Source organism: Caretta caretta, chromosome 4 (assembly GCF_965140235.1).
Source record: "Caretta caretta isolate rCarCar2 chromosome 4, rCarCar1.hap1, whole genome shotgun sequence".
NCBI lineage: Eukaryota > Metazoa > Chordata > Testudines > Cheloniidae > Caretta > Caretta caretta.
In genome coordinates, this window is record NC_134209.1 from 34,463,645 (window position 1) to 34,535,733 (window position 72,089).

At 41.4% G+C, this 72,089-nt stretch overlaps 1 protein-coding gene and 1 long non-coding RNA gene across 3 annotated transcripts; both read right to left on the reverse strand.

Annotated features, from left to right (window-relative positions):
• Positions 1-308: 308 nt before the first annotated feature.
• Positions 309-57,987, reverse strand: HPGDS (hematopoietic prostaglandin D synthase). Of its 2 annotated transcripts, XM_048847127.2 has the most exons (7): positions 57,867-57,925; positions 55,467-55,550; positions 38,602-38,743; positions 15,292-15,384; positions 8,326-8,435; positions 1,476-1,574; positions 309-563 (listed from the first exon to the last, which is right to left on the reverse strand). In XM_048847127.2, exons 3-7 carry the CDS (start codon positions 38,732-38,734, stop codon positions 399-401), a joined length of 600 nt encoding a protein of 199 aa, XP_048703084.2. In that variant the 5' UTR covers positions 38,735-38,743; positions 55,467-55,550; positions 57,867-57,925; the 3' UTR covers positions 309-398. The 2 variants fall into 2 exon arrangements, with proteins under 2 accessions (XP_048703084.2, XP_048703083.2); XM_048847126.2 differs by lacking the exon at positions 55,467-55,550 and having other exon boundaries at positions 57,867-57,987.
• On the reverse strand, positions 36,610-38,588 carry LOC125635431 (uncharacterized). The gene is made up of 2 exons (XR_007356266.2): positions 38,484-38,588; positions 36,610-38,397 (listed from the first exon to the last, which is right to left on the reverse strand). It is a non-coding gene; the product is annotated as an uncharacterized LOC125635431 (long non-coding RNA).
• Positions 57,988-72,089: the final 14,102 nt, after the last annotated feature.

Genomic DNA, 72,089 nt, shown 5'->3' on the forward strand with positions numbered 1-72,089 from the left:
CCTCCATTGTCTCTTCCCCCTCCCCAACATGTTTCTCTGGAAAGTGCAGTGAAAGCAGAATTGGACTGATGAGTTTCAGAATTGCTGTATTTTAAATCTTTGAACATGGGGTGGGGGAAGTGATGTAAAGTGCTGGTAGTCTCCAAACTCACCACAGCATTCCCGCTCTACCATGCTGATCAAGTTGCTTTTCTACAGTGAAAAGCATAATCAGTCACTGAGATATCGTAAATAATCATTACACGCTTAAACATATATTGAAATGCATTCTTAGTATAAATTTCCATACTATAGTCAGAGAGAAAAAATACAGTCTGGTGTGTTTTTATTCCATTTTATAATCAATTATAACTGTGTTTAATTTAATACACATGTTCTTCTAAACAAGAAAAGCGGATCTACAACGTAGTCTTTGGTCTTTGCTGAATCCAGGCTGTAATAGCAGGAAGTGCTTGTACTCTCTCTTTCAGAGCCAAAAGTTTCGGGTAGTTGTCTGTTAGGTCAGGCTTAAGGAACAGAAGTGTAGTACTGCACACATCCCAGTAGAAATCAGCCCAGGTTACCTGGTGAAAATGAAAGGGTAAAACAAAATTACTCAATTAGTATATACAATCAAATAGCAGACCTATTAACATCAAAGACCTGGTCGATCCAAAATGAGGATAGAGAACCACACTTTAAATATGGGTTGGCCCCTCCTATGTTAGCCAGCTATATCTTGTTTAAATGATCTACAGGTTTCAGCGTAGCAGCCGTGTTAGTCTGTATTCGCAAAAAGAAAAGGAGGACTTGTGGCACCTTAGCGACTATTAGTCTCTAAGGTGCCACAAGTACTCCTTTTCTTCGATTTACAGTTACAGAAGTTATCCCCTGATGAGGTTACAATCAACTGCTTTTAGCGTAAGGTGATATGTTTAAATCCTATCCATGTGATAAATTTTTAACCATGTTGTAACTTGATCCAACTGACTTGATTTAGCTGTAGACAAGGATATTAGCCTAAACTGTTTAGAAATCATGTTTGCTGAACTGATTTTAAAATGTGGTTGTAAACCAGTTCAATTTATATTCTTTTTATATGTGGCTTTGGTCAGCAGGATGGACAGGATCAATCTATGCAAATTGACTTTTGAAATGTCCAGTGTCAAACCCTGAGGCTTTTAAGCAAAGGCTGGAATCATTATTTTTAACTCAGTTCAAACATAGGTTAGCTCCAGCCACGCTGACCAGCAGTGTTTAAAATGGTTTGGTTCAAAACTGGTTCAGCAAACGTGAGTCCAGGCCTGTGGGCCTGAAATTGTGAGGGTAGTCGGAGCCTGAAAGGGTGTTAGGAAGAAAAGCAAAGAATTAAAACCAACACACAACAAAGGATGTTTCTCAGATCTCTAGCTGCGAAGGTGAAAATTGTTTAATTTCCTCCAGTTACTTTGCTACAATGATAACTGGATTTGGAAGAGGGAAAAGAAGATACTCACAGTCTTCCCAACCAGCCACTTCTTATCCCCTAAGAAACTTTCCAAATCTCGTAGTAGTCCAGGAGCTGTATTCGTGAGGAGGTCATTAAATATCTGTTGCTGCAAAAAAGCACATGTAAGTGGAGAGGGTGGTCAAATTTGATCCTTCTATTTCTTGAGTGCACTGTTCTATGAAACAAAAAATATAGCATAAATAAGGGCTTGGAAAACTTCATTACAATGGAGTCATCTGATCTGATGAATGGGGCCGGAAAAATATTTACTGGCAAAATGATTGAGTAGTTGTACCTCTTTTGAGCGTGCAAGTGGGCACTGCACTATTCATTAAAGCTAACTGAGGAGCTGCCTGATATATTGATGTTGAAAAGGGCATTTTTGCACAATGTCCTTTTCTTTGGTCTGATGCTAATGAGCCTAACAAGCCTCAGTGAGTCCTCTGTCTTGATACCAGACACCTAGAGAAGAGGTGTGAACCCTCCACTGACTTGCAAGACCTGCACCTTGACATCAAACCAACAACTCGGTGATTTCACAGAAGCTTTTCCTTTGACGTCGGATCAGCAAGCTTGATGGGCTGAGCCGCTGGTCCAGCTAGGTCTAGTCATCTGCCTTTGGCCAACACCAGCCGCTGCAGAAGAAGGTGCAAGAAACTGCAATGGACCATTTTTGGAATAACCTGTTTGTAAGTGAAGTTCTCTTCCTGCTAATAGTTGGTTTATTACGTAAAGCATGCAGGTTTATATCCCTTTTGAATGTTATGCTAATATATCGGTGGATATTCTCATAAATGTCTAATCTTTTCTTGAACCCTACTAAGCTCTATGTTATGATAATATCTTGTGTACAATGTCCCACAAGTTAATGATGTTGGGTAAAAAAAATCTCCTTTATCATTTAAAAACAAGTTTAATTGGATATTTCCATACCACAGTAATGGGGCCTAAAACTTCCTAGATAAACCTTCCCCATACCAATCATTTTATGTCCCTCATGTCTCCTCTTATTTGTTCCACCCTGCCCCCAAACTAATATTTTCATTCACTCCTTATATGGTAGCCTTGAACAATTTTCATTGCTGATATTGGTAGTGTTTAAAACCGTGATACTCAGATTTCAGTGGTTCAGGAGCCAAATTAGCAACCAACATTACCCAAAAGACCCCCGTGTGTGTGTGTGTGTGTGAGATATGTATTATTCTCACAGCAAAATGATTGCCCAAGTATTATTATTTTATCAACTACAATTGGTTAATAACATAGTAAAAGCATCCTGACTGGCTAATAACTTAGGTTAATTAAATCAGTGTTTTAATATCGTGTGCTGCAAAGAGCCGCAAGAAACGCACAAAAGACCCACTGGCAGCTTGCAAGCCCCAGTCTGAATATCACTGCTTTAAAATAATAAAAGCTTGGGCTGGTGTAGAGACATGCATGGAATGGTTATGCGCCATTCCTGCTGTTTAGAACAATGAATCTATAAGAAAAATAAGAGTCAACTATTACGTACGTTCTATTTAGAGTTCTTCTTGCATAGTATATCAAATAAGATGTGTTACTGGGGTGAGAATTCTTTACTGCTTTGTTTAAAGATTTTTTGGCCAAGCAAAGCAAGGCCTTACACGCAACTCACTGGTATTTCTCTGTGTGTAATGCAATAACTTCTGAAAACCACATCTGCTTAATTCCAACGTTGCAGGGAATGTTCTCTGTATCAATGAGCATAATCGTATTCATTCTGGTATGCACAGCAGGGTGTACTCAGACTACATAAGCAACAAAGTGTGTGATTGTCATACAATGACCCCACCTGGAGCACCCTCATGCAACAGGCCACAGCGCAACAAGCATGTCTGCCTCAGTTTCCTCTCTCAGGTAACCCAGAGGACTCAACTTCAGGCTCTTTTGCTTAAATACTACTTCCCCTGGGAGCCAGTTCCTTACAAAGCGTAGTATAAATCAGCTCATAACAAAAGTCCCAAAACATAGTCTGTCAAGCCCCATACATATAGTCCTTAAAATCCTACACTTTCCAGCGAGAACCCGCACAGCCTTTATGCTGGAAGATGCTCTTTAGAACCCCCCCTCACTTCTCCAGCCCTGTCACCATTCCTCTGAGTCCAGCTCTTGGACCCTGAAGATGTCAGTGGAAAGCCCCTTCTCTGCTCCTCTTACTTTAAACAGTGTGGCACTGGCTGTCTGGCTTGAAGATGCCAGATAGCAAATCCCTTTGCTCTTGCTGTTCTCTTGCTGCTTCTTGGAACTCATCAGTCAGTTTCTGGAAGTTTTCATCTCCTGACTGACTCAATCCACTCTGAATCACTGAGCCTTTCTAGCCCCCAGGTACTGCCTTGCCCTTTTAATTGGCCAAACGGGAGCACCTGTCCTGGCACAAGGGCACTGGACCGACTTCGTTCACTGGGCCAGCCACTATGTGACCGCCATCGTCTAGTTTTACTGATTTTAAAGTCTTATCTTAGGTGTTTTATATGACCCCCATTGCTATAGTGTCTTTTAATATGGTTCTTCTCTCAACACCCCTGCGAGGTAGTATTATCCCCATCTGGGGAACTTAGGGACAGAGACACAAAATGGCTGGCCCAACATCACATGGGAAGTAGGAGTGGAACAAGGAAGTGAGCCTCCCAAGTCCCAGACTAACCACCTAATGCAAACAACATCAGATACCATGTATAAACCATCAAGTACAATATTGCACCCAAATGGCTAAATAATATTAGAATGGCCGTTTTGGGTCAGACCAAAGCTCCATCGAGCCCAGTATCCTGTCTTCCGACAGTGACCAATGCCAGGTGCCCCAGAGGGAATGAACAGAACAGGTAATCATCAAGTGATCCATTCCCCATCGCCCATCTAATAGCAAAACAAAAATGTTTCTTTTACATTACTTGCTACCTGAACTTGATCTGATGTAGCACAATAAACAATTATCTGATAGTAACATCTTCGTCTGGTCAACTGAAAACCTTACATATTTCCCCTATTCATGCTATCTGCTGGCCTTTTGTATTTTTCCCCATTTTCACAATGATAGGCTGTGAAGTCAGTTCAATTTTTGTTCTTGGTCTGTTTCACTTTCAGGTCTCAGTTGCTTCAGTGTTTGGTTGTTGCACCCACAAGCCAAGGAGGAACCAGGAGAACTTTCCCTATGCTTTCATCGCAGGAACAACAGAGCTTCCACATACTCCTCCTAATGGTTTTTTAATTAAAATTTATTTCGCCAATGTATGTTGAGTCATGTCAGATTCCTGGGTTTTTTGTGACCTCTCAGAGGTTTGTAACTTGGCTCAGCACCTTCAACTTGCTGTGAATAATATCAAGAGGGACTGACTTTTGTGAGGTGATTGCTAAGTACCTCCTGCTTGGCAGATGTCAAGAGGCATTCCAATGTCATGTCACTGACTCAGCTGCTCTAGCTTCCAAAATGGAGTGAGAAATGTTTCTCTCAAAACCTTCCCAGTAGGCTGCAATCTGAAACCCAAAGGTAGCTAAGAGTTCTGCACGTGAGGAGGTCCTGAGATGCAGCCATAACACTGGCAGTCAAGGCCACTGACAAACAGAGCAGTCAGTGCATTACCTTCCCTTATATGTCTGACATGAAAAGGGCTGGTAACTTGGACTTTCAGAAGCACTCATCTTGAGCCAGATTTTTCCTGTATCATTTGTGTTAGCAGTTTAGCGTACTAAGCATTTTCATACTTCCTTGGCAAAGAGGGGTGAGGTATTGATGCTTTGCCTTATTACTTGTATTGAGTTGTTTAATAATTCTTATTTGATTCTTGTTGTGTGGCACCCTGCATGTGCCTGGCACTTCACAGAGCAAGTAAAGACAAGAGTCCTGTCCAACATTACTTACAGTGTTACACTCCTGGAATTCCTTCTTTCTCTGATGCGGACTTCTTACAAGTTTGAGAAGCTGCCAGTTAGGCTTACTTTTATGCGGTCTTCGCTATTTATAAGGACTGTTATAAGCAATTTCACAGGTTCACTATGTACTAAATACCCTGTGCTACCTCACTAAAATTCATTTCTGCTGGGTTGCCTATGGACCTGAGCTTAGTGATCTGCTCATTCCAGCCCCATGATTACCAGGTGCCTTCAGTCCCTAAGATGGTGGGAACCAAGTCAGGATGCTGAACCCTCTGCAATGTTGATGGACTCTTCCTAACTTCCAAGGCCATTCCACCACCCTCAGCAAGGCTGCTGCAACGTCAGCATTGGTGGGAGAACAGGTTGAAAAATCACAAATCACACAAATCACAAGCAGTAAATCAGGGCTTTTCATAGCCATCTTCAGTTTCTGGCGTTTTTTTTCTTTTTCCAACACATCCTTGCTGATAGCATTAATAAGTTTACCCTAGGGATATGCTGTTCTGCTATCATTTTTCAGGTGTCTGAAAGCTGCCTGGTTTTGTGCATCACAAAATGAATGTAATTCCATGCAGTGTAAAGAATTTAAATGTTGCAAATCTCTCACATTCCAGGAAGCTCAAAATTTTTTGTTACCGTAATTCCTAGGTTTCATTTCTACCATAAGATGGCAGCATCCCAACCCAAAATAGAAAAGTTTGGAAGGTGAATAGCGAGGAAGGGGGGCAGTGGCTAAAAGGAAGAAGGCTCATAAGATGAGTTTCTAAAGAAACAATATTCTAGCACTCCAATCTTTCCTGTGTCTCCTCTCCTGCCCGTTTCCTCCCCTCCTCCCCCGACCACAACTTGAGCACTGGTGCGTTTGTCTTTTTTTTAAACTGAATTTAGTGCTGGTGACATAAGCTTCACTGCTAGCCCTGGAGACATTAAAAACTCCAGCCACAAAACAGGTGCAGTATAGGCTAGCATCATGCAAATGTCCTTCGATTATTATGGAGGCACTGGTCACTTCAGGAGTTACAGCAAAAGTGCCATCCCCATGGTATTAAAACAACATTCCCCCTCCCCAAATGATTTTTAGAAAGAGTGGATTTGGGATTGAGGGCATTCTGCTTTCTGGGATTTGAGCCTTTTTAGGGTTCATGTTTTCAAGCACTGCTCTGCAGGAAACTTTTTCTTTAAATTGAAAGCTGTCTTTCTCACATAATCATGGGACTCCAGCTGGGGCTTCGAGGAAAGCCCAAGTATGAGACTTGTGATAAAAATCGTGAGAGCTGACAACACTTTGCGCTTTCCGGAGGGATTCAACCTCTTAACATACAAAGAATACAACGCTACCCTCCCCTGAAATTACAGCACTTCTGAGCACTGAATGAATTTTCTGAGAATTTACGAGTTGGTTTTTTTTCTATTTTGTGTTCACAAATGAAAATTTTTAGTGTAAAAAAAAAAAACTACCAGATAAAAATCATGGTGAGGTGGAGTTGAGGTTGAGAGTACTCATCAGAAACTTAATAGTGGTAAATATTATAGGGAAGCTGTATCTCCAAGCATTACAGGAAAGCACGTGTTAAGGCTAGATTTAAAAGGTAACTGCTTCATAATCTTGTCTCCTTTTTTTCTGTCCTACAAATCCTCCCAACCATCCTCGCTCTGACCTGTGATTCTTCATATTAAATTGGCTTCACAACTGACTGGGACTGGATGGATGGAGCTGAGGGTTATATATTGCCCGGAAGACACCATTTTATACTTTGCTTCCACCATACGGCTAGCTGTCTGAAATAATTGGAAACTTCCCTTCTGTCCACTTATTTTTCAAACATGCCTTCCACCACTTATTCCCCCTATTTATGAATCAGTTCAACTTCCCCCAAACATATCTGTTCAGTTCAGTGTCCAGCCCTTCATGCTCTCTCTAGAGTCAGTTAGTTACCAAAACAAAAGGATACATAAAACGTTGCTTTGTTTCATTAGAAGTGCCAGGAGGACATCTTTAGAATTTATACAGCACCTGTCAATATTCATCCTGTAGCAACCTATATGTCATTACCATTGACATAATCTTGCTGTTCTAAATAACTACCCATGACACTGCACTGGATTAAGCCACTCTTTACAGCTTTAGAGAGAACAGAGTTTAGAGGCACACCTAACTGGGGTACATTCCCTAGTTAAGTCTTATTTCCAGAATTTTGCTTCAGGTGTGGATTTTGTCTCTTGCTCTCTTTGAGGTAGTTGGAATGCTATTAATGTTACAAGTTAGAGCAGACCAAAAATTGAATGCAGTTAGAAGCAAATGAAATTGATCTTAAATATATTCATGGTCATAGAACTGCACAGTGGGTATAGGAATTAATCATGTCTAACTGTCTTTTTTTAATACAACTTGTAAAGTTGTAATTAAAAACCTAGATTATGTTTGAAGTTAGCTGAGCAGAGCAGGAGCAAGGGGAGACAATACGTGCTTCCGAACACCAGAGGGAGTGTCTGTAAGTCAGAAGTACAGAAAGTATAGGATGGCATAGAGCTTTTAGAGTTAGTTAAATAGTAGAAATAAGAGTTAGATTCTTTAACTACTAGCCTGAATCAAAATACAACACCTGAATAGTCAGTGAAGTGAAAGAGTTTTTTTTCTGATTCAGCCTGTCCTTCCCTGTTTAATAATAATGTATTGATAGTTGGCATTTGTATAGATAGCACCCTCCATCCAAGATAAGCCAGGATGCTGGCCGCATCCTCCTCCCAACAGTGAGGAAAAGGGGGGAAGCAGAAATCCTTGGCTGGTTGCTCAGTAGCCTGGAGGAAGAATTGCAGAGGATATCTGCTGCCCAACTTATTGAGTGGCAGTGGAGCTGGGCAAGTGACCATGTGACATCAGGGACCAGTGTACAGGTGTCACTCTAGATAAGACACTTTGGCAGGTATAAATCTCTTTGATTTTAAATCAGTGATCACATTACTTTCACATCCTGATTTTTCTCTCCCCAGGGAAACATAGACACGAAGTCATCAGTGGTGTCCACAATGGCATCAACCAGAGCTTGTTCCAGAGGCGTCTGACCGGCCAGACCTGTGGAATTCAAATTTAGAAAGGGAGAGTAAAGAGACACTATCCGCACGAATAGGTTATTCCTAAAAATAAGGTGTTTGTGCTCATACCAATGCAAACTTCAAATGCTGCAGAGCTTTTATCTATCTCTCAAGCTGCTTCTGACCCCTCACATCCAGCAGCTACCTCAGATCCATTGCTCTATAACTGAACTCATCCTCCTGCCTCCCTGCTCCATCTTCACTCACTGACAAGTCCTGTTCTTCCTGTCTCCCAGCCCCACGATCTTGTTGTAATCTCTGAGTCTTGCTTCCCCAGACCCTCAAAGCCTTGATACAATTTTTTTCACTATCATCAGACTCCACCCTTTCCTGTCCCAACTGCCAGGAATCGCATCCTCTCCTGGCTTTTGCCTCCTCCCAAAGTGCCTCAGTTGAAGTCCATTTCCTTCCTCTCCATTTCAATATCACCCCCTCTTTGAAACCCTCTTCCTGTGTCTTAATACATTATATTCATGTTCCTTAGCTTAACCTTGTCCCCTCCTACAGCTCCACTCTTACTCTCCCCCATTATATTCCTTCCACCTGCGGTCTTCCCAACCTTTTCACCTTACTCTTCCCTTTGTCTTCTTGTCCTACCCCACCATCATGCCCTAACTCAGGCTGTCTGGTACAGGCTCCTCCTCCTCATCTCACTTTGTTCCAGTTCCTTCTGAAAACTTCCCTTCAGGCAACCTCTTTTCCCTCCACCGATAATCCCCACACGCTCCTTCTGCTGAATTATTCTCTTGCCTTATTTAGATTTCAAGCTCTTCAAGGCAGGGAACATGCCTCTTTCTGTACACGTAAAGCCTTGTAAACCTACATCATGACATAAATGAGTCTCAGCAATAAAAGGGACATGAAATGTTGTTAGTTACTTCAAAATGATTAAATGATACCCATGTAAACTTAACAGGCACTGGAGATATATTTTCAATATGAACTGAAAGGCTATTTTTCAAAAACTTTCCATATATTTTTCTGCCAGAGTTAACAGCATCACTAGAACCTTAATCTGAGCTGGGCACTGCATCCCTCTCACTGCTTGGACTGAGCTAGGTCAACAGCTGTAGCAGGGAAAACTTTGAGACTCCTGAACTCAGGACCTAGTAGGTAAGTGAAGGAGAAATTGTTGTGAAATAATACATTTTTAAGGTGTACATTATTTACATGAAGGCTGGGATTTTTGAAGGAGCCTATTGCCAACCCCAAGCATTCAATTTCCTGAGTCAGTCCCCCCAAAATATGATGATGATTTAAAATAATAAATTTGATGTTCTTTCTATTTGCCTCTTGTTGGGTGGAGTGATAAGCTTGAAAATTTAATTCCTTATCTTCAATCCGTCAGGTCTAGAAACTGACTGCTTTAATGAAAGCTGAGTTCATCTAATCACTAGTTCAGGAGCTTGGGCTTTACGACAAACACCCAAAGCACAAGTTGGCAACATTTGAATTGAGTGTGATTAGGACACCCAATTCCTTTGGGTTGCTTTGGAAATCCCAGACATGTTTTTAAGTCTACTCTTCTGTCTTTATCCTGTTTGCTTTCATATTGATGGCAATACTGCAGTGTCTGAGCATTAAAAACACAACTACATTCTACTTTTACTTTCCAGCAAGTAAGACTAAAATGCTGGAATAGAATTAAAATTGAGGGGGCGGTGTACGTGCATGTGTGCGGGGCCAGGGGAGGAAGGTGTCAGGCATACAGTACTTACTGTGGGAGAAATAAGTTTAAGAAAGGAGTTCTACATTTCATTCTGACCATCGTCAGGTCACTCTTATCTCTTCTGGTCCTGAATTCCACAGCCAAGACCTGCTCTGTGAAAATCCTCTCTTCTGCCTGATTCCTGCTCCTTTCAGGTTCACAGATTCCAGCAAACCTTGGAGGTATATTGAATTCATTCAGGTCCAGCACCCAGAAGTTTCACTTTGTGTTTTGCGTTGACATTGACTCAAAAAGCAAATCAGAGAAACAGCTGAAATCATACAGCAAAACTCCTGGGGACATCCCCCCTCCTTCCGGAAAGTTCAGGCTCTCTTTATTTTTAGCTGCTAAATTCTTGGGGGAGAAGGAAGAGGTCAGTGGCTTTCAACCCTTCTCACATTGGTTTTCAGATGGTAGCAAGTTGGTCCAGTCTTCTCTCTGGTCCATTTTCTGATGGGAGCAGAGGGCATGTTAGCTAGTAGGCCAATTCTGTACGTTCGCCTTCAGGTGCAGGCAGCTTTCTAGCAGTCTGTTCCACAACATCTGCACTGGAAACAGTCCTATTTGTTTTTGCTGTAGCATTGTTGTTCAACTTTGGGGCTAAGAGATCTCTTAAGTGCATTTGGCCTAGGGAAATTGCCATGCTTGTGTCAGAGTATTGGGGGGAGAGCCATCTTCTGAAGACATTTTGGAGGGGAGAGACGTAGAAGGCCAAATGACCTCTCCTGCTCTCCTTAAAACTGCTCAAGTTGAGGGGAAACCTTGGGCTTCTGGGGAAGAAAGCGGTTATTGAAAGGGAAGGAGAGTTCTTGGCTGGCCTAGACATGTGGGATGTTCTGGGTTTTATGAAAATTTTGCAAGAGTTCTAATATGATTTATGTATGAAGAGTCTTCACATTTTAAGCAATAAGAAATGTCAAGACATGGATTGTTAGTTGATGTTTAAGATGGAGTTATAGACACCAGGTAAAAGGGTTAAATGCAAACAACACCAACTTGGGTACCTTTTTGCAGTTATAAAAGTTGTTTTAAAATGACTCAGAGGTTAGGTCCCTTGAACTGTATTGATTGATTCCTGGGTCACTTGATTTCTTCATCCCCTCTACTGTTATCCTCTTCACTTCTGAGTTATTGGATACCATGTGCAAAGCATGCCATATATGCCTTTTAGAAGTGTGGGGTTTAGTGGCAGCTTATAAAGAAAATGAGCCATGATTTGTGCTGTATTACATGGATGCCCACATAGAGCTAAAATTCTTACTAAACCGGGTAGATTATTTCATTTCTGCTGTCTACTTTGTAATAAACTATTGTGATGGGGCAAGGCCAGATGGCTATAGAAAAGCACTGGGAGATAGCTACATTAGCTCCAGGCTAAACAAATTCTTGGTACCAGGATAAGGTAAATGGCAGCTGCTCCAGGTCAATTAAGACACCTGGGGCCAATTAAGAACTTTCCAGAAGGCAGGGAGAATGCTAGGTTGATTGGGACACCTGAAGCTAATCAGGGGCTGGCTGAAACTAGTTAAAAGCCTCCCAGTTAGTCAGGTGGGTGTGAATGTCAGGAGCTGTGAGAGGAAGTTGCGCTGTTGGAGAGACTGAGCAGTACATGCCATATCAGGCACAAGGAAGGAGGCCCTGAGGTAAGGGTGACGTGGAGCTTGAGGAAGTGGGGGCTGCTGTGGGGAAGTAGCGCAAGGAATTGTACATGTCATGTTTCTAAAAGGTCAGCTACCATAGCTGATACTATTAGGGTCCCTGGGCTGGAGCCCGGAGTAGAGGGCGGGCCCAGGCTCTCCCTTCTCCCCCCGCCCTCCCACGATTAATCACTGAGACTGGGAGACAACAGAGACTGTGCAAGGGAGGATAGCTTCTCCTCTCCTCCCCTCCCTCGCTGGCTTATGATGAAAATGGCTCAGTGGACTGTGACCCTTGTCTCTAGAGAGAGAAGGGTTATGTGGAGGGTCACAGTGAGCCTCTGAGGCTAGCGAAATTCGCCCGCAGAGACAAGGACAGAGCTCTGTCACACTATACATAAGCTGAGTAGAAACTATGATCCTAGTTGCTATTCCATTCTGCAGTCATGCTTCTTTCCTTTTCCTGTTTGTATTAACCATTAAAATACTAGATTTGTTTGTTTTTGTTATAGCACTTTTTACAGTATCTAATATTTTGGCACTTTTTGGTGTTTTATGGATTGTACTAATGCTTCTCTCAAAATGATCCAATTTTATCAAACAAAAAGGAACTCTGCAGAAGGCCAGACTTTCTCAGGGAAGCAGACATGGGTAAAACTATTTTACTACATTTTAAAGAGTTTATTGTACATTTCTTTCATACTGGAAAATGTAACAATGTTTGGAAACATTTGAAAAGGAAGATTACATCTGTTTGCTCACAATATGAAAGAGGCAACAGAAATGTACTACCAAGTTCCCATTATTCTTTTGCATAAATTCAGCACACCCTGAGAATATCTTCCTTCATCTGTGTTAGTCTTGCAAATGGATTTGAATCATGGTTGATAACTCCTAAAACAAACCCTGGCTCCTGCAACTTTCATTATTACTGAAATTACTCGAGAATCTTACTTCATATTATCAAAGCAGCTGAGTAATCTCTGTCACAGAACATAGAATTTAGAGTTGGGAGTGATCTTATTAGGTGATCTAGCCTCATTGCCAGAGTGGGATTGTGCCCTAAGCATATTTTCTAAGTGCTCTGTCCAGGTTAGTTTAGCAGTTTCCTGAAACAAGACTTTCCAGCCTTGAAAAACAGTTGGAGAGTACCATGCACTTAGAGGACCAAGTCTAACCTCCACTCCCCACAGCACAAGAGCCCAAAATCCTAGCCTCATGAAATACAGACTACAACATCTTGGGAAACCACAGCTATCTTCTCCTTGTATCTGCAAAGTGAGGGCAAAGCTGTAAGATTTTTTTTGCTGGTAAACTCGGATAATAAGCAGTGTACTGATCTCTCAAGGAGATATAAATTCAAGCCGATATTAAGTTGTGTATCATTTATAGTTAATTTTTTAAAGTATATACATTTATATGCAAATTTGGATCTATCTAGAGTGACTTAAAATGTGAGTACCTTGGGCCTAGAGTTTATACAACAGGTACACTCTTGTCTGGCACCTGTTAATCCCCATGTAGTATTTGCATGTCCCTTCAACACTGTTGTCATAACCTTGTTGATGATGTACAGCTTGATCTTTTCAGAGGATGCTTTGACTATGTTGCTTTTGAAAAGCAGAGACAATGTCAGTTGGTTGGGTGGAAGCTGCAGTTGTTCTGAACTCTAACCAATTTAGTGGGGAGAATTTACAAATTTTATGTTTTTTTATTGCTGTAAAGGAGAGAAGATGGGAGTTCAGTATGGAATATGTCTGCATTGCAGATGCAACAAGGATTAGCAGAAAGGAGGGAAGTTATTTGTATTATTGTAGTGCCTACATATCCGAGGCAGGATTGGGAAGTCCACTGTGCTAGGTACTATATGAACACATATGAAGAGAGAGAGAGTCCCTGACCCGAGGAGTTTATCTTAATTTAGTCTAGTTTACTCGAGTTTTCTCCAAACTTTATATTGAAGTTGGTAGGAAAATCACACACTTATTTGTTATGCACTGATTTCTAACTGGATTGGATTCTGATAGTTCTAGAGTCCCACGACAAGGTGTGGAAGTCAGATTGCTTGAAAATTTTAAAACTAGACTGGATAAAACACGAGCAAACTTAACCTTAATTATAGCAGAGCTAGCATTCTGCTATAATACGTTGGAGAGAACAAGCAGGCATGATCAGGGAGCTGGACAATGGGATTGTAGTTTCTCTAAATTCTATGAAAGGCAGAAACCAATGCAAGAAGTCTCACTGTGCGAATATCTTTTTAACGTTACCCACACTGTAGCTGAAATCCAGGTAGCACACCCAGGTACTTGAACTTGATTTAATACTCAAGTTCTAGCATAGTTCTTCTGGCTGGCAAAGCTTGGGATTTATTCTGATATTTGCGCAGTACAAATGTTCCTTAGACTAGTCTAACACAGCTAATTGAAAACCATCCATCTCAGCTGCACTGGTCAGGAAACTGTGCTGGAGTTGTGATAGTAATGATCATAAACCAATCTCCCTATTGTTTGAACCATTGGATGTATTAACTCTGGGGCGGAGCCTTATTCTGTATGGTGTAAGAATGCCTTTTTGCACCTGGTCACCATGTTTGGTTTGTTCCAATGGATGCTGCAAACGATTCTGTCAAGCACAAATTACTGTGTGTGCATCATGAGGGGCAAGATCTGTGCGCTCTCCTTGTCAATGCAGATGGCATAGCAGAGTTGCCCAACTCTGGTCCTCATTGGAGGAGCACCTTTGAGCGTTGTATACCTTCCATAAGCTTTGTAAGTTTTTAATTATTTTTCTGGTTTCAGTTTAGTGCTTTTTTTTTTTATTTGTTTGGTAGCTGAGGTAGCAATTTTCTTCTTTGGTTTCCCTCTAGGATCCAGATATGGGAATGGTCCAAGCCCATATCCAGAAGGAAGACATCCCTCCAGGCGCCCTACCCAAGGTTCAGCTAACATCACATTGTCCACACATACTTTATTGCCCCTTGGGATAGTGGTGAAGAATGGGTGCTTGAGGCAAGGTAAATTAATTGGGAGCAATGGAGATGGAGGGGAGAGGGCCGCATTGGAGGTGCTATGGAAATTGATTTACACTGATAACATCCCACAGGACAATTATAGAAGTATACCTTGCCAACCCCCTTTCCCCTCAAAGATGACCTCCATATGGCATTTCTGGGTGCAGGGGTACTTTAAACCATCATTATCAACTGTGGAGATCTAGTGTAGGATATGACACAGGACCTGCAGCATCACACAATGCCCCTTAAATTTCTGTGATCAGATGAAATGAAGCTGCAGCAGGAGATGTTGACAACAGACAAATTTTGTCGCTCTGTGAAAACTACTTGTGCCTATATTGGCCTGTTCACATTGACTGCTATTAATTTCAGTTTGTCAGGCTGGCTCTTTGTTTGTATTGTCAACACACACTAGTAGGTAGCATTAAACACAGGAGCAGTCAAAAGTACCAAGAAAGTAGCAGTGTTACATTACCTGTTTCTTTGGCTAGGTATCTGGCTATGGCCAGGCTCTGATGAAGGGTAGCTCCATCCACTTCTAAAATGGGGATTTTTCCAAATGGGATAGCTTCAAAAAAATCACACATGAAAAACATTAGAACAATGTTAAACTCCACACCAGTGTAATAGTTTGCACTTATAATAGTGCCTTCCCTCTGAGAATCTCAGAGCACTTAACTGTTTCACAGGACCCCATAAGGTTCTGTTTTACACATGGATGAACAAAGGTCCAAGGTTAAGTGACTTTCCCAAGGTCACTCTGTGATGCAATGGTACAGCAGGGACTAGAACCCAGTTTTGTGTTCTTTTGACGGAATGTGCTACCTCAGTGTCTGAAATTCTGCAGATCCACTGGTACGCAAGGAGAATTTTCAGTAAGGTTTAATTTGCTAATATTTTCCCCTTCTAAGAGGATAGTCTGGCTCTCACTGACAAAGTGCCAGTCCAGGCTTTATAACTCTGGAGGAGTGAAGGCGGCCTGGTGGGGAGGTGGGCAGAGGCTAACACAGATGCTTTTGTTATGCTCTTATTGTTTAAAAAAAAATCATATTCACTGACTCAGGCATTTTTTTCTTCCAAAAAACACATTGTGGCAGGAAATACATCAAGCATTTCAGCTGACAGTACACCAGCAGAGGAACAAAGGATGCAGAAGGGTAAGGGCAAACTGCTTCTGACACCAAGACACAAACACCAAGTCTAATGCAACACATTATGACCTGGCTTCCATGTCAGAGACAGTTAGAAGGAAAAAAAAAAAAAAAAAAAGCAACTACAGGAAAACCACAAAGTCTGAGAAATAGGGAGGGAGCGAAGTTCTAACCAAAACAAAATTAGCATGGCTATTCTGAGAGAGGAGGGCTTAATCTCTGGCATCAACAGTGCAACTCAAATTGAGACGAGACCAGTGTTTAAAGAGAGTTAAATAAAAATGTCACTGGTCCAGTAGCATGATATACCTAGAAGCTCGGACTCATCTTTTGCTCTATCTAGGAGACTCCAGTGGGTTGGTACAAAGCCTTGGAGATGCAGTTAAGCTGGGAATGGGGAAAAACTAACAGGTAGCTGGGTGGATATGAGAGAGAAGGAGGCTGAAGTGTAAGATGAGTCAGTCCAGAGGAGGAGGGTCCCCTATCTTTCTGGATTTGAGCGACGGGGCTAAGGAGTTGAGATGGATCTTGTTCTCTTAAGGAGAGGGAGGGGGAGATACTAGCAGTGTGTACTCACCTGGCATATACTGACCACTATACTAGCCTTCAGTGCACTGAGGTGCAGCTCTCAATCTGTGAGCCACAGAATAAAATGTTTTGAGGACCAAGATTTGAGGAGTTACTTCTTTGGGGAGATGGTCCATGAGAGGATCTCCTGAAATGGTCTCTATGATGTAAAGGTGAGGGAAACCCTGTTCCTTAAAGAGTAGTGTGAGTCAATATTTAAAACAAAGACCTGAGAGTTTAGGGTGGCAAGAATCTGCCTGTGGGGAACTAACCACCGTTCTCTCATCTCAGCTACTGAAGGGATTATAAATTTCAAGCAGATGCTGTTCGGGCAAATTACAAGTGTACATCCGTGTTGATAATAGCAAGAGACACTGGGTCTGATTCTTAATTACACTAAGGCCCCTTAAAGTGACTGTAAATGTAATGCTGACAGACCCAGTTCGTTGGCAGGCAGGACTGAACCTGGGGCCTCTGGAGTTCGTGCATGAGTGAAAAGCCAACTGGCTGGTAGCTAAGGCTGTAGAGCAGACTGATTTAACTCATTCTAGGAGGTCTCAGTGCCACTAGATGAGACAGAACACCACACCCAGAGAAGGTGTGTGGGTTACATAAACATAATTTATGTTCATTTTGCAGCCCCTTTAATCTGTCAGAACAGTATAAAGAGATCATAGTGTGTAAATGATAATGGAATGGAATGCTAAACTACATTATACATTGAGCCACTAAGTATAAAATGCAGTACGTTTTGGGCAGAGCATTAAAGGCTCTTATGATGAACACATAAGCAAGCTCTGGCCAGTCCATATCTGGTACATAGGAATCTGACATGGTGTCAGCAGCAAACTAAGAACAGAATCAGAAAGAAGAGAGCAACAAAGGTTGCTGGATTCATCAGCATGCCACTCTTCAATGCCCCAGAGAACTTCAGCTTTGAAAACCTTCAGAATGGACAGACTGGAAAAAAGATTTTGTACATTTTTTTTCCTGCAAACAAACTCCATGAAGAAACTGGCAACATATAGGTGTCGTCTTGAATATATGCTATGGAAAAACAAGCAGGACTGTATCTTTAAATCCTTTGACGTCGTTGAAGACACTCACAAGGATGACTATGAAAGGGTTCTGGTTATGTTTGATGTATACTTTATATCCTAGAGAAACATGGTTTTTGAAAGAGCATGTTTTCATCAGAGAATTCAAGAACCTGGAGTAAATGTTGAAGGTTTTGGAAGATCTCTGCATACAATGGCTGAAAACTGTGATTTTGGGAATGCAAAACATGAAAATATCTGTGTGTGATTGGTTATTGAGTTAACAGAAAAAAACCTTTCATAGCAGCTCCAACTGAAGAGAGATTTAACCCTAGCCACAGCTATACAGATAGCAAAGTAGTCAGAATTAGTCAAACAACAGAACAAAAGGCAGGAGCAACTTGAAACACCTGAAACTACCACAGATGCTGTAAACAGGCCATTTAATGTCTAAGTCATTGTCATAAAACCCTCAAGGCAAGGAGAGAGAACCCCCAGGCTAAGAGGAATAAATTCCAGCCTACATGCACACTGTGTGGAAAAAGCTATTTCCCAAGAGACAATGCGTGTCCAGCCAGAGGCTCATGATGTAATACATGAACGAAATATGGACATTTTACCCCTGTTTGTAAAACCAAATCAGTCAAGGTTGTTGAGTCATATTACAGACAATCGAGCCATTGTTTCTGGGATCATCACTTGTGATTACATAGAACCAGCCTGGAGAGTGAAATTAAATATGCATGGTGAGACTATTGACGTTGAAATTGACTCAGGAGCTGATGTCACAGTGATCTCAGAGGGACTTAAAATCACCTTCAACCCCTCCAAGGGCTGAAGTCACCTGACATAGTTCTGTCTAGCCCTGGAGATATTCTGAACTGCATGGGCCAGTTCACCACAGAAATAACTTGAACAAAAGCTCTGCATTTAGAGGATATGTGATCAAAGGACCACAGATCAACAGCCTTGTCAGCCTCAGAGTGACAGCCATCATGGGCCTAGTGAAAACAGTGGAAGAACTCGATGGAATGTTTAGTGACCGTGGACTTGTGAAAGGAGATCCAGTACAAATAACCTTAAGAGACAGTGCTGAACCATTTAAGTGTACATTGACCTGGCAGGATTCCTATTCCACTACTGCATAAAGTGGAAAGTGAGTTGAAGACAATGGAGTGGACTGGCATAATCAAGAAAATCTGTGAGCCGACAGCATATTATGCCCCAGTGGTGCCAGCTATAAAGAAAAATGGAAAAATACAAATCATTGTGGATCTTGAAACACCTAATGAAGCAAGAGAAAAATATATTCTCCCAACACTGGGTAACTTCCTCCCCAAAGAGAGAGAGGAGCTATGATATTCTCCAAGCTGGATGCCTGGATGAGATTCTGGCAAATTTCTTTAGCCAGTGAATGGAGAAGCTGAGAGAGCTGTACAGACAGCCAAGAAAATCCTTTAGCAGGAAGATCCATTCCTTGTTCTTCTAAGTTAAAAATTAAAACCAGTAGTGACTACTGGACATAGTTCAGCATAATTCCTGATGGGAAGACAACACAGAGCTACTGTTCCAATTTTGGAAAAGAACCTATTTCCTAAGTGGCCAGACATGAAGTGAGTAGCCAAATCAGATAAAAAGGCTGAAAGAGTTATGAACACTTGTACAACAGACATCACCCAGTTAGAGAACTGCCAGGTCTAGAGCCTGATCACCATGTTAAACAAATGGGACGGTGAAGAAAGATGGACAACTCCATATGTTGTGAAGAAAAAGAATTCAGCACCCAGTTCATATGTAATTTTAGACCAGTAGTGGAGAGTTCAAGAGAAACTGTGAACATCTACAGTTTGTTCCTCACAGAGAACACTCAACAGAGCAAACTCTAAAGATGGCAGATGCAGAAGAAGACTACTCAAGGATACAAAACCGACCACAGCCAGTCCTTGCAACTAATGGACAGCCAGATGACCAAGTTGTTATGCATTCAGGTCATGAAGTTATGAACGATTCAGAGACACTCAACAGAGTGATTCATACTGAACTTAAGACAGTGTGATCGTGTAAATACTGCAAATGGTAGAAATATAGGACTTAAAGGGGGAGATCGAATGGAAGGCTAAACTATACTGTGCAGCCACTAGGTGGCACTGTGTATAAAATACCCTAGCTTAATGAATCTCAGCCAGACCTGGCACAGCATTTTGATGAATGCATCCGGTGTGTGCTTAAGCAAGCTCTGTTGCCAGTCCATATCTCATACAAAAGAACACAACAGATAATCTTGCTGCTTGTAAACAGACAAGGCATGTTCAACCCCTGGAGAACGATCATCATTAAGTGATAGCTGGTGTGGCATTTTTATTCTATTGAGGACCTCTCAGTTACTCCCAACACTAAAGCCTTTTCTACAGGAGAAAATCATACCCTTTTTCAAAATTGGTTTAGTTAGATGGGTGCAGTCTCCTTGGGTGAATGCTCTAGTTTGTTTAAAGAGTGCCTTACATGGATTTAGTTTGGGATTGATTTCCTTCTGACTTAAGCTGAATCAATAAACACCATGTCACATAGTCCATACGCAAGACAATAGGTGGACAACCCACATCAGTGACTGGATCCCCAGAGACCACAAGTGACCCCTGGGCAGACTGAAAACGTACTGGACTGATCCCATGACAAAACTCTCTGGAAAGAACATGCTCACAACAAAATGGAATGGTGTGGCATTGACTTGCGTTTGTGGAGTGGTGGACGAGGACAAGCTGGACAAAGGTGAATATACACCAAAATAACTGTCCACATGCAGGGTTTGCACTAATTTAACGAAATCAGTTTCTAAATGGAGTTACAATGGTGCAAGGTTCTTCAGGCAAGGCCTAACCTGTCACCCCTGCTTTAAGAGTTTGTGGTGACTTGCTATGTCTGTCGCTGCTTCAGCTCTATTTTCTTCCTTCCTGTTTCTGCCACTTTCTCCAGTGAGAACAAATTTGCCCAGATTTCAGTTTGGACAATACATCACAATGAGCATCTTTGGGGGGGGGGGGGGAAGAAACTAGAGTCCCCAGTGAGATGTGTCGAGAGAGAGAAAATGAAAGAGGAAAAACACTGAAGCATTGTGAGTCCAGGACTTGCTTTCAAGAAAAGCTCAGTTGATATGGAAATTGATTAACTTTTACCTCATGCTTCTGTTTTTTAGCATGTAGTACATAAATCACATTGGGTAAGAGAATTTAGATGTCAGACATAAGCCAGCTGGCAGCTGCCCAGAACTTAAAGGGCTCCTGTATGCACTTTCACTGGGTACATCAAGAATTTACATGTATGCAGTGCCAATGACAGCAGGTTTTTTTGAGTGCAACATCCCAGGGTGCCAGGATAAATTTTGATGAGGATGATGCCAAGAGAAAATTAGAATTGCTTTGCCCCGATGAGAAAGCACATGCTGTTCGTCACTACTGATGCAGTAATGGAGTTCTTCTGCGAACAGGGTTTTTTATGTTTATTAGCTAGAGAGCAGCAAGTTCCAGGCAACAACAGTGTGTTACTGAATTAAGAATCAAACAGAAGGGCACATTCTTGCCTACTAAACTGAAAGACCCCATGACTGTGAAGCTGACAAAGTGCTTGGCCTTGTATTCAGCGCTAGCAGTGCATTGTGCCCTGATTACCACTATGTTTAAAGCTGTGTGATCTTCAGCTGGCTTATCTACAAAGGATAATGCCCAAAGCTTTTTGTTTCAGTGAGATAAACTGGGTACACTATTGCTATCACTATGCACTATCAGCTGTTGAACCTTCCAAGTACATCCAGGCAGAGCGTGTTGCTGTCCGTGGAACAAGGCTGCTCTCAACAACTGTTGTTGTGTACTTAGTGACCAGCAGTGTACAATACATCCCTGCTCTGAGGAAGTGGTTACGTTCAAAACTGTGATTGTTTTTGACAATGTCAATAGTACAGCCGCACCAGATCGGGAGCAGTGGCTGATCAGCAGTGAATTAAGTTAACGGAAGAAATGAGAGAAGCACAAGATTTCAGCTGACTTGTCAAAAATCATGCAGTCAGTGAGTGGATCAGTGTGACTCAACTTTTGGAGTTGCTGTTAAAACAAAACGCCACACAATACAGTGGAACTGATTTTATTATATATATATATATATATATATATATATATAAAATCCTAAAAACATAAGCGTGGCCATGCTGGGTCAGACCAATGGTCCATCTAGCCCAGTATCCTGTCTTCTGACAGAAGTCCGTGCTGGATGTATCAGAGGGAATGAACAGAACAGGGTAGTTATCGAACGATCCTTCCCCTATTATCTAGCCCCAGCTTCTGGCAGTTATGAAACCAGAATTGATTAATCTGGAAACTGAATTGAGCAAAGGATTACTTTTTCTGTTTTCTACACAAACACTTACGAAGGGTAGCGAGGCAAACAGTGTAATTTTATAATTGGCACCTCACTTTGAGCCAATCAGATCATTTCCCCCCCACACACACACCAAACTTAGCAGCACAGTATGAAAGATGATTCTACACCCTTGATTTTTAATCTGTAGTCTGTGGACCCCAGAGGACCACAGACTATGTCTAAGATTTCCAAAAGGTTTGCACTTCCATTTGAAATTTTCTAGGGGTCTGCAAATGAAAAGGTTGAAAACCGTTGTTCAACACTGCAAATTACAAACAAGAGTCAATCACTTTTCAAAGTTTGTCAGTTACAACAAAAAAGCATGAACCCTACAGGACGTTGCTTTCTTGACAGTTGGAGAAAGTAGATTGAGACACAGGAAACGCAGTTTATCAAGGGAATTCATGAGATAAGCAAAGCTGGTAAGTGCTGAAGTTCTGTTATTTTGCTGGTTTTAGATAATTTATAGCACAGAGGTGGCCAAACTTACTGACCATCCGAGCCATATGCAACAATCTTAAGAAGTTTGAGAGCCGGGGCGTGTCTGCCAGGGCTCGGGGCTTCAGCCCTGTTGGGCAACGCCGGCTGGGATTTGGGGCTTCAGCCCCACTCCTGCTGAAGCCCTGACTGGTGCGTCCGGTGGGCCTGAAACCCCAAGACCCTCCTCCTCGCTGGGCAGGAGGCAACACATGTTGGGGGCACATGGGGTCACATTCCCCCCCATACTTTTGCCAGGGTTTGCTTGCCCCACTTTGTCACATGGTGCTGCTGGGCTCCCTCCCTGCAGGGCAGCTGCTGGAGCTGGCAAGCTGGGAGCTGTGACTGGGGTGAAGCAGCAGGAGACACCTGGGAGCTGCAGGGAGAATTGTTGCTTTTGCTGCTACCTCTCCCTGCAGAGCTAAAGCAGAGGACCCTCCCTGCAGCTCCCAGCTGTTAGCTTCAGTGGAGAGGCAGCAGCAAAGGCCTGGGAGTTGCAAGGAGTGACTGCTGAGGGTAAGGGTGGGGGCATGCTGGGGAGGGCGTGATTCAAGCTGTTGGAGGGGGCCGAACCTTTAAATCGTGCCCCCAGTTCTCAGCGGGCACCACACCAGTCTTCTCTGGCAGAAGCTTCTAGCCCCACCAGCCTGCTGTAGGGCAGAAGCCCTGAGCTCACCCCAGCCTGGTAGGCAGAGAATGGGGGTGAGTATGAGGGGTTCCGTGAGCCGCGATTTGGCCACCCCTGTTACAGAGCCTCAAATTTTGTTTACTCGCAGATTTCCATTAACTGGCTATTTTCACATTGAAAACATGGGCAACGTCAAGCTTCACATTTGTAAAGCATTTTTGCTCAGTGATAAGCTGAGATTTTTCTTGGAGAAATGGCTCATTTTAGATCTCTAAATGTTTTTGAAATATGGGTCTTTTTGTGTATGTGACGTGGGCCCATTTTTCACTAGTAGTGCAAATACAAAAACTATCACTTCTGAATAGTTTTATTGCAAATGTTTTCCCATTTTTAAAATCAGAAGGCAAGATGAGTAGATCTTTGTACAAGAGATGGTACAGATAATGTCCCCATCAGTATCAATCAACTATCTCAGGCCATAAACTGGGTGACAGAGCCCTTGAAATGAGCAAACATGGATGAAGATTTTTCAAAAAAGAAAGACAACAGAAAATATTAACATCTAACCCTTGAACGTAAGGAATTGTTCTGAATCAGCAGCATATTATACTCTTCAAAATGTGATCTTTTGTAATCAATGGGAAAGAGGAAAAAGCAGAAAATATTACATTTTCTTGTCCATGATTCATGTGTATGTATATATATGACAAAAATATGAATATGCACTATATATATTTGTTAGGAGTGACATATGTTTATAAGGATGAATAGGATGTAACTGGAATATGCTTCATGCAAAAGATCTCTTGTAACGTATCATGACAAAGCTTATAATCTACTGAGTGTGTTCATCCTATTCGTATGAATGTATCATTCTTGTATCTAAAACTGGAAAAATGAAGCATTACGCTGAGGTTGTATTGTAATTTACGCAAAGTGTGGGCCATTAATGGTGACTAAAGATCTTGATGGCTCCCATTAACTAGAACTATTGATTGTAAATGGCTCTGTTTCCTTGTAAGCCTTCCTGTGTTTGTGAGAGTCAGGCCGGAAAGAATGGAGGCTTGGGGGGGGGTCTCACAGGACATGTGACCATGTCACCTGGTACTGGAATCTATCTTAAACCTGGTGCTTTTTCTTTTAGAAGGAGGGGTGGGGACCCAGTGAGACAAAAGATTCCCGCCTTGTGCTAAAGCTATAAAAGGGTGTGGAACAGAACAAGGGGGGTTGCCAGTCATGAGAAATCCCCTAGTTTCCACCTGAGCTAGAACTAACAAGGACTGTACCAGGGGAAAGGATTGGTCCCAGACTAAGGAGTCTAGTCTGTGAAAGAAGTTTATTGGAACATGTTTGGGGGTGAGATTTACCTGTATTCAGTTTCTTAAAGGTGTTAGGCTTAGACTTGCGTGTTTTGTTTTAGTTTGCTTAGTAACTTATTTTGTTCTGTCTGTTATTACTTGAAACCACTTAAATCCTACTTTTTATACTTAATAAAATCACTTTTGTTTATTAGTAAACCCCAGAGTAAGTGATTCATACTGGGGGGAGCAAACAGCTGTGCATATTCTCTATCAGTGTTATAGAGGGCGGACAATTCATAAGTTTACCCTGTATAAGCTTTATACAGAGTAAAATGGATTTATTTGGGGGTTGGATCCCACTGGGTGCTGGGGAGAGGTGACCTGCTGAGCAGTTTCTGGTTAAAGCCTGCAGCTTTGGGGGCGTGGTTCAGACCTGGGACTGTGTTGCAGCAGACTAGCATGTCTGGCTCAAGTCGGCAGGGTTCTGGAGTCCCAAGCCATCAGGGAAAACTGGCTCAGAGGTAATTTCAGCACATCGGGTGACAGTCCCAAGGGGGTCTCTGTGACCAAACCCATCACAGTCAGGATAACCAATCTGTTTTCCAATGCAGAGCTACTAATCCACACATTTAGGGACTAATTTGACACTTCTGAAGACAAACAGACTCATGCTATAAACCATTTTAAATGTCTGGCATTTCATCAGTGATCCTTCCTCTAGAGTTCGTGTAGTGTATCAAACCAGAGTGTGTGGCAGATGCTTATATTGCTTTACAGTTTTATCCCTCAGAATAACAGGACTCGGTTAGGGCCATAAATTATCTACAATACATTTAATTATTCCATATAATTGGACAGAGGTAGAGCTATAAAAGTTTAAATTTCCCTTGTATATTTTCAACTTCACACTGCAAAAGTTAAATGCCTTTTTCCTTTGAAGTGTCATTACCAAGACAAATCAGGAAATGCCATGGCTTTTAAATATCTGAAATAACACAGAAATTTTCTCTCTTTTTTGCTGATTGTACAGGGTAGACCTGGTCCAGATAAAAACCCAAATGTCACCGGAGAATAGTTTTTAATGTGAAGCTAAATGTTGTGGGCAGAGATTGGCACCATCTGGAGACTTAAATCACCATTTACCAGTGAGGAAGAGTGAGTTTGAGCAGTGTAGTGATTGTTAGGAAGGAGACTTTCCCTACTGGATGGAGGTATTCACTTGAATCTCAAGCACTTCCTTAATATATGAATTAAATATGTTCTGGGACACTTTTTAAGATCCGCAATTATCATGAGAGAAATTCACAAAACTTTTATGAGGCTCCCTTGCGGCTGTCTTTATTTTTGCTGGCACAGAAGATGCAGGATGAAGCACTGTTTAAATCTTCTCCAGTTGTCTTCTACTGTCTAGTTTTGACTCTATGTGGAATTTTTATCTGCTTCATTCTTCCACGTAGGAAATGTTAGTTCCTTTTTATTCCTGGAACTTGTGTTCAGTGATCAGACAGTGCTTTAGGAGCTTGAAAGAGATTTTCTTTATTCTGTGACTATGACAAACTGGTTGTGCATAGCAATAGCTTCACAGCACCCCACCCAGACTGTGTTTGGGAAATTCAGCTCTTAAAGACCATCCCCAATACCACACAGTGCACCCATTTCCCTCCAACTCTTTTGCTGCCTTGTGACTAGAAGCATGGAGTCGATGCCTCAGTCTTCTTACCCAGCTTCCTCCTTTTTAAACTCTGCCTCTTTCCCTCCCTCCTCCCTTTCTAGTCCTGGAAAGAGGAGAAGAGGAAGGATAAAGAAGAACTAGAAGAAAGGAGAGAAAGTAGATGGTGAGATGGGTAAAAGGATAGTATCTCTGCCTTTGAGTTTCCTGCCACGGTCACCCCCAGAACCCAGACAACCCTCCTCCTTCCATCTCCCAGGGCTCTAAGACAGGGTTTTTCAGACCTCATCCCTCCTCTGACCAGAGGAGTAGAAAAGGAATCTCACTCCTATCTTTGAGAGCCCTTACACAGTAACAAGAGGGCCAGCTCTGATGCTGCCTCTCTTTGTGCCTCAGATCCTGAAGCGTCCCTCAGGCAGTCTGCTTCCAAGGGGATCTCTACAGCAGCCACATTTCCTCAGCACTGAGGGTAAGTTCTGCTCTAGCCGGCTCTCTTACCCTTCCCCCACAAGTGAAGCATTAACTGCTCCCCTCTCCATCCTTGTTTCTCCCTGTTACCCTCACACAGCCTGTCCACACTAAGATAAAAGGTGGTTTTAAGGAACACACTATGTAACATATTTTAACTAATTCATTTGAAAGCTCTAATGTAGACAGGGCAAACTGTATTTTAACACTACGTTAGCTGATCAACATGGCTTCCCCTGTGGTCCCACTTTGGATGGGATGGGGAAATCTGATGGAATTTCCTTCCTCAAGAGAACAATAGGAACATGTAAAAACAAACAAACAAAAACCTTCGGCATTCACTGACTCCCCACACCACAACCAAAAGTGCTCGGGTAGCTTCAGAATGCTCTCTGCTATGATTCTACAACCCAAAGGAGCAGAGCAGACCAAGCCAAAACGCCCAGAAGATGTTTCAAAAATGCATCTTACTGTTAAGTAAACCCAACATCAGTGCTATAAAGCTACACAAAGATGGAGACATCTCCTACAGAGTTGCTGCCCACTCTTTCTTACTCCTATTGCAGCTTCCTTTTAACATTTTCCTTTCTTCTTTTTACTTTATTTTAAAAGTTTTCTTTTCTCTCAGTCAGGTGACTGCTTTGCTGCCTGAATTAGCCTTTCTGGAAGCAGCAATTCCTGTCTGATTGACAGAAGTCCTGCTTCTGTCTCCATTTTGTTTGTTTCCCCCTCTCAATATTCTCTCTCCATTTTGACACCTCACTTTCTCTCTCTGTTTCTTCCTCTTGTCTCTCGTCACCTGCACTTTGGGCAGAATTCAGCTATCCGGTATCTGTACACGTTTCCCATTGATGTTAAATGGAAGAACTAGCAGAGGGCCAAATTTGCCTTTTTAATAAAACAACCTCTTCTATTCTTCCTTCTCTCTTTCCACCACTTGCCTTCTGTATAATAGCTGTTCCCACTCCTCCTTGGTGTCAGACTTTTTCCACCCACCCATCCATGGTTACAGCGCTCATCATACTTCCCACATTTGTGCTGCTCTGCTCTCCCCTCCCCCCCTTTCAGAAAGGGAATGTTTTTTCAAAAGTGATTGAAATAAAAAGAAACCTTCTCGACCCTGCTTTCAGAGTACTCATTTTAACTGTCTCAGGGCCATTCTCTTTGTAAAAGCAGCTGTCAGGGAACCTGGTTACAATACAGATCTCCCCCAACAGGGTTAAAACACGAGCATATGTGGAACCTTGTGGTGTTTTTTGGTGTCCCCAGACCATGCCCTGATCTATCCAGCTTGGACGTTTTTACAGTGTAGACAGGGCCTTCCTCTAGAATACAGCAGTCCTGCAAATGAGCAAGGTCCTGGGCAACGGTCCCATACAGGGCTAGAATAATTAACTTTCTAAAGTGTGATTAAGCACAGTTTAAAGTCAGCAGTAGTTGACTCAGCTTCTGACACAGTTAAGCTATCTGCTGAGAATAGAGCCCAGGCATGGCACAAGTCCAGACGGACTTCTGTTAGAACATGGTGGTTTTTTTAGCACCATTCTAGTCACGGCTGGACCCCATTCCCAGGGACAGGCTAAAACGTGTTAGGATATGACCCAACCACAAATGAGCTAAAAGAGTGCTTAAAAACACATTTAAAAGCTGCTGTTACATCCGTGTAGGTGGCTCTTAATGAGTCCTTTCCAGGCCTAGCATGTCTCACAGTAGCGCTAGTGAATTCACAACACAGATGAAAAAGAACATTGTAAAATTTGTACTTGTACTGCCAGGGCTTGTGCAGAAGCTTTATTAAAATGTTGCTACATTTTCAGTGCCACTTGAGTCCCTCCTGCCAACCATCAGCTTCTTTATGGATCAGGCTCGCTGGCCACCTATAAGAAGCCACTTATTGCACTTGTCCGTGAGCAGGAGATAAAGGTGAGTGGCAGGGCTAGTAAATGATAGCATGAGGTGAGGAAAGCCTTCCATAGCTTGGAGATAAGGTTTCTGGGCAGCATTGAGAACCAGAGAGAGAGAAGTCATGGGTTAACAGTCAGGCTCAGTGTATGGAGCCTTGACAAGCTGGAAGGAATCATAAATGTGACTTTTTTTCCTTGAGTCCTGCTTAATTAGGAAGTCATCTTCTGTGCTTATGTCAGTTTAGCTCCAAGTTTCCATGGGTGGTATTTTCGCCTTTTCAGTAATACAAATTCTCATCTACAAAAAACTGCAACTCTCACGGGAGTAATTTTAAGAAAGGATTCCATAAAAGCATCTTGTGGTCTTCCTAGAAATATCTCCATGTCTGAGCTGTGTGAGAAATAAATGCTTTGCCTTCCTTGCCTGTGCAGTTCCCGGTTGCTGCCTTTCTTATCTGCATGCCTCTGGATGTGTGGTGAGTGCGACTTGATTTATTAGATTAGAATGAGGACTGTCTAATAAGAAGGTGAGTCTGAGAACAAGCAAACAGCATGGGTCACTGGCTAATAAAAATTATTTCCTCTAATTCTTAGCTATTTTTAATGTATGCTTTCAGTAGCTAATTGTGTGCACTTCCCTGTTTTTGCTCATTTCCTGATTACACTTTGTTTTTGGGTGTGGCACACTGCCCTGAATTCTGTACTAAACTGAATCCCACATAGCCCCTCTGCAAGTCAATAATGTTGCCACCCAATTAAGTCATTGAGTGCACCTCAGAAGTTTGGAGCTGGGTGTGCCTCAGCTCAGATACAAGCTGTGAAGGTGTTTCATTGGCTAGCTCCTGAAGACTCTAGCACCTGGTGACTCCCAATAAACACTTAGGCCTGTTGCTCAAGGAAAGGATTGTTTCCTAGGGGGACAGAATGGAAGGTCTTTCAAACTCAAGGTACAACCTCTCACTCATAACAAATGATAAAGAACTGCTCCCTACTTGGCCCTTTAGGGGCAGCCCAATAGACAGGGTTAAGGCTCCTCAGGCCTTGTAACTGGGATTCCACTTTTAGTCCATTTCAACAAAAGCAATTAGACATCACCTGTGTTATGCTTCCTGGTTGTGGTTCCTACATGGCTCCTGATAACAGACAGTTGACCTGTGCATGACGAATGCCCTACAATCATCACCCCACAGCCCTTTCCCACAGGCTACTGCAGCTTCTCCTGGCATAAACCTGCTCTCCTAAGGGCTCTGTGCCCCTCAGCAGCCTCCTAGTTTTCAAGCTACCTCCTGTGGCTGGACCCTGGAGACCCAACTCCCTTTCTGGGCCAGACTTTTTAAAATAGTTTCCACCTCCTTCCTGCTATTGACCAGGAAAGGAGACAGAGAAGGTAAATCAATATGACTAGTCTTATTTCTTTTCCCTTTCCCTTCCGTCTCATACCCTTCCCCTCTTCCTGGTGTCCACTCTTCTTTTCCACATAGATCCCAATCCTTCATTTCAGCTGTTTTCCCATGTGTGATTTTACCTTCCTCCTCCCTTCCCTGGGCTTGCACTCCTGACATGAACTGTTCCTCCTCTATACCATTTTTTTTAGTATTAAAACTGTTTCTAGAGCTGCTGGAGTCCAAGCCAGGATGCGTCTGTGTTTAAGCTTTCTCGTGGACCCCAGAGCTTCATTCAGTTATGGTGCAATGCCAGCAGCCTAACTTGTCTCTGAAACAGGGTACTTGGGTTGTCTAGAGACTGACAAACAGTTACATCCAGCATTGTTTGCTGTGTTGTCTGTCTGTTGAAATGACAACCTCCCAAAATCAAGAATAGCATCAGTTTCTTTGCGGTTAAGTGGATGTTTATTTAAACTGAGCCCTGGGAAACAAATGCTTAATTAATATTTGATGTCAGAAATGTTTTAGAGAGAGAATTTGCTGGAAGGGGTAAATGGAAGGAAATTTCACTTTTGAGAAGGATTTTATAAAGCCAATAGAGGAAGAATTGTCTTGTGTTGAAGGGACTGGACTGGGACTCAAGGAAGCTGGGTTCAGTTCTTGGCTCTGCTGTAGATTTCCCATGTGACTGTGTGCATGCCACTTAATCTCTCTGTGCCCCAGTTTTCTTTCTGCAAAAAAAGGGAATAATACTCTTTCCCCCGAGCCCGTCCATCTTGTGAATGTAAAATGTAGGCTATTTAGGGTAGGAGCTATCCTTTGAAATGAGTTTGTGACACAATGGAGCCCTGACTGAAGTTGGGCCATCTAGCTATTACCCTAATACAAGTAATACTATAATACGTGTTTCTTTTTAAAGTGACTGTTCACCAAGAGCCCGAGTGGTGTTCTGTAAAGCTATTTTATATCACTCCAGCAAGAGCCATTCAGGAAAAAGGGTGAGCATCCCCTGAGGAATTCTTGCTTGCTTTCTGCTGTCAGACACTAAATCTCCGAAGATTCATCTGTTTTATGACAGCAGAATTAATTTTCATCACAATAATCACCCACTCAGCAACTTCCCTCTGGATCTTTCAACCACACTTCCAACCTCTGAGCATTCCCTGAAGAGATGGTAAATATTTAGCAGTGCATGACACAAAAATATTCCATGCTACTTCTACAAAGTGGCTATTAGTTGTCATTGCTTTCCCCTTGAACTGTAGTTGTTCACATAACACACTGCAGATGTTAGTAGCTTTATGACATGATGAAATGGTAACACCCATTCCTTTTCAGTGTATTCTATGCCAAGGAATTTTTAAACGTTTTTAAAAGAGTCTATTCTGTGACATTTTAGGTCTTGAATTGAGTACATTTCTGCTAGTGATTGAAATAGTTTCAATTCTGTCATTTAAATTGTATGTTTATATCTGAACCCTCTCTGCCAATTTTGTTTCCCAAGTTCTGAAGGATCTAGAATGAAGAGATTGTGTCTCCGGATTTACATTTCTGTACCTATTGAAATGGACAAGAATGATACGAGGTGAGCTCAAATTGCTTAATCCAGATTCATCGCTTAATCCAAATGCCCCACAGCTGGGGAGTGTATGGGCCTGGGATTTTGGTTCAATGAATTATAAAGATTAGAGTCAGAATCAAAAATTCCCATCTAGATGTGGCTTCAGATAAAGCCAAATAGCTTGACAGGCTATAGTTGCAGGTAGCCACGTTTTGCACCTACATTTGAAGTGCATTCCTCTCTAGCACTGGTTGGCAATTTACATTATTTTAATTTGGGACAGGTCGAAACAAGATCGTTTTACCCTGACTTTCCACTCCAACCCTCAACTTTGTTGGTTCAAATACCATGGAGCCTGAATCCAAACCACCCACTTTTTTTTCTTTAGCCAAAACACCAACCCCAGCCTCTTGATCTGGCAGTATTTTCAACCCTTTGTGAACTCGGAACTTTCCTGGTGGATGTAAACTGTTGGAAACTGGGTGATTTCCAGGTGGGACGTGAATACTTACTTTGGAAGGTTTTGGTGGCTGCCAAGAGGCACCATCTGGGGAGATGGGAAGGATCTCTTGACTGCTGAGAGTCAGAACCAGGTTAAGAATATAGGATTGTGCCTGTGCCAAACAGGAGAGTCTGCCCACTCTTGTATCTATCTCCCTTCTCGCACTCACTATGCAAAATGCTTTCCCCTGCTGCAAGTTCCTGGTTGATCCCAGTAGTGAGGAGGCAGGTCTCATCAGCAGGTCAGGCAGGCTGTCAGGGTGGATTTACCATGGAGCTCAGAGAGGCTTCATGCAGGGAAGAGAGACTGGCAATCAAGAGGAGGTAGGCTGACAGGTGGGGTGCCTAATGCTTGCTGAGTCTGCATGTGTGATGATTTCAGGCCAAATCTCGAGAGGCACTGACAGCCTATAATTCCATTAAGAAAAGGAGGACTTGTGGCACCTTAGAAACTAACCAATTTATTTGAGCATAAGCTTTCGTGAGCTACAGCTCACTTCATCGGATGCATTCAGTGGAAAATACAATCCCTCACTGTATTTTCCACTGAATGCATCCGATGAAGTGAGCTGTAGCTCACGAAAGCTTATGCTCAAATAAATTGGTTAGTCTCTAAGGTGCCACAAGTCCTCCTTTTCTTTTTGCGAATACAGACTAACATGGCTGCTACTCTGAAACCTATAATTCCATGGAGTTCGAAGGGAGTTGCAGGGGTCAGCTTCTCTCAGGATTTGTCCCTAAATCATCAGACCTGGAATCCCAAATTAATAACAATTAAACTTTGTACAGCGTGTCGAAAATCAAGTGTTAGGTAAGTGTTACGCTTTATTTGCTTATAACAACTGTTGCGGGGCTCCGAAAAAGACTGGAAGCTCATCTGGATCCAATGTCTCACACGCACTACCTTTCCCGCTTTTGGGATATTAGCCAAAGGTGGTCTGTGCTAGCCCTGAGCAGGCATTGAAGAGGAGAGCCGGGTAAAGTTTTTCCAGGGCAACAGTTTTCGGCTGGAAAATGCTGATCTGATGGAATAGAAACATTCCATGCGAGTGTGTTGATTCCATTGATACTTTTGTTGGAAACCAAATAGACTGACAGACTGGCCAGCCTGCCTGGTATACTGGCAGCCTGCTGGTCAGGCTGGCAGGAAACCAGTCAGGGTCCTGGCTGCCCGGTTGGTTCCCCAGTTGCCAGCCCTAGGACTTCCCAGTTCATGAATGTCCACTTGGCAGGGAGGCAAGCGGGCTGGACAGTGAAATGGATTGTTCCATTTTGTCAGAAATTTCCATACAGAACTAAACATTGGCAACTTGGCATTTCCTGCAAAATGGAGATTCCTATTTCTTGCCAGCTCTATTGAAAAGCAACCCGGAAGAGTTGCATTTACATAGCTTTGCTTGTTTACCGGTCTTCTTGAATTTGCTGAATATTGAAGTTACAGAATTTTTTCCCGAAATTGCTATTTTGAAATCCTGCAGCAGATTGTCTGACTGGTGACAAAAGGAAATAAATGAAATGTACGTTTATAGACATTTTGTTGTCAAAGTACCTAAACCAAAGCATGCAAAGCTTTCATGTTTATGGTGCACTGAGAACACATTATAGTAATTGGCGAAAGAGTGAGAGAGAGAGAGAATAGCATTAGAAGTAAAGAATGAATTGTCCAGCCAAAGCTGCTGAACAGTAATATTGAGTGAAGAGAAATGCTCAAAGATTGGCAAAATTTGCCGCTCCAAAATCACACACAGTGCTACATCATACTGTTTAATCCTGTTCAAAAGTAAAAGCTACAGTATTCTAAATTACTGTTCTGCATGTTAAGATTAACTCTTAACATCCTGCAGTGTTTGTTTGCCTTGGTCTTCCTAGGAGGAGAATTGAAATGAATTCTAACTCTGGGCAAGGGACGAGGTTTCAAACTCTGTTCTACACAGATACATGCATGCTATTTTTCAGTAATATCTTTGCTTGTGAGACAGGAGGGAGAGTACACTTTTTGTCCCATGCTTGGTTTTTTGTTTTGTTTTGTTTTTTGTTTTTTAAAAAAAAGGTCTTATAAGAATTCTTGGCTCATCTTCATTAATGAAGCAAAATTCCACTTTGTGGTTTTTCATGCTTCCATGGCTATGGTCCCTGTGGATGTGGTTTTCCAAACTTTTTTTAAAAATCTGAAATGTTCTCTGAGGAGCTCCCTTAGACTCTGAATCAGAAGATCTGTCCCTTGTCTACAATAATGGGAGGAGAGAAGAGATGCTGTTCTTTCCTCTGGATAGCTCAACCTTTTTCTTCCCTTGAAAGAGTAGTTTAAGAGTCCGATTGTGGGCTTGATTTCTGATGTCAGCATTCACAATTGGGCCCTGATTTGTTCACAGAATTAAGTGTAGAAATGCATGCATGTTCTTGTGTATGTGGTCATCCATGGAAATTTAGCTTCTGTGCTTTCCCCCAACCTATTTTCAATATTAGAGTTACATAATTTGTAGCAACCAAAAATACACAGCTCTGCTATATTGTATAGACTATTTTTTTCAGATATAATTTTTGTGTTTAAAAAGGGAATCTGCACAAAACATTTTGAGCTATGTAGGATTTATTGTCTAGTCTGAATGAAATTAATACTTCAGAGAGATGCAAATAAGCCATGCACCGCACTGCTGCTGCATCTCCTTCTGCTAATGTTTGTAGTCTTCCAAAGTCTCCTAATATTTAAAGACCTGTGTGAACTGTGATACAAACTATTGCAGATGTGAATGAGGAAATCTAGCATGATAACCACATAACTAGTGTAATTCCTAATTGTTGGCTCGTATCAGTGGTAAAAGCTAGTCACTGGAGCTGATGCGGTCGTCTTATCATTACAACTGTGAAGCTGGTATTTTAGAGCAGAAAGTCTTTCAGTGATTATGTAGCATTGTGGCTTTGCTTTATCCAGGATTTATTGGGGAGGCTTAACTGAAACACCAGGACATAGCAGTTTTTATTGCTTCTACTTTTAGGCGAGGCAGTTTGAAATGAGGGGATAAGAAGGAACATACAGCCCATGATTTACATGGGCATATGTTCTGGTAATGTCAGTATTCTCTTTGTAGGTGAAGTCTGTAGCAGACCAGTTTTAAGGAGAGCTGGTGGAAATTTTTTTCGATAGAACAGTGTTCCATCCAAAATTGTGGTTTCATCTAAATCAGAATGTTTTGAATGAAGATATTGATTTGATATTTTCCACAGAGAGGTTTTCAAACAATTAAAAAACAAGATGGCATATTTAATTTGGATCTTGTTTCATGCCAAGGTTATTTTCTTTTGACTGTCTTGTTTATTTATATTACTGTATTATATTATGTTACATTCGCTAATTATGTCTTGACACTAGTAAAAACAAAATACACTTCAGAAACTTCAGCTCGTGCAGAATGTGATTCTGTTTCTTACATGGAGAGTTTTACACTTGTGTTGTGAAAACTACACTGGCTTCCAGTTTGTTTCTATATTCTATTCTATTAGAATTACCATAGTTCTGATAGACAAAACCCTGTACAGCTTAGGCCCTGGCTAAAAGACTGCCTCTTTGTGCTCCATCCTGATGGTTAAAATCAGCTGAGGTGGAAAAGTCTAGATTTTTATTTGTTGAGGTTGGAGGCAGTGCAATTGCATTGAAGGACTGTCATTTGATTCCTCTGCAGGGCCCAAGTTTACATGACTGAACCTACCTATTTATTCAGGCTTTTGGCTGTGAGGGCATGGGAAGAAAGGTTTGCCTGCAGAGTTGGCTAGAACGGCTATTTGAGTTTTTTTTGCTGGGGAGTTCTTTGAGAGTTCTTGTGATTTGACACTTTCAGCATTGAAACCTTTTACTACCCATAGCTCTTGATAATTATGTACGTGCAACTTGAAGTTATATTTATTGCATAAATTGCAATACAACCAAACAACATCAGAGAAGCACTGAGCTACACTCTCCTCACACACATGAACCTTGAATCTGACAAATTGACTTGCATTTGGGTGGAGGGGAAATTGTATTGTTTGAGTACCTAAATATCCATTAAACATCAGCACTTATATACTCTTGTGACACAACATGACACATTTCACCATGCTATGTCTAGAAACACTGTAAGAGTGAATAACTTATTATTATTTCCTATGGAGTAGATTTTCCCATAGTCAGCAAGTATTCTGCTGCTGGCTGGTCTTATGACAAAACCCATATCTTCAGCAGTGTTAAATTAGCTCCTGGTACATGTGAAAATTATGCAACTCTTTTTTTACATAGTGCAGCTGGAATGGTGCCATTATCTCTGCATGAACTCACCCTCACCCAGTCTCATTGATGTGAGCCTTGAGCTGTCCAGAGGTAGGGATTCAGGATCCAACTCTTGGCCAAAGTGGGATTTTCAGATGTCTATCCAATTATTTTTGTAGGCTTAGAGTTTCCCATGACAATCACCACTATATGTCCAATCCTCCCTCTCTCTCTTTACTTGTATTTCTAAAACAATTCGTGACCCTGAGGAAGCACTCTATGTGCCTGATTTTGCCATTCACAGATTTTCCACTGTGTCGGTGGGAGTTCCAAGCAGAGGGTTTGCGGAATCTAGCCCCAAGTGGGACACCAGCTGAACCTTCCTCCCCCTGCACTTTACCAAATGTCTTATTTACTCTGAATCCAATGTAAGAGTCATAGTAATAATGGTAACATTATCAATGTGTATATATAGCAATTTTCATCACATATACTTCCAAAGTATGTTACAATTTTAATTAAACCTTACAACACCCCGGTGGGGGGGCATAGGGGAGTCGGTATTATTTTCATATAACAGATTGAGAAACAAAGGTTAAGTGATTTGCCCAAGGCACTAGAGTAAGGGCAGATCCAAGAACCGAGCTTAGAAATCATGGTTCCCAGTTTCTTCTTCAAGAGATCTTGCATCGCTTATCATTCGATCATGATGATGGTAGTGCAGAAGGGCCACAGTCAAGCATAATGGCAAACAGACACTGGATAATGTAAAAGCTTCATCATTGATGGCTTCATGTCCTGAACACTAAAAATATTTTGGAAAGTATTTTTCTGCCCTACTACCTGACTGGCTTGAGTGTTTGTGATATCTTCAACTGCTGCATGGGAGATACAGCAGTTTGAACTCAAGACTTGGCAAGTAAGTCTGATTTTCATATGTTTTAAGTTGTAAATGCATTTGTGATTTCTAAGTCTCCATTTATATTATCTGTTTTATTTAGTCTTATTTAAAAAATCACCTATCCAAAATTTTAGGTACGTGTAGAAAATGTAAACCAACTTTATTTGTGGACACACACAAATTCAACTTGAAAAAAGTCCAGCACTAAAAATTCTCCTAAATACCTCCAAAACCAACTCTCTGACCATCATTCCCACCCACTTTTCTCCCCTCCTTCCCTGAAAATGCCTTGGGGACACCCAAGTTATACTGCATGACGTGATGGTCAACAGAATCAGGCTCTGGTGGAGACATGGTTTCCAAAATCCAAGGCCCCTCATTGAAAACAACGTGTCTCTATTTCTGCCCTGTTCCCCTCGTGCCCCTTCTTATTTTGGCCAGGGGTGTCTTAGTTTGAGCACCCCAGCTAATAGCAAACATCTCAGTGTCACTTAGGGAGAAAATGATGTTTAAAGCATTCAAGATTCAAACCATTTGGGGTTTTATAGGCTAAAATAACCTTTGATTGCACCAAGAAAGAATTTGGAAGCCAGTGCTGATCATCTCATGTGTTTCTTCCAGGAAGTACCACTTTACAAATGGAAAGCCACATTTTTCCCAATCTTAAAGTGTACCCCCCCTCCCCCCATATAGAAAGTACAAAAGCAATCTGTTCGGGAGGTAACAATAGAAGCCAATTTCCTCAAGTGACAATATGGAGGAAATTGGCAAGTCCTCTGATTGCTTACCTCCAAACTACCAGCCTGACGTCAGTCTTTTCCAGACTAAGACTTGCTGATGAATTAAGATATCAAACAATTTTAAAGGGTAGAAACTATGCCATGTAAACAAAGGGCTTGGTATACACTTGACATTGCTTTGACCTTTTGACATTTTATTCTCATTCTATGTCAATCTCAAGTTAATTTAACTGTAAACACAAAGGAGCCCTGTAGCTTTCTGTGCACTGTTAGCTTCTCAGTAGGCTGTATATTGCTTTTCAGAGGAAGGCTGTGTTCTTAACATTTTCCCTTTTCAACCGCTCTTGTTGCTTTCGCTCTTAGAGAACTTTTCAAGTCACTAGGGGCAGTTCCCTCTTTGCTTCTTTAATTTTCATTTTGTTTCTGAAATTGGTTTAAGGGCTTTAGTGTACCCTTTGGAACCATTTTTTCCTAAGAGCCTTAGTGTGTTAATGCATACCTTGCTTCCATCAGTTCCTAGCTGACAGCAATTGAAACCTTGGGGCGTGATCCCCAGCTGATGTCAGTATATTCAATGAAGATAAAAGAACTATGCCACTTTACACTGACTGAGGATCTGGTCCTTGGACTCGTCTTCCCTGGTGGAGAGACAAGGGATGAAATCCTGGCCTCACTGAAGTCAATAGCAAAATTCCCATTGATGACAATGAAGCCAAGATTTCACCTGAGAGGTTTTAGCATGTATGGATTCTTCCCATCCTAAATCAGCACCATCCCATGCGGTTTTGTGTTCTGACGGGATTTCTTGTAAAGCTTTGGATGCAGGAATCTGTTCTACTCACTTGGTTTGATTTTGGGCCAGTCCGCTTGTTCTATCCTGTGGTCCTCGTACTTTATGCCTGAAAAGGCAAACAGATAGCGAATGATTTCTGCTCTTCCTCTCAGATTGAAATACGTGAGTTTGTAGTGTGGCATGATGGATCTCTGAAAGAAAAAGCCCATGTTGATGATTTAACTCGTTAACTACCCTGCCACGTTTATACAGAAGCTATACCTACATGTTTGTGACACGGTAATAAAACGTCAATACTGTGACCATAATGTCCAATCAAACACGTATGTTAGCCTCCTACCCACAATATATCGTACTGCGTAGCCACCCCATGCTACACCTGTAAATCCACGTTCTATAGCCAAAATAGTCCAAGTTGGATGCTTAAAGCTAAGATGATCATTTTGAGTTCAACAAGAAGAGTCAGGAAGAGAAGAGGACAGGGGCATGTCAGTCTTTATCTCTCTCCTTCATGCAATTACAAAGCTATGGCTTGTCTTTTACTGTTTTATTTTATTGTAAAACCCATCTGCAAATGAGGGAGTTTTATATTCTCTGGAATCTGAAGCACTTCACAACTTATAAATGATGTGAGCCCACAATGATGTTATGTTCTATCTTTGTAAACTGCATTTAGCGCAGCTTTTGTTTCTTTGGGGGTATTTGCAGGCTAAGCAGTTCATTTAGGCAAAACTTTAAAAACAAGCCAATGGTATTTTTGAAAGGCTGGAATAGTATCTCTTTTAAATGTTGTGTTGTTATTTTTTATTTCACTTCTTCCTCACTAGTAAATGCAAAATGCAAGTGTCTGGGGGAGGTGAGGTAGGACAAGGGTGAGCTAGAGGTTATGTTTTTTAAGCCATTGTGTACAGTATAGAGGTTTATATAAGCTCAAGAAAATTAATTTTTGATGCTGTTCATAGTGATGATAAATTAGACGGGGGAAAAGTCTCTCTTTTGCAGCTACAAATGTAAAGATGTTGCATTTTAATTATCTCACAGGGCTTTTTTATCAGTCCAAAAATGTCTGGGCATGGAGTTTTTGCACCAGTGTGGCTGCATGCACTGCCACTGGCTGTGAATCATATTGTTCTTGTTAGGTTTCCTGTTTAGTTACTGCTGCTCTTCTAGGGCCCAACGAAAAGTTGTGGTTGCTTTTAAGTTTCTTCTATAAAATATCCCTAAGCATGTATAGACAAGGATTTCAGTAGTGACTGTGTTTCATCCCAGTCAGAAATGACCACTCTTGCAGTTTTGCCTTGGTATGTATGCCCAGTCCTCCTTTGTGGGTGGTGTTTACGTTTTCTGACCCCTTGTGAAAAAGTGAGTAGAAAATTGGAAAAACAAAGGGAGAAGGAGAGATGGGAGGGAACAGAATGCTGGAGGAGGCTGTATGACATGCATTTACCCATGCTAAAACATGATAACTAACAATGAACAGACACAAAACAGTTTCATTAAATAAACACTTCAAACCCATGTCAAAGTTTCCCCTTAAAATCCAGATCAGATTTTTTTATCCCTATGCCTTGTTTTTTCAGGCTACCTTTAAAAGTCTTGTGGTGGTGTGTGTTTGTGTGTAGATGCTTGTGTCTACGTTCATGATTTGTATCTATTGTATCTTAAATACTAGAATATAGGTTTCTCTAATATGCCACTGCTGGTTTTATTTTATTAAATCCAAGTTTAATAAGTTTAACCTCCATTCCATGCCTTAAATTCTGGAAGAGTTACAGCTTTACCTTAATGGAAAGGGCATAGCTTGTGGACAGAGAAGTAAAAAAGTGTTATCAACTCTGACATCAACTAAGCTTGCATTTTGTTTCATACATGAGCGTATTAGCTAATTTTGCACTTTTAGAGTTCCTTTAAGTTAGACTGTGCATGTTATAAAAAATGCTGAAGAACAACCCTTAGTGTTTGTGTGGGGGTGACTTATCTATCAGATAATATAAATGTAGTTTGAATGTGTGCTTAATGTGGTTTATCTATAAAATAGTATGCAAACTGGCTTTGGATATATGTTAAATGTTATGGAAAGAAGGAGGTAGGTGTTGGTGCTCTATATGTGTTGTAAGTTTTGCTCAACTATTTTGTTTTAATGCATGTCCTTCAGAAATGTTACTAAACACAAGAGGCTTCAAATACAGTTTCAGCAAATAGGTGCAAATTTCCAGGTAAATATAGGAGGTTATGAAGAAATACATTACTTTGAATAAAAGGAATAAGATAAATTTGAACAAAGGTTAGACATCTAATTCCATTACAATCTCTTTACTGGTGCTTAAAGACAATTACTAAAGGAACTGTGTAGAAAGAGGAAATTATATTCCTGGTCCAGAATTAAAAAAACAAAGTAAGCCTAATGGCTAAATTTGCATGGGTTTTGTAAAAAGTTGGTAAGGAGATACAGCTATGTTTCTCTAGGACAGGAGACAGGTATCTAAAGAAAATATCCACTTAAAAAGATGTGTGTCTGATAGATTGGTACACTGCCTACATACTATAGAGCTGGGCACATTATTTAAATATATAGATCACTTTAAAAAGTCCTTTTTTAATTGATGGGGATGGGGTGGTCTGGCATATATGCAGACATATTAATTACACATCCATTTATATCGAAGTGATCAACGGTACAGCCCTAGTCTTTGTAATAAATCACATAACTGAATCTCTCAATACTACCGTAGAAGGGGAACATTTTCATGGAATGAGTTAACTCTGCTAAGTAAACCTGTGATACTTAGATTTGTAAAAGACGGTGGCCATTTAGCCATCACGATTCAAAACATATGCTCTTGAGAGCAGATGAAAGACTGGTTTTACACTTGAAAGAAGGGGGTCTCTGTTTTGGAGACATGAAGACTGATTGTACTTGATTATTTCTGAAACAAAGTATGTTTTCTGTCCTCAGAGGTACAGCTCTGTATTTTGTATTACAGTGAGAGAGCAGTCAAAAAACCAATAATTTTCCTGGCAGATAAGCACATGGGAGTTGACAAAATTTACCATGAAAGATATCTGTTCCTTTGCAGCATGCAGCAGGGACAAAAAGTATTCTTGATCATTTAAGATTTCAAAGACCATGGCCTGGAGTTGAAGCAGTTGCACACAGACATCCTGAGCTTAAAGGATGAAACGTCTGCTGTAGCTTCAAAACAAAGTTACTGCTGTCATTGTTTCCAAAATTAGGAAAGCTGAGCTTTTTTTTTTTAACCTTATGAAAAACAAGGCACTAAAGGCAAAAGAAATTGTATTAAAAGGCACATGTTTATTATTCCACCTACAATGTTGTGTGCAGTTTGGCAGACATAGCTCCAGAAATGACCACTGAAACAGAGGATGTCAGGTCATTGTTGGTCAAGGAAAGTGAGGCCTTACACTGAACTTGATGGTATTTCTGTCTGTCAGTGGTGCAATAACTTTTGAAAAAGAAACACTACAAAACTTTGGGGTATGTTCTAGGCATCAAAGACCAGAATTCTCTCGATTTTGGTGAAAACCAGAAAAGCCTGCTTTCCACTAATCATAATACGGGGGCCACTGTACTACTGGTGGTTTCGTTTTTGACACACAAGCCTGAGCTCCTGAATATCTGTGATCAGTAAAGATTCCAAGAGGCTTTTTTACAAAAGCAGATTTGACTTAACAGCACTTTTCCAGCATAGCTCAAGTTCCTCGAATGTTGTATTGAATTCTGTGAGTCTCACTTCCAGGAAGATATTGACAAATTGGAAGGAGCTGAGAAAAGAACAACAAAAGATCTTAAAGCTAGAGATGTTGACAAAAGGAAAAGTTAATAGATAAATATGTATAACTATCACTTCCTGGGGTGAAATCCAGACTAGGGAGGGGCTGTGTCACCACCTGCCCTACAATGTTGGGTGCCTTACAATGCTTTGCTGCTGTAACTCCCAACCTGGGCCCCTCATAAACAGCATGCAGGTCACACCTTGAGTGTCTGTGTATAGCTACAGCCTTCCAGCAACACTCCAGTAGCACTCTGGCTTCCACCAGCCTTGGTTAACACTTGCCAAGTAAGCCCAACACACTCCCAGTCCTGGATTTCCCCCTAAACAAGTGAGTTCTGCAGTGTCCAGTCCTCTCTTGGACAACTGAGATATTAGCATTCTGTTGCCCGTAAGGGGCCAATATTTAACAGTTGGCTATTTTAAGTGGTGTTACCACACAAGTCAAGTTGAAACACAATACTGGATTCATTGTGATTAAAGAATAAACCAAGTTTATTTAACTACCAAGAGAGAGATTTTAAGTGAGTACAGGTATAAGGCATTAAAGTAAAAAATAGTTACCAGAGAAGTAAAGATAAAATGCTTTCTATTTGCTAAAACTTAGTCAACCAGACTTGGTTCAAGGTAAAAATTTTACCTCGTGTTCCCAGCAATAGGGCTGACGAAATACTCACGTAGGAACTCATCCCAAAGTTCAAAGGCTGGTTCTTTTGTCATCTTCAGTGAAAGAGAGAGAATCCCTGGGGTATTTTTTACCCCTCGCTTTTATAGTCCAGTCACCCTTTGAAATGCATTTTCCTGAAGGTTACCCCTAGATAAAGATTTTTTCCCACTGTGAGGACAGAGAGATGGAGTCTCGGGGTTCCAGGTTGTTGTTTGTTAATATGCGGATTGATCTGTTCCTGCCCCGCTCCTCTGCCAAAGAATGGCCATTTGACCAGCCAATCAGCTTGACCTGGCTAGAGGCATCAGCTTGTCCTTTGTCTTTGCGAAACAGGTTTATCCCCTCACAAGACTTGTGTGGTAAGCATCCGATGAAGTGAGCTGTAGCTCACGAAAGCTTATGCTCAAATAAATTGGTTAGTCTCTAAGGTGCCACAAGTACTCCTTTTCTTTTTGCGAAACATATTTCAGTCATCATTTCAGTTGATGTTCATAACTTCACATATATATAACTTTCACCATGATATTATTGTGTAAAGTGAGTTATTAGTTTTTAAATGATATCTCACAAAGCATATTTTGTTTGAAGATTATTACATGAGTGTGCAAGGTTTGACTATAGGGATGCATTTGATCAAAATAGCATAGCTAAGAGATGACTGCATAATAGTATGCAATATTTCAAGGTGGTGTGTACACCAACATGGCAGAATTACTTAGGATAGTACAATAACATGTATTAGGAAGTGGTGGAATAAAAAAATGAAAGAGGAATTTTTGCTGAACGTCACAAAAAATTTCCTAACAGAGATGTATAGCAGCTTGTGGAATATTTTTGTTCCCCAAAGGAAGTAGAGGAAGCTCTGTTGCTTGAGACATTTAAAACAGAGCTAGACAGACCTCTAGTATATATATACCGTAAGGGAAAATCAAGTATTTCTAATCTAGCTAAATGTATAATTCTCAATGTAAATTTTATCTTATGCATTTACTTCATCTGCTGATGAAATGCCCATTAGGACATTACCAAAAACATTTGACATTTGTTCTGTGATTTTGTTTTACCTTCATAGTTTAATTAAAAGCAGTTTTCTGAGTGTGTGTGTTGTTGTAATTATTTGTATTAAAGTAGATGAACATCAGTACTAGAGCTTGCTAAACATTTTCACAAGTTTTTTAATTAGAAAATGGCCTGCTTTCAAAATAGACATTTTTGATAAAATAAAATTCATTTTTTTTAAATGTAGATTTTGGTTTGCAATATCTACTTAAACTTTTCTTTTTCCCATCTCCTTTCCTGTCTTTAAAATCAATTTATTAAAATGATTGGGGGGAGGAAGGAAAGGGAAAACAGGAAAAAAATATAAAAAGAGAAACCACACATATCAAACATATTTAAATGCTACAAAATTAAAACTTCAGAATTGGAATTTTTTCTGCAACATTGTTTTTAAGTGTTTTGACTCACTTTAGTTAAGGAGAGGTATTGGCAAAATAATGTGAGGCATCTTGGACCCTGATCCTGCAAACACTTACGCACATAAGTCCCATTGATTTGAATGCATTAGTGTTTGCAGGGTCGGGGCCTTTTGTAGCATTTTGGTGTAGTATGTCTGTCTTCTAGTGTGCTATTGTATCACCATTGTCACGAGCATAAAATTCACTGAAAAGCCAACTCACAAATAGTTACTCCACATACACAGTACTGAGGGTGTTTTTAAAGTCCCAGTCTCCTAGTTCTGTTTTTTTTTATTTTTATCCCAGTCTCCTAGTTCTGTTTTTTTGTTGTTTTGTTTTTGGTCTCTTATTAAAAATTCTGATCCTCCAAAAAGCACATCTTACACTGGTAGATTTCTGTATGTTTTACATTCCTCTGCAATAACTTCAAATTGGTTAAAAAACTAATTTAAATTTTAAACAATGGGTAAGTGTGTTTCATTACTACAGTCAGCCTATTGCAAACTTTATAAAACCACTACAATCAAGCAGAGTTTAAAAAGTGCATGTAAACAGCAAAACAATGCAAAACATTTGCACCCGTCAGGTTATGTTGCAAACCCAAACTCACATTATGTTTATGAACTTTTCAGCAAGCCTGGACCATTTTTCAAACTAAAACAAGGCAAATCCTGTCAACTTGCAGCTAAGCTCCTGGATTTGTTCAAACCTCAAACTCAAAAGCTAAACTGGAGTGATAAGAATCTGCACAAACCAAAGGCCAGGAATGAGTCCACATGAAGCCTTGAAAACCAAAGGGGGTGAATTTCACAGAGTTCCAGTACGCAGTAAACATTCTGACTTAAAGAGCATGAAACCACTCGATACAGGAGCAGATTTGTGATGTGAGTCTGTTTCTAGAAGCACAATGAATTTAGACACTTGCAGTATGTGTTTCTATCTTGAGGGCAATTCAGTATCCCTGTGAAGTAATTCCCAAATGTACAGCTTTCATTTTACATGCTCAAGCTACTTCTTTTTGGATATGTATGTATTTTTGCAGGTACAGTTTACAGACTTTATCCTGTATCCACTGCATGTTGCCTCTGACTTAAGTGCATACAGGTGAGGGCCCTTTTTTGCCCAGGGTGAAATCCTGGCCCCACTGAAGTCAATGGCAAAACTCCTGTGGACTTCATTGGAGGCCAGGATTTCACTCCTAATTTTCAAAAATTCAGCCTTAACTTCCTTGTACAGTACAAGTATATATTTTCCTCAGGCTAGTCACAGATACAGTAACCTGAACGCAGATGACACAATAAGTTTCTTTTAAAGAAAATAACATTAGATTCAAGGTGATGGCCCGCCATGAGCTCTTCCCTGGGCTGTGGAGAAAACAGAACATAGCTGAGCTTAGCTATTGGTCTATTTCTCTCCACAAATGAAGAAGTGCCGTGTGGTGAAAAAGTCTCCTTTAATTGCACTTTTAGTTTCTGATAGCAATTTCTTGGCCTGGATATGGATATATTAAAAACAAATTAACCTACCTTTTGGTAAGACTATTTCCTCCTCTTGGTGAAAATCTGAACCCCTCTTACCTTTGCCATGCAAGAGGCATCTACCACCACCATAGTTCACTGAAGCCACCTGGACCCTGCTAGATTTCAAAATGTGCTTGTTGTAAACTCTGCCCAATGAGGAGGCCAAAGAGCTGAAGATTTAGTGAAGCACCACAATCGCTATCAGACGACTGCTATTGACCAAGGCATCCTCCCAGTCCCTGACTCATGAGGCCTGTTCAGATGCTGTTGCTGTTCTCAGTGAAATAAGCTAGTTCCTTACAGTGAGAGATGCTAGGTTCTGGAGTTGAGTGGGAGTGTCACTGGGTTTATGAAGCAATTTACAGTCTGGAAAAGTTCTGTGGAGCGTGATTTTGCTGATGGTGTGCTGTGGAAAAGTGGTGTCCTCCTTCAAAGCAATGGCATAGGTTTGTAAGAACTTCTGGAGGAATCTTTCTGTACCAGACCACATTCTCCATCATTTGTTTGTTTCCTTTCTTCCTGCCTCCTCTAAATAACACTCTCTCCCTTGGAATGAAGTTAAACACTGCTTCTCCTCTCCCCCTCTCTCATCAAGCTAGCCATTGATTCCTTACATGAAGGGAAGAAAGAGGGGGTGACTGAGTTTGGGTTTTATTTAAAATACTTGGAAAGGGCTCAGATTCAATGGTGATAGGGGCAACATAAAAATTTAGACAGAAATTAAGGTTGTTTGGTTTCTAACTACAAAGCTTCAAATGATTTGAGCTTTGGTTATCCGGCAGCCTCTGTGGCTAGCTGGTAGTTGTAATCAGAGGAGGCACTTGTGCTGATAGTCCCATGGTATAAAAGGGGGTGGGAGGAAGGGCACTGGAAAAGCATTTTTCCAGAAAGAGTCCTTTAATCTGGAGTTTACTTCCACCCCCTTTATTTCATGGAGCCCAGATAGATTAACTTTCAGGGCATGCTGCAAGGTTCACCTATTTTTCTTAGGCCTTGTCTACACTACTGGGCGGGGCGGGGGGGGGGGGGGGGAGATCGATCTAAGTTACACAATTTCAGCTACATGAGTAACGTAGCTTAGTTGATGTACTTACATCTACTTACCACGGGGTCCACACTACGCAATGTCGACTGGAGATGCTCTCCCATCAACTCCCCTTGCACTTCTCATTCAGGTGGAGTACAGGGGTGGACGGAGAGCGATCGGCAGTTGCTTTAGTGGGTCTTCACTCGACCCGCTTAATTGACTGTAGATGCATCCATTGCAGCAGTTTCGAACCCGCTGTAGACAAGCTCTCTGACTGTTATGGGAGGGTTTGAAGGATCTGGGGTTGTTCATGGGGTGTTGCTATTCATGGGCTTTTGGCAGTACTGTTAAGCAGGCTGTGCTGTGAAGTGGCTTGGGCTATAGAGAACGTTTTGAATGTGTCTCCTTTTCTTGTGCTTGTAATAGTTGAACAATGACTAAGAAGTTGTGTAGGTGCCTTTTAATATATTTAAACTAGAACCAAGCAACTAGTGATTTCTGAGTACCTCATTTTTTGGGTCTCCAAATTCAGGTACCTTAAAGGTGCCTGATTTTCAGATGGTGCTCAGCACTTTAAGATATCACAAATTGGGCACCCAAAATCACGAATTATGTTGAAAATCTCAACCAAGGTGGTTAGTCTTGATGCCTTTAAGTCCATGAACTTTCCAGACACATTTACTGAACTTTCTGTGGATGACAATTGACTTGTTCTATTGGAATCAATAAAGAGCATCCTTTGTTATAAACTTTCCCAGGAAGGTGAAACATGGCACCACTGGGAGCTTCAGTCACAGAATATGATTTCATGTTCACCACAGGAGTCGGAGAGGTGCAGGTTGGCAAAAGCTTTCATTTATTATTGTGAAGAACACGGGAGCTATCTGTATTGGTTTGATGAAGATTGTATCCCTCTGTTGGATGGCTATGGTATTAATTTCTAAAGGAAAATTAGGCTTAAGTCAGTCTCAGGTGGTTTTGCACATATGCAGGAACCAAAGTCAGTGGCTCCAAATAACCCAATTGTAGGTACTTAAACTTAAATATCACCTCCTTGGAAGGTTTAGCCCCTACCATGCTCTGATCCCCAGGATGGCTAGTAACCCAAGGGACAAAAGCCAAAAGGGGGAAATGAAACAGCTTTGGAGGGATTAAAAGCTTCAGCCCTGAAGATGAGAGGGAGATTAACTCTAGTGGAAACAGAATATGCTCCCTCCCTAGGTGTTGCTGTGCCTAAGTGGTTAGGTAAGACTGATATGCATGGACTATGCACCCTGGACTATGTCGACGACGGCTACCAGTCATACTGCACTGTCTGCTGCCAAAAGGCAATAAGCTGCTGCTCTGTAGCAATGCAGTACCGCGTCTGCCAGCACCCAGGAGACACACGGTGATGGTTAGCTGAGCGGGCTCCATGCTCGCCGTGGTATGGCGTCTGCACAGGTAACCCAGGAAAAAAGGCGCAAAACGATTGTCTGCCGTTGCTTTCACGGGAGGGAAGGGAGGGCCTGATGATATGTACCCAGACCCACCCACGACAATGTTTTAGCCCCATCAGGCATTGGGATTTCTACCCAGAATTCAAATGGGCGGCGGAGACTGCGGGAACTGTGGGATAGATACTCACAGTACAACGCTCCGGAAGTCGACGGTTGCCTCGGTACTGTGGACACACTCCGCCGACTACATGCACTTAGAGCATTTGGGTGGGGACACACAATCGACTGTATAAAAACGCTTCCTACAAAACCAACTTCTATAAATTCGACCTAATTTCATAGTGTAGACAAGGCCTAAGGGAATGATTCTTACCGAAACTGTACTTAAGCTTCCAAGTGACACATACAGTGTACTTCTTACAGAGCTGCATCTGTTGTGAGAATCTGAGGCGTGTGGGTGGATGTAATGAGTTAAGAGGGGAAAGGACAATCTTGCTCTGACTGTAAGTAATCTGTGACTCTAGAAGCAACCATATGACTGGGGCTGAGTCTGTCATGATTTTGCAACTGCGAAGAAGCCTGCCTGAGCTGACTTTAGTTTGGTGACTTTACGCTATAAAAGGAATGTCTTAGTAGAATAATATAGCACTTGATACAAGCTGCTGTCTGCATTATTCAAGTATAAGTAATATTGTTAAAGGATGGCTGACTTCTGTTTTTTCTCTTAAAAAAAAAAAAAGTAAGGGTTAGAGAGTTAGTAATTGCCCAGCATGGCGTGTGTTTTGGGTGGGAAAGCCAGAGGGAGAGCCCGTGGGATTCCCCCTCCCAAACCAGGAATAAGACTCGCCCATTTCTGGCTTTGATATCTGATAGGGAGCCACTTAGGGCCCCCTAATAGTAACAGCAGGAGTTGATCAGAATAAGTATGTGGAAGCTGTGGGGAGAAGTGGGTCAGCATCATTACTTTGCAGCTGGCAGGGAACTGGAGGTGGGGGAGCAGGATCTAGCAACTCCACATCCAAAATCCTGCATTAATTAAGAGAGGAGAGCAGAGCAGGCACCAGTCAAACCCCTCTGCTCCCTTAAAGATAACAGAGCAGGAGCAAGCACTCCAGGGGCAAAAGTAACAGAGTGGAGAATCTCCCTCAAAGACCTGCCCACAGACCCAAAATGTTGGAGTTTGCTTAAATAAAATAGAAAAAAAAATTGTTGGAAAAAAACTTTTGGTTAATTTTTTTTTTGATTCTCCATAAAAATATTCAGCTTTTGAAAACTAAAACACTTAAGAACTGAAATTTTTTACCAAAAAATAATCATTTTTTGTTTTTTGATGAAAAACTAGAAAATCTTGACCCAAAACAAAAATTCCCCCCAAAATCTTCATTGTAATTGTCATCACCACCAATAGTAAAATATTGGAAGCCAGATTATGTCCCCAACAATACGTGTACAACCCCATTGACAGCAAATGAGACTCAAGGATTTCACTTGAATAGAGCAACAGCTGAAGGGGGTAGGCAGCTTTTAGACTACAGCAACATTCCTCATTGTCTCTCTAGTACAAGTGATGGATGAATTTGTAGCTGTTTTCCCAGCAGATGGTAGTGATTACCTATCTTAAATTCATAATCACTTTTTGATACAAATTCAGCATTCTCCGCAGAGCCCTTTATACAATAGAGCAAGAAGACATGGGCTTGCATCAAAGTTTAATTCTGACTTGTAAATGTCTCACATAGTCTGGACCAGACTGAAGATGAATTGTATTTCTATTCTATTCCAGATGGGAAGAATATATAAACTAAGCCTATTGTGGAGAAACAGTTGCTTCAAGCTTGCACAAGTCTCTATCTTGTATATCTGCATATGATTTTATATAACACTAAACTGATAGATTATATCTGACATCCCTTCATAGAAAATTTCAGAGGTAGCAGAAACAACTCATATAAGCGGTGATTTGGAGACACAGACCTAGTGGCGATTTGTGCATTTTGCAACCGATGCAGCAGAAAACTTGGAAAAACCTTAAATAAGCGCCAGACAACAAATGTAGCTTTCCATTTCACAAACACCATCATGTGCATTTAAAAAAATCAACCCTAACCATTCAAATTTAGTACGATGCACAGACAGGACACTGTGTAAAAATAATTCAAGCAGGGTGGCCTGGTAGAGCACTGGATGGGGACTCAGGAGAAGTGGGTGCTATTCTCAGTTCTGCCACAGGCCTGCTGGGTGATCTTGGGCAAGTCACATCAATTCTGTGCCTCATTTTCCCCATCTGTAAAATGAGGATAGTGTGACTGACCACCTTTGTGAAGTGCTTTGAGATCTGTGAATGAAAAGGGCTATATACGGGGGGAGGCGGGGAGGAAACAGCACCTGGCTGCAGAGAGTCTCAGACCCTGGTCAACTGACTTGAGCTCATCATGTGGGGCTAAAAATAGCAGAGTAGATGTTCAGGCTTGGGGTGTAGCCCAGACTCTGAAACCTGGCGAGGAGGGGCGGGGGTTGGCTGATGCTATGTACTACTGTTAATGACTTGGACCATAATGTTGTGTTGGGATCTCTTTGAAGCTTCATTTTTTACCTTTACTGCTCAGGTTCAGTGCAAAGTTTTTCATTTGGGGCTGGAACGCCCGTGAAAGTTTTGGTTTTCTTTTGACTCCAGTCCTTCCTTCTGGATTTGTACAATTTTGTTGGCTGGTCATTGGCTGGCCCCAGTGAAAATTTTGTTTTAAATTTTTTTGTGCAGCATCCCAGATAATCTGTTAGGCCAAGAGCACTAAATAGATAAATCAGCTACTTCTATATTCAAGATTCTCACAATAAAAAAAAAAAAAACAAAAACAAGAGATGTCACATGAAGCATGCAGAAGGAAATGACTAAAGCAGTTTCTCAATTAATTAAATTAAATTCTTATTGCTGACCATTATTCCCGTCAGTCTGCCTGCCTATCCATGAGTTGTCTTTTGTCTTATACGTAGATCGTAAACTCTTTTAAGCAGGGCCGTCTGTGTTGGTATAGTGCCAAGCTCAATGGGGTCTTGGTCCTTGACTAGAGTTCTTAGGTGCTAGGATAAGACCACATCTGAGGTGGAAATCAAACTCAAACATCTTAATGGGATTAAATCAGGAGGCCCAGATAATCTCCATATACGAATATTAAAGGAACTGGCACACAAAACTGCAAGACCAAAAGCAAGGATTTTTAAGGAATCTGTAAACTTGGGGTATCATATCATCTGACTGGAGAATTGCTTTTACAGTTCCTATTTTTAAGAAAGGTGGCCGGGGGGGAAGGGGGGGAGAGAAGTGATCTGGGAAACTACAGGCCTGTTAGTTTGACCTTAATTGTATGCAAGATCTTAAAACAAATTTTGAGAGAGAAAGTAATTAAGGACGTAGAAGTAAACAGTAATTGGGATGATATACAGTATGGTTTTACAAAAGGTAGATTGTGCCAGACCAGCCTGATCTCTTCCTTTGAGAATATAATTGATTTTTTTAGACCAAGGACATGTAGTCGGGCTAATCTACCTGGATTTCAGTAAGACACCTGATACAGTTCCACATGGGAAATTATTAGTTAAATTGGAGAAGATGGAAATCAATAGAAGAATTGAAAGATGGATAAGGAACTGGTTTAAGGAGAGACTACAACAGGTCATACTGAAAGGTGAACTGTGATGCTGGAGGGAGGTTCCTAGTGGAGTTCCTCAGGGATCGGGCTTGGTACCAGTCATATTTAACGTTTTTATTAATGACCTTGGCACAAAAAGTGAAAGTGTGCAAATAAAATTTGTGGATGACACAAAGTTCGGAGGTATTGCCAATATGGAGAAAGACTGGAATATCATACAAGAAGATCTTGAAAATTGGAGTAATTGAAATGCGATCAAATTTAATAGTACAAAGTGCAAGGTCAAGCACGTAGGGACTAGCAACAAGACTTTGCTATAAACTGGGGATGTACTGGTTCAAATCAACAGAGGAGGAGAAAGACCGGAATGTACTGGTTGATCTCAGGATCGCGATGAGCTATCATTGTGATGCGGCCATGAAAAAGGTTAAGGCAGTCCTAGGATGCATCAGGCGAGGAGACAGTAAAGTGTTAGTACTGTTATATGAGGCACTGGTGGGACCTCATCTGGAATAGTGTGTGCAATTATAGCCTCCCATATTTAGGAAAGATGAATTCAAACTGCAACAGGTACAGAGATGGGCTATTAGGATGATCTGAGGAATAGAAAACCTACCTTATTAGAGGAGACTCAAAGAGCTTCATTTGTTTAGCCTAACCAAACGAAGGCTGAGGGGAGATATGATTCTTCTCAATAATACATCAGAGGGATAAATACCAGGAGAGGAGTTATTTAAGTTAAGGTCCGATATGGAGACAAGAACAAATGGCTATAAACTGGCCATCAACAAGTTTAGATTTGAAATTAGACACCGGTTTCTAAACATCAGAGGAATGAAGTTCTGCAACAGCCTTCCAAGGGGAGAAATGGGGCAAAAACCCTAACTGGCTTCAAGATTGAGCTCGATAAGTTTATGGAAGGAATGATGTGATGAGACTGCCTACAATGGCATGTAGCCAATCTGCTGCTGCTAGCAACAAATATCTCCAACAGCCAGTCATCGGACACTAGATGGAGAGGGCTCTGAGTTACTACAGAGAATTCTTTTGTAGGTGTCTGGTTGGAGGGTCTTGCCCACATGCTCAGGGTCTAACTGATCACCATATTTGGGGTTGTGAAGGAATTTTCTCTCAGGTCAGATTGGCAGAGACCCTTGGGGGCTTTTTTGTCTTCCTCTACAGCGTGGGGAATGAATCACTTGCAAGTTTAAACTAGTGAAAATGGTAGATTCTCTGTAACTTGAAGTCTTTATATCATGACTTGAGGATTTCAGTAACTCAGCCAGAGCTTATCGGTCTCTTACAGGAGTGGGTGGGTAAGGTTCTGTAGTCTGCAGTGTGCAGGAGGTCAAACTAGATGATCACGATGGTCCCTTCTGCTCTTAAAGTCTGAGTCTGATGATTTTTTTATTTACTTTTTCAACTCCCTAGATGGCTGTCTGTGGAATTATTGCATAAAACACTCATAATAATTCCTGTCTGCACTGGTCATTCCTGTTGAATATTTCCTCCTCTTGCAATTGTGTATGTTTCCAGATAAATGCATGCCTAATTAATTCTCGAGAGAATATTTTATATAGTAAAGAACATAATTCCCATAAAAGCAATTTCTTGGCTTCCTCTGACTCGGTTAGTTGGGCTTTCTCAAGGCAGGTAAACTTGCCAAAATCAATGTTTGCCCATTGTCTAAACTCTCATTTTATTCATTTGCATTAACACAGTCTGTCATTTTTTATCTTTTCACTTGTGATAAACGAGAGGATCTTCTCTTCCAGCCCACATGTGTGTAGGATGAAGAGGAATAAGGAAACCAAATATCTCTGTCATTTCTCAAGTATCTAAGAGCCAAATACAGTGAACCATCTTAAAAATAAATTACAAGAGAAAGATGATGTAAATGGGTCGGATTAAATGGTTAAGGCAGAGAAGAAAGGCCGCAGATCTTTTTCTGATAATATAAACTTAAACACTATTTTTTTAATGAATGGTAAAAATATGGTACATATTTATGTGTGTGTGTGTGTGCAGTCTGCACTTCATGCATTTCTGACATCCCTCTATGTTTTCAGAAATCTGATACCTAGGTGACACAAAGTCCTGGAGTCCAAGAATGTCCCAGCCCCATGGCAGGAAAAGATGTTAATCATGTAGGAAATAACCCCTGCTCAATATTCCAAAGGCAGGCAGAAAAACCAAGATCTCTGCCGAAACATTTCAGGAAATGGATTCCTGACCCCATATTTAGCAGTCAATTTAGCCCTGTTCATGTGAGCAAAAATTACTGGGCCTGATGTTCAGCTGATATAAATCAGTACAGTTCCGTTACTTCAATGCTTCAGCTGGAGATCTGGCCCAGAGTCTTCAAGCACCTAATTATTATTTATCTGTACATTCATAGTACCTAGGAGTCCATGTCATGGACCAGGACCTCACTGTACAAACAGAACAATATGACAGTCCCTGCCCCACAAGAGACACCAGACAGGAGAATACAAGGTAACAATGAAATGGTATTGGTCAATATGATAGGCAGTGGTCTTAGCCCACCCTAGTGGTCTTAGCCTAACGGTTACTGTTTTCATATAACATATGAATACTCTGATATTCTGTTAATATCCAGGTGTTGCTTTTCTCTTTTCTTTTAGTAATTATTAAACATAGAGAGGTCTAAAGCTATTCTAATTGTTACCAATTGTTTCTGTCTGCCATGTGTTTTCCCCTTTCAGGTCAGAGGGGCTGGTGCTTTGGATTTCAGAGGGTTGTAAGGGAGATATTTCCAGTGCCCATTTGTTTTCACTGGGCCATTTCAAAATGCCTTACTGTGTGACCTTGGCACTGCAGTGTCATGGATTTTAGCCACTTATATAGTGGCAATATGGAGGCTTTTTTTCATTTTCTAGGAGTTAGGGCACCATTTCTTTTTGATCAAATATTTTCTGTTTGTTGTGTAAGGTTCCTAGAGAGCCTGGACCCACTGACTCTGAATAAATTAGATTATTTTGATTAATCATTACATACAATATTATATTATGTGGGATCTAAAATATATATATATATATATATATATTATTAAACTAGAAAAAATCACCTGGGTTAGCTGGTGCAATGTTTATAGGATGCAGAATATTTGCCAGTTTGAAATGATATATGCATTAGAGGCCAGATCCTTAGCTAGCGTAAATCAACGTAGCTCTATTGAAGGCATACCAGATGAGGATCTTGCCCATCTTTATAGAAACGATTTTTTCTATTAAATGTAATTACTTCCCAGTGACACTTTAATTCCAGGGCACTTTTAAAGTGAGGATAGCTTGTAGTACATCTAATTTACTGTACTTCCCCCCCAACACACACACACACCCTTACCTGCTCAGTAGGGATATATGACTACCAAACTGCAGCCAAGAACATTGTGCCACACACTCCTGATGTGTTTGCTTCCAGTGCAAGCTAGAAAAATTACACCACTCAGTTCCATGTTCTGTCACCCTATGATGTACTGACTTGGGTTTTGAGACAAAAAATTTAAAATCGACGGAATGCAAATTTTAAAGGAGATTTCGCAACAGTGGAATTAGAAAATGTTCACACAGTAAACTACAAAGAACATGAGATTATACTGAATGTCCCCTTCCCCCCAAAATTCCCTTTCCTGTACTTAGACTTCTGCAAAAACTTGGCAGGAATTGGACTTGCAGTAGCGGTAGTGTAGCGTTGCAAAGTGTAGAAGCAGAGAGTGGGAATACTTAGTTTTAAAACCATTCTGGAAAAGGGATTCATGGACAATATGTGCGGTTATTCACGTTCCACTCCCACATAGCTCAGACCTATTGTATGAAATAATTTTCCCTCGTTGAACAACACAACCCAAAGGTAAGAATGATGGCTATCTAACAAATCCATGCAATGAAAAGAGGATAATTAAACTGAAAGTCTCCACTTCCACTGAATCACCTCAGTGAGTGAAGCCTCTTGTAAATATATACGTATATAAGAAACTAAATGACAAAGTATGGCTGTATTGATATATACGACTACTATCTGATACTAAGCTGAACAGCATGAACCTTAAACTAATCATTTTTTCCCCTGAAAATATGAAACTAAACTAATTGTACAGAGCCACTCTGTATGCATTTTCTATTCTGCATACAGTTTGAAAAACTCCTTCATCCCCATATAGCGTATTTGAGATGAAAACATATTTTAAGTGTTATGTTTTTCTGTATTCAAAGAGCAACTGCATATTTTCAGCATGTAGGTGTATTTTACTTAAGATTAAGAAAAACAAGAAGAATGAACAAAAGTAAAATCTCCAGAAGAGAGCTCAGTGTGTGCATCTCTTTTGCAAAAGTTTCAGCAAGTCAGTACAAAATGGCTGCCGTCTCTGCACACAGGCAGAGTTGTCCAAAATGTAAAGGCACGGAGCACAGAAAGCAATGGCAGGATATTTCTGGCTAAAGATATGCAAAGTTTTATGTGTTAAATTGCACAGTAAAGGTATTGCTATTAAATGAAAGTGGCTATTAATGAAGGACATGTGCCCAGGTGTATTCTGTGCACAGGTGTATTTGTGGACAAAGACAGGAGCCAGATAGAAGGAGAATAGAAGAAGTCTGGGCAAAGATTTACAATAGGATTTCAAAAATTTGAAAACCACATTTGGACACTGAAATAACAATGGCTGAATTGCAAAGGAAGAAAAACCCAGCTAAAATAAACTCTTTTAGCTACTTGTCTTTCTGCATAATAATACTGCAAGGGGTATGAAAGTTTGAGTGTGGTTGGATGAATGAAAAGAGAGGAGATCCTGTAGAAAATGACCAGTGAGAAGCCCAAAGGCACTGCTCAGTACTGTTTAATAGCCATCTAATTCCTCTGACATGACCCTGCCTTTGGGCTGGTTACATAAATAGGTGCTGGAACTAAGGGTGCTGGAGGTGCAGTAGCACCTCCTGGCTCTGACTGATTTCCACCATGTACAGGGTTTACAGTTTTGTTAAATGGCATTCAGCACCCCCAGTATGCAAATTGTTCCAGAACCACTGGCTACAGAGATGAAGGTCAGCTTTTATTTATAATAGAATATTGTCTTAACTTAATAAAAGGCTTTGAAGCAACTTATTCCAGAATGGGAGCAGCTCTCTCATGCAAACCTGTTCTTTCACTGTTTGAATGTGTTTGCTTCTTCCACAGTATCTCTTTAGCTCATATTAAACAAGTATCCTGACTGTCAAAATGGATCAAAACAAATAGCCCCTGTTCCTCATCATTTAACTGATGCTATCTCACTCAGCAGGTTACTGCACTGACTTTTTGCCTCTGAACACCTACTGTAGTTCATGAATTTAGTTTAGTTTGTAGTGCACTTGTGGTTTGTGCAGATCACAAAACCTCCAGGCAGTTCAGCGCAACAAGCTGTCAAAAAAAGCCTAAAGGCAGAATAGCAAGTATATTGCAGGTATGTTTGAGATACACTTACAAGCTAATATATACAGGAATTGTTGCACATAACTGATTATTATACTTGACTCTAGCTAGCATGATTAGTCCCTCAGTTCTGTGTTTAATAACCCCAAAACTGCAAACATGACACATTTTAAGTACTTGCTGTACAAGTGCCATATATGGTAGGAGAATATAGTTCTTTTTACCTAGTAGCAGCAATGTATTTAAAGGGGACAGAATAAGACTGGAAAAGGAAAATTGAAAAGAGGAGAGAGAAGTCAGTTTCTTTGTCTTATTCAATTCTTAGATATCACTCACTTCTATTGCAGTAATGTCTGGTCAATGTAATCCTTCCTTCAGCGAACAGGAATTTTTCTGAATGCTAGTCTTGGTTGAAAAGGGTTATGTGTATATCACTGTGTGAATGTGCAGACCACTCCCAGTAGTTCAGACTATGCAGTCATCAGTTTCTTTACACACACTCATGTGAACACATTATTAAGAATAGCAGACACATCATTTCCTCAGATAAAGACCACATGTAAACATGAATTCTGTTGGTGTCTTATCTGACCTTTTCATCTAAAGGTTAACTGTAGAAAATATTAAAAATGAGGTCAGGTAATACAACAAAAAAGTGAACAGCACCAGAGAACTCAGCCAAACCACATCTTATAAAAAGTGTGGAAGAAGCCAAGACTCTTCTGTCGTGCATTGTCTACAGATTATGCAAATCCCTCCAGTATTTTATCTAATCATACAGTGATGCACTAAATGACTGCAACCTTATTAGAGGCAGGCATGGGTACTTAAAAGAAGTAAAAAATTAATCAATACAATCCCAAAATTTTTATAAGTCACCATGAAGTACTTTTGGTACCTTTTTAGGGCATTGATGTAAGAGAAGTCTAGGAAAATGCTTATAAATCGAAAACATGTCTATATGACCAAGTTGTGAGTAGTGTCTGAATTTTACGCATGTGCAGAAACATAGAACAGATGTTTTTACTTATTGAAAGTGGATGGCCAGACTGATTTAGACTCTGCCAACTGAACACTAGCTCAGATTTAGCCTAACATTTTTCACCCATGATAGCCACGAGTAAATAAACTATCAGGAGATTTCGGCCCACTTAATTTCCACTTGCATTCTGCTGCAATTCAGGTAGAACGAAATGTGTGGCCAAAGAAGTGATCTTCATCTGTTAAAATGTGTTCCAGAGGGTTAGAGCACTGGGAGGTTGGGGGAATGAAGATATGTTTCAAGACTAGATCCTCAGCTGGTGTTAACTGGCATTAATCATTTGAGTCAGTGGAGCTACACTAATTTATACCGGCTGAGGATCTGGCGGCCCCCGAGTCTAAACTTGCCATAGGCTTGTGCTGTGACCTTAGACAAGTCATTTCAGCTTCACTGTGCCTCAGTTTATCCCTTTGTAACTTGTATGCAATAACAATACCTTACCAGAGGGGGAGGTGCTGGTATGCAGCTTAGTGTTTATAAAATGGCTTTCAGATCCTTTGATTAAAAGCACTACAGGAATGCCAAATAGTTTTAAATACTAATTATTATTTAAATACTAATAATAACGATGATAAAGAAAGAAATAGCCAAGAATCCTCTCCACTGTTCCTGTAGAGCATAATTTGGCATTCAGTGCAGGGATTGGACTGGACTGCTATCAGGGTTGCTCCTCCTCCTGGTACCATGAACAGTATGTGCTGAAAGTTCTTGTTGTTTCTCTGGCAACTTGATCTTTAAATAGCTTATTCAACAGAAGATTAAGGGGAAGGGACAGTCTGGTATTGTTTACTGTATATTTTCATTTCTGCAGTGCTGACGTTCGCCAGAATTGCAGCAGCGTGTTTGGAAGGACACTCCTCTAACTTTGTTTTGCCTCAAGGGCAGTTTGGTGCGGTTTAGGTAACTGATGCAAACTACAGTTCATGTTAGTTTATTTTATCTGAAACCTGTTCCTGATCAACAAAAATACGCCTCATTCTGTACCAGCTAAAATTGTCAAGCTGTTTTAGGTGTATGCCCATTAAGTGTGTATTACAGTAATCCAATCTGAGACCAATTAGGTTGCTCAGTTCTAGGTCCTCCATCCCTGAGCATTTTTACTTATATTTGATCTAAAAACTATTAAATCTGAGCCACTATCTAAAATTCTTGTGCACTTCACAGTTTCTATCACACATGTCCATGATCTCATTATTGTTGTTAGCTGCCCAGATCTAAACCAAATTTGAGGACTATTCCCTGTTACCACCAAGCTTTGGTTCCTCAATTTGGTGTCAGTCTGTTTTTCCTGTTTTCACTGGGTGAAGGATGATCTTTATGTACTTGTGATGCTCCGTCCTGATTGGCCTTGAATTTATAATGTGTCTTTTTGTGACCAGTCTTTTCACTGTACCACCAGTTAGGTGAATTGCTTCCCCTGTTTTTTTACATGATTGCAAATCTCTTTGGTTTTACAAAACAAATTTAACTATTTTTATAGCACTTCGAAGATATCATTAATTGAATTAGAATGTCTCATCATGCCTATTAGACACAGATTTGTATGAACTGGGCTCATTTGGAACATGGCGCAACAGAGCCACCTGGTGACATCTGCCATAAAACCTCCCACACAGAGACATTGTGAGGCCTAATTAATATTTGTAAATGTTCATCAGCATTCTTCACAGATGCAGGGAGCAGGACTAACCAGGGCACCACTCTCCTTCATGGAGGAGGTGCTTAATCCCTAGGGCTAGCAGCACTAATCATCTGCTGCGTAGTTGCTAAACGCTGTATAAATGCATTCTACCACACATTACTTCCCTCCCCTGCCCACCATCAGTATCCCAACCTCTTACAGCAAAGAGAAACTTGATACATAGAGTCAAGCTTCACTGCAAAGGGCTGGTCTACACACAGTTTTTGTGCCAGTCGCGTAATAAATCTTAATTCTGGCATTTCTTCTTTTTTGAATGCTTGACTTCACAGCTTTCATATGCTGTAAATGTAGTTTTTGTGTGTGATATCAGTATAGCTTGGTAACCAATAACTTCAGGCTGGGTGACATTTTTCAGCCAAAACTTTTGGGGGAGAGGGGTAAAAATGCAGATTCGGGCCAACCATAATGTTTTGTGAATTTGTGTTGATTTCAGCAACTTGTTTCGGTCAAAACAAGAAAATTAAAAAAAGTGTTAATGTCAGAACAGTTCCTTTACACATTTCCAAAATAAAATACTTGAATATTTTTGGGATAGTTTTGGATGCCATTCAAAAAACCAAGGAGATATAGCACCCTCTGCCCACTGGTCCAGTGGTTTGGACACTCACCCAGGATGTGGGAAATCCAGGTGTGAGTTCCCAGTCTGGAGCAGGGATTTTAAATCCAGGTTTGCCCCTTCCAGGTGCATGTCCTGACCAATGTTGCCTCTAATTTTTGACAGGCCATGTGCACAAAAAATTTGTTCTGTGCAAATTGTTGTGTTTCTGTGCAAATTTTTGTGCGTGGGGTTTAGGATCTGTGTGCGCGCACACAGCTTAGAGGGAACAGTGGTCCTGACCCTCATCCTATAGAGCAGGGGTCTCAAACTCCCAGCCCGCAGGCCATCTGCAGCCCGCGAACCTCCCCAATGTGGCCCGCGGGGCTCCAGCAGTTTTGGGGCCGGGTCTCTCCCTTGGCCCCACCTGCTGCCCCCAGGCACTCCCCCGCCCCAGGGGCCCCAGCAGCGCAGCGGAGCTGAGCAGCATCTGCCTGCTCGCTCCAGTGGCTGCCGGCCCCTCCCTGCAGCCCCAGGGTGAGGCTGTGCCTCTGCACATTGCCCCTGCCCCGAACGCCCCTGCGGCCAATAAGAAGTTGCGGGGTGGGGCCTGGGGGCAGCAGCGCTCAGAGGCTCCCTGGCCCGCCCTGCCTTGGAGCCCAGGTAAGCGCCGCATCCCCGACCCCCTCCCAGGGCCTGCACCCCCCGCCTTTCCACACCCCCCTCCCATCCCCAAACTCCCTCCCAGAGTCTGCACCCCCTTCCCCCACACCTCCAGCCCCCAAACCCTGAGGGATAGCTCAGTGGTTTGAGCATTGGCCTGCTAAATTGCGGATGATACTAAACTAGGAGGAGTGGTAGATACGCTGGAGGGGAGGGATAGGATACAGAAAGACCTAGACAAATTGGAGGATTGGGCCAAAAGAAATCTGATGAGGTTCAATAAGGATAAGTGCAGGGTCCTGCACTTAGGACGGAAGAACCCAATGCACAGCTACAGACTAGGGACCGAATGGCTAGGCAGCAGTTCTGCGGAAAAGGACCTAGGGGTGACAGTGGACGAGAAGCTGGATATGAGTCAGCAGTGTGCCCTTGTTGCCAAGAAGGCCAATGGCATTTTGGGATGTATAAGTAGGGGCATAGCGAGCAGATCGAGGGACGTGATCGTTCCCCTCTATTCGACATTGGTGAGGCCTCATCTGGAGTACTGTGTCCAGTTTTGGGCCCCACACTTCAAGAAGGATGTGGATAAATTGGAGAGAGTCCAGCGAAGGGCAACAAAAATGATTAGGGGACTGGAACACATGAGTTATGAGGAGAGGCTGAGGGAGCTGGGATTGTTTAGCCTGCAGAAGAGAAGAATGAGGGGGGATTTGATAGCTGCTTTCAACTACCTGAAAGGGGGTTCCAAAGAGGATGGCTCTAGACTGTTCTCAATTGTAGCAGATGACAGAACGAGGAGTAATGGTCTCAAGTTGCAGTGGGGGAGGTTTAGATTGGATATTAGGAAAAACTTTTTCACTAAGAGGGTGGTGAAACACTGGAATGCGTTACCTAGGGAGGTGGTAGAATCTCCTTCCTTAGAGGTTTTTAAGGTCAGGCTTGACAAAGCCCTGGCTGGGATGATTTAACTGGGAATTGGTCCTGCTTTGAGCAGGGGGTTGGACTAGATGACCTTCTGGGGTCCCTTCCAACCCTGATATTCTATGATTCTATGGTTGTGAGTTCAATCCTTGAGGGGGCCATTTAGGGATCTGGGGCAAAAAAAATTGGGGATTGGTCCTGCTCTGAGCAGGGGGTCGGACTAGATGACCTCCTGAGGTCCCTTCCAACCCTGATCGTCTATGATTCTATGAACTCCTTCCCCGAGCCTGCACCCCCTTCCCCTTCCGATACACCCCAAGCCCCCAAATTCCCTCTCAGAGCCTGCACCCCCTTCTCCCTCCCAGAGCCTGCAACCCCACCTCCTGCCCCAGCCCAGAGCCTGCAAACTCCCTCCCAGAGCCCAGCCTCACTCCTTCAGCACCCAAACTCCCTCCCAGAGCCTGCACCCCAATCCCTACCCCAGATCTCCTCCCCCACCCAAACTCCCTCCCAGAGCCTTAGGCAGGTGGGGGGCAGAGTTTTGGGGAGTGGATTCTGGGTGGCATGAGTGACATTATTGGCCCACTGGGAGGATTTGAGGACTGGCACTGGCCCTGAGGTAAACTGAGTCTGAGACCCTGCTATAGAGTATTTTGGGCCAGGTCTCTCCTGTTCAAGGTGTCCACTTTGAATAAGTAATTAAATAATCAAATATTCATTGAACCAGAGAAAGACACTCTCGCCTGGCGGTTAGTTCATTTATTGGAGAGTGGGGTGAACACAGTTTCCAGTCCCATGTGCAGGGAACATTTGATTATTTATACAAAGTGGAACAACTTCAGCAGGAGAGGTTGAGGGAGCTCTTCTCCAAACTACCAGACAGCCTGGGAGTCAGGCTATATTGTACAGCCTGGGGGACGAGAAATGGATCTTTCATGTCCCAGGTGAGTGCCCAAACCACTGGGCTAAATGCTATAAGGGGACCACGACCACCTCAATTTTGTGAGTCTAGCCTTTCATTGCCTTTAGTTTTGTTAAAATGCACAAAACAAAATGTTTAATTTGTCTCAAAAATACTTTTTTCCCCAACTTTTTTGATTGGCCAAAAATGCTGGAAAAAAATGGTTTCAGTTTGGGTTGAACCAAATGTTTATTTCCAGTTTTTTTCAGAACTGGCAGTAAAATGAAGAGAGAGAGACAAGGTGGGTGAGGTAATGTCGTTAGTTAGACCAACTTCTGTTGGTGAGAGAGACGAGCTTTTGAGCCACACAGAGCTCTCCTTTCCCAGACCCGAAGGTACTCCCAGCATCACAGCTAAATGCAAGATTGTTTAGCATAAGTAGTTCGCACATAGTGTAAGGGACCATTTAAGTTAAAAGAAAAGGAGTACTTGTGGCACCTTAGAGACTAACCAATTTATTTGAGCATGAGCTTTTGTGAGCTACAGCTCACTTCATCGGATGCATACTGTGGAAACGCCCCTTTGATGGTGTCCCATGAATAGATATGTGGGCACAGTTGGCAATGGGCTTTGTTGCAAGGATAGGTTCCTGGGTTAGTGGTTCTGTTGTGTGGTACCTATCCTTGCAACAAAGCCCGTCTGATGCATCCGATGAAGTGAGCTGTAGCTCACGAAAGCTCATGCTCAAATAAATTGGTTAGTCTCTAAGGTGCCACAAGTACTCCTTTTCTTTTTGCAAATACAGACTAACATGGCTGTTACTCTGAAACCTGTCATTTAAGTTGAAGTGGCCCATTAACACCTCTGCAGAGTTAGGACCAAAAAAAAGGGGATATCGGGTTACGGATTATTGTACTAAACCATAAATCCAGAGTCTCTATTCAGTCCATGATTTTTAGTGTCTAGTAATGAATTTAAGCTCCCGTGCTCGTTTTTTGAAAGCGTTCAGGATTTCCTTGATAGGTCAGACATAGAGTAATCAATTTGGGAAAAGTGTTCGCCCATTCGACAGCTGACCTATCAAGCCAAGATTTCACCTATGTTTTAGTCTGTATAACTGTGTCCATGTTAAAGGGAACCCACCTTCTGCCCCTTGTACAAGAGACCTATATAAGTAGAGTCTTCCCCCACCACAGTTTTGAAAGTCCAGTGGACGAATGAAGATCTTGATCATGCAAACTGTTATGTGTGAATTAGCACTCCCATTAACTTCAGTGGTACAATTTGGACATGTAAACATTACACAGGTGAGTAAGGGTTTTTGCCGGATCACACAGTAGATTTATCATTCTGAAGAAAAAAATAATCCCTTTTTCTGTTCGATTCTGATCATGCATAGCCCCAGTGATATCTGCTTAATTTATTTGAGGACAATGAAGTAATTACACTAGATTGCTGAAACTGGAATGATTTATACCACTAAATTTAAAACGCTGCAGTTGGTAATGTAATGAACTGATTTAGACTTAGCTTCCTTTGATAATGATTTCCTACAGTTTAAGCTCTTTATATATTTTTCCATTTCAGCTTACAACAGATGTTTCTAGCATGAAAAAGAGCACTAAACTGCCTAGTCCTACAGAGCAGTAAAGCAGAAACTGTGTTTTACAGTCTGGTGCAAGAGATGCTTCATGTAAGGGAACTTATACTGGTCTCCAAATTTATGAAGGGTAGACAACTTTATCACAGTTGCTAAAACAAGAGGTGGCAGTCTATTTAAAAAAAAAGACATGGACTTAGTCTAGTAAAGAGAACATCCATCCAAATCAATCAACATAATGGCAGAGCTATAACAGGTCTTTCATTATGAGAGGTCTCCTCAAATGCCACTGTTTCTCAGCTTCCAGTTTTAACCTATTTGTGACGGTACTGCTTTCACCTCAGCAGCTTGTCTTTCGGATACAGAATGGGGCCCAGGTTCCTTGTGATGCGACGGCAGAACTAATCAAAGTGGGCCGAAACTCACATTAACACAGCAGCATGGGCAATGTCAGAGGGCGACTTTCTTAGAGATGATGTGGCTCCAGTCATAGTGTCAGCTAAATGCCGTACTTGAGACTGCATGGGAAGGATGTATTAAGGGAGATGAGGACATTAATTAAATGACATTCTTTCTTGATGAATTCTGGGGCTCTTCTCTTTATTGGAAAGCCCTAGATAAATCCAGAGGAAGTCAGATGGATTAAAATTAAATCCAAGATTTAGTTTGGCAGATGTCTATTTCAGAGGGTTTGTGGGCTATTATTGGATCAGTAAATCATGCTACAGTTCTACAGTCCTTTTTCTCCGTGATTCTGTAAATATTATTGAATCACTATCCAGATCCTCTTCCCAGTCCTACTCCACCCATGCTCGGCTCTACTCTTCACCCCAATATTAGTAGTTAAGCAATGACACAACATAGCACTTTTTCTTGGGATACTTGGTCTCTGTTATCGAACAGCTTGTTTACCAGGAGGGTTCAATTCTCAGGTGCACCAAGGTCCAGCTGACACAGCTGGCTGTGCAAGGTGGGGTTAATTAACATTTCCATTACCATCCCCCTTGAGTTGGGGGATGCTAAGGTGCTGGTCTGCCCCTACTGCGAGTTAGAGTAGTCCGAGGTGCAGTGATGTTGTCAAGGATCACCAGAATTCAGATGTCTGCAGCCCTGGACCCTCTCACAATCTACAGTGGGGGCTCCAACATACTCAGGGATTGTCCTATGGAAGGGGAATCCCCAGATGACCCTTTAGTGCCGTTTTAAGTCACCTTGGTGCTGTCAGGATGTCACAAAGGTCATTTAGCATGGGGCAGAATAGGCCTTTAAATTCTTAAAACTTTACTGCCATCCCTTTCCATATAAATGATGCTGGTAGGCCATGTAGAATGTCTGACTACATTTGCATGCGTGGGAGAGTAAAAAGCCTTTAATTAGTAAACCAATAATTAGCTGTAGCCATGTTCCAATCGTCTTTAGAACCAGGAGTGTTGTGGGGATTTTTCCTTCTGAGTAACGTGAGAGGAAAAAATTAGTTGATTTGGGCTAGAGTATGTAAGATCACGTTTCTAATATTAATTTATCAGGGTTTATTTTGGGCAACAACAAAGTGTCAGTCCTTTTTTAAGTCCCCCCCTTTGATTATTCCACAGGTTCCCCAAGAGTGAAATACAAAATAATCAAGTTCTGAAAACAGGCCATTTTTTAAATCACTATCTTTAAACTCTACCCTCTGTACTTCAGTGTAGTTCCTATCAACTGATGAATCCCTGGGCAGTACAGTAGAATATTTCTTATAGCAGACTCCCCTGTATTCTGATACAAACAGACCCGAGAGAAGGGGCGGTCAATAAAGACCGGAATTAAACAAGCATATAGTGTTTTAAGATGGTGATATTTAACTTGAGATTTATTCTAGATTCTGGTCAAGAATTCTTAAATGTTCAGGGGTGTTGGCATTAGTGTGTAATTTCTCCCCCATCTCCAATAGTTGACTTATAAAATGTACCATGTTGGCTCTAGTAATGTTGTCTGGGGACAACACTCCCAGGTGTTCAATAAAGATGATTCTGTAAAAGAAACATAATCGGGACCATAGCCTGATCTTAGCTATGCTGGTGTAGAACCAGAGTAACTTCAAATCAGTGGATTTACACCAACATAACTGAGATCAGAATCTGGCTCAGGATTCTTTCTTCACTTTTATTGTCTGAAATCCAATTTCAAAAGAGAAGCAATTTTGCTCAGTTCTCCCCTCCCCCCGAAACATAGTCCTTTCTTCTTGTTGTTTAATGACACAATAGTTTCATACTGTAGGTTAGTTTTTTAAGTAGGTCACTGTAGAGTATAAGAATTGAGTAATTACCCTTTAGATAGTTTGTAAGCCCTTTAGGATACATCCACATTGCAAAAAAACCAAAACCATAAAACACCACAGCTGCAAGTCTCAGAGCCTGGGTCAACTGACTCAGGCTCACAGGGCTCGTGCCACAGGGCTTAAAATACTCATGTAGATGTTCCAGCTCAGGCTGCAGCCTGGGCTCTGAGATTCACCCCCTTCACCAGGTTTCAGGGCTCCGGAACCTCTCCACCCCAATTTTTAGCTCGGTAGCGTGAGCCTGAGTCAGTTGACCCATGGTCTGAGACTCGCTGCCACAGCGCTGTGTTGGGTTTTTTTTGCAGTGTATATACGCTTATACATACGCTTAGTTTCTATGTTTCGAAACCTGCCAAAGCAGCAGTGTATATAAGTAGTTAGGCACTGAATGTTGTATATAGTTTATAAACACAGTTATTTGGAGATCACCAGGCCCATGTGGTTTCTTCATTTTATGTTTGTTGTGTAGAGAGCAAGAGACCACATCCATTTGTGTTTTTATTGGGGAAATGGCGAGTCTTGAACTTCAGCTTTATTCCTGAACCTCCTTCAGTGTTCACTGCAGTTTGGTTAAATTACACCCATCTCCCTATAGCCTTAACCACCTTACAATTAATAAAGTACTGAGGGATCTTTGATGGGCCTAGAACTATCTTACATTTAAATGTTATGCTGCTTCAAAATTTCATTCTCGGAGCTTTGCAGTATCACCTTGAAACTAACAGGGAAGCCCTGAAACATCAATATACTTACAGGAAGAAATACTCCAAAGCCCAAGAGAGAGACTTTTCTGAGATGATATGTGGGGTTGGAAGAGCATGCTGGTTTGATTGATGGAAGAGAAAGGGATTTTTTGACCCTGGATAGGAAGAAAGAAGAATGTTTCTGGGACCCAGAAAGGAAGGACAGGACATGTGGTACTGGTCTGAAGAAGAATTAGGCAGTATGGAGCTAGGCCTGAAGAAGAGATAATTTTACAGGACCAGAAGGCAAGGGTGCTTTATGGGCCTCTACTGGATGACCAGAAGTCCCATCAGAAAAAGAAAGTGAGTCACTCAGGCCTGGACTGGCAGGAGGAGGGAAGGAATAATGTGAGCCTATTATGTAGCTGGGATGATCACACTGGCTTCTTAAGAGAGAGAAGCCCCCCCCCCCCCCCATAGGTTTGGATAAGCACCTAAACATTTGAGACTTTTACCCATCAGTAATTTTTATTAATGTTTGTTACTTATGCCAAGGCTGAGCTCCACATATTGAAAAAGGAGCCTCATTGTGGGTGCTCCTATCATAATGGGTGCTCAGAATAGATGAGAGCTAGTCACCTCTTTTCTCTTTCTGCCACTTTAATTCTTGTGCCTCTAAGGCAAGCAAAATGTTTTTCTATCCCTTTCCTGCATGCTTTGGAGTGCATAACACAGAAGGTGACATGTTGCAAGAATTGCAAAATTCTATATGTGCTTGGTATGAGAAAAATCCTAAGTAAATAATGAATGACCTTTTTTCTTCAAGGCAGAGGTTACTGGTTGGCAGGGCAGGGAGGAAGCTCACAAATATTTCAGAAAGTTGAATTTTTTCTTAAGTGCTGTGAGCCAAATACAGCTTTGTTGTAAAGCTACTGAACTCAGAGACCACTTATGCTACAAAGGCTAAATTTGACCCTGTATCTTTATTCACCCTCAGCTACTTCTCCTTCCCATTTTGCTGCTGTTTTCCTCAGATCTTAGCTGGAATCTGTTTCATACTTTAATTTGTCATTCGTCCTGCCTTCTTATCCTTGTAGCTAGTTATTGATGATTCCCCTTTGGGTGGTTTAAGTTTACTGTGTAATTAATTCAGTTGGTGTTTTCTTATTCTTCATGGCTACAACGTGGACTGTAATTAGCATAGAGTAAAAATGACGGCGTGGTCTCAGCAAAGATATCTCAACTAAGCGAACTTGCAAGATTACAGAGAATATCCGACCAGTTTCTCCTGTCAATATGTTCCTGCACAGCGATTTGAGGAGTTTTTCCTCAAAATATTATGTTAATTGAGAAAACAGTAAAATATATTTTTAATTAAATTTCAATTTAATTTCGGGTTATTTCATGGCTCAACTGACAGGTAAGTGAGAGAGAGAGAGTGTGTGTGTGTGAAATCTTTTTGAAAACATTTGGTGCTCTTCACGCTGATAGAGATTTTAAAATTTTACTTTGTTGTGGCAATATATCTTTGGTGAAATAAAATTTCAAAACTCAAAATACTGGGTTTTTAATTCAGTTAAAATTAGGCATAAATTTGAATAACAGTAAGAAAATACTAAACTGGCCCAGTTTAATCATTTACTATCTCTCTGTGTGCTTGGTCCCCTAAAACACATGGCAGTGTTTCTGCTTGCTGATGGAACGATTCCTAACCTCACAAAAAAAGTTTAAGGTGACTGCTGAATAATTCCAGCATAAATGCCTATGTGAATATAAACTTGTTCCAGTAATCATAACACCCTCTTTCTCTACAAACATTCTTTCAGACAGAAATTTGCTTGTACTTATGTCTGTGGGAAGCAAACAAAAGGGTCTGAATACCTCTGAAACAAATCTGCAGTTGTCAAGGTTCCTTCCCCACTCTGAACTCTAGGGTACAGATGTGGGGACCTGCATGAAAACCCCCTAAGCTTATTTTTACCAGCTTAGGTTAAAACTTCCCCAAGGTACAAACTATTTTACCTTTTGTCCTTGGACTTTATTTTGCTGCCACCACCAAGCGTCTAACAAATATATAATCGGGAAAGAGCGCGCTTGGAAATGTCTTTCCCCACAAAATCCTCCCCAAACCCTACACCCCCTTTCCTGGGGAAGGCTTGATAAAAATCCTCACCAATTTCCATAGGTGAACACAGACCCAAACTCTTGGATCTTAAGAACAATGAAAAAAAAGCAATCAGGTTCTTAGAAGAAGAATTTTAATAGAACAAAAAGTAAAAGAATCACCTCTGTAAAATCAGGATGGTAAATACCTTACAGGGTAATCAAATTCAAAACATAGAGAATCCCTCTAGGCAAAACCTTAAGTTACAAAAAGACCCAAAACCAGGAATATACATTCCGTTCAGCACAGCTTATTTTCCCAGCCATTTAAACAAAACAGAATCTAACGCATATCTAGCTAGATTACTTACTAAGTTCTAAGACTCCATTCCTGTTCTGTTCCCGGCAAAAGCATCACACAGACCAAGAGAATCTTTGTTTCTCCCCCCGCCCCGCCCTCCAGCTTTGAAAGTATCTTGTCTCCTCATTGGTCATTTTGGTCAGGTGCCAGCAAGGTTATCCTAGCTTCTTAACCCTTTACAGGTGAAAAGGCTTTTCCTCTGGCCAGGAGGGATTTTAAAGGTGTTTACCCTTCCCTTTATATTGATGACAGCAGTTCTTAGCCAAAAAAATGGGGGTAATAGTAGCCCAGCTGTAGGCAACATTTATAATTATTAGAATCTCTGTGTCCTGACATTTCCTTTCAAAATTAGGCAGGTTGGGGAGGTAACCTGATGCATAGTGAAAAAGAGGCCTGTAAGTTTAATATTTTGGGGGCTTTATTGTTTCACAGATTACACAGCATACAATAGCTGTGCAAATGGGCTCTCTTGTAGATTCGCAGCAGCATGCACAGCAATAATTTTGTAGCCTGTCAGCTGTATGCTTCTGTGCTGCACGCTCTTAAGGGTGAGCTTTGCTGTCATTTGATGCCTGTATTTGTTTGCTAAATCCTAAAATATAAAAGTACCAATAAAAAGAGAGGTGCACCCCTATCTCAGTGAAAAGTGTACGTAAACTGGCATGGGGAACCTGGGATGGGCCACAGATTCAGTGGCCTCATTGCCTCATGAAATTAGTCTGAAGGGCTGAGGCCATCATTAATGCCCGGAGAAAGATTACAGGAATGAAGGGGAGGATTTCACTCCTATTCTACCCAGAAAGAGTTTGAATACCTGAGCACTGTGTAATTAGAGTACATCTAACCCAGAATGAGAGAACGCAGTATTACCAACTCCAAGTATGCATGACATCGTGAGATTGGCTTAAAAATCAGCTGGTTTTGCTAGACACATTTGTGATTTCAAAATTTGCAGTAACCCACAAACCAAAGGAAGCAAGAGGAAAAACTTAATCATTTCCCATGATAAAAGGGATAGGTGGCGGTAAATTGACGTGGTTCTTGATTTTGCTCATGTTGTGCAATCAACATTTAAATATGAAACTCATTAAGGCTCTGTGTGTTCTCACAGCTAATTCACTGGGTTTCTTAAACTTCATGACCCTCTGCTAGTTAATGTAATTGTGTTACACTGCACAGGAAACTATACCAAGAAGTAAAATATGCTGTACAAAGAAGAGAAATCTCTGATTCGCAGAAGTAGGTCAGTGCAATTAGGTTAACTTTAAGCTTTGAGCTAATGTATTGCATAAACTCTCACTGACAGCTTCCACCAGTGTCAAGAGGGACAAAGTTTCAAAAATGTGGGGCATAACAAGCAATTATCAAAAGCATTTCAGGGGGTCCATCATAAAAAAACTGAGTTTCATCTATGTCAGAAATAGGTGCTGAATGCTCTCACTGGTCACATCCAGAGGGGCAGTGAGCACATATGAACCCAGCTTCTTTGTGGCACACTTGGCAAGTTGGATCATTGCAAATGTGTGCATTTGAAAACTGGGCTATAGTGACAATTACAAATCAACCCTTTTAAAACTTGAGATTTCCGCTCACATCACACCAGGCTCTTTTTGTGAAGCAACAGCTCTTTTTGTGACTCGACAAAATGCATCATCCTGCAAATGTGACAGCTACCACAGAAACCCTGCTGGTACATGGAGGGATGGTAAGTGAAGGAATTGTTTCTTTCAG

What these genes read in the sequence shown, in the direction of transcription:
- HPGDS (XM_048847126.2), bottom strand. Translation starts at nt 38,734, where the DNA reads ATGCCACACTACAAACTCACGTATTTCAATCTGAGAGGAAGAGCAGAA. An exon ending in ATACCTAGCCAAAGAAACAG is followed by an intron (nt 8,436 to 15,291) that starts GTAATGTAACAC and finishes TGAATTCCACAG; the next exon opens with GTCTGGCCGGTCAGACGCCT. An exon ending in AGTGGCTGGTTGGGAAGACT is followed by an intron (nt 564 to 1,475) that starts GTGAGTATCTTC and finishes CATTTTCACCAG; the next exon opens with GTAACCTGGGCTGATTTCTA.